We start from the raw sequence: 67,253 nt of genomic DNA on the forward strand, positions 1-67,253 counted from the left end.
AAAAAACATTTTTTTTATATTTATTATTTTTAATTAATATCATTATGGTCTTCAGTATAAGTTACAAGCAACTAGTTTTTTCTAATATAATTTAGAGTATTTTTCAAATCATTTTAAATTTTAAACTAATCTTTGTTGGTCTGGATCTTTAATGTTAAAATCATCTCAAAAAATACGCTTTTCGAGATTCAAACTTATATTTTTCTTCTTACAAGAACGAGACTGTTTATCATCTCAACCAACCAGTAGCTCATTAGTTACATAGACATAATTCTCACATACTAAGTAATATATTAAATTAAAAATTTTTGCTCTTGCTCCTATTAAAGAAAGGGTGTTTAAAAATATGTTGTACATTTTCACTTACATATTATCTTTATCATACTTAATAATAAGAGTAAAATTAAAAAATATATCCCATAAGTGACTTAAATTTATGAGCAAATTTTTTCCTATATTTTTTTTGCCAACAAATTTTTCCCCTGACTTTATATATATATGGTATAAACAAATTTATTAAACCAAAAATTTCAATTAAGTAGACCTTGAAAAAAAGACAAAAAGTAATTAGCTGCTCCCTCCCTCCGATATATAAACTTGATTTTTGCTAATCTAAAATATAAATTTTATTTTTTGAGTATGTCTAAGCATTTATTATTTTTCTTTTTATTTTACTCTTAGTTGACTATATTTGGTACTTTCTCTCTCTCATTAATATTAGCCTTATATATTCTCTTTCATCATTTTTTCATTTATTGCCTCTCTTACTTACTCTCTTAGTAAATAAGGGCAAATTTAAAAAAAAAAAACATTTCTGACTTGCCATTAATATTATTCCTATATATTCTATTTTATCATTTTCTCATTTATTGTCTTGCTCATTTACTCTCTTAATAAATAAGGGCAAATTTATAAAAAAAAATACATTTATGACTTATTCCTCTAATCTTATTCATAGGGTAAAGAGAGATGATATTTTTTTAATCCCATTTATAGGGTACTGAGAGAATTTTTTTTGTATGGATGTACAATTTTACTGTTCATTTATTATTATGTTGGCTTTATTTACATGATGGATAATGTATATTAAATAAGGATAAAGTTAGAAAGTTGTTGAATTTTAAATGAGAGTTAATAAAATTTAAGATTTTTTTATCTATATGAAACTTGTTAGAAGTGACTTATAAATAAGGCTAGGGGAATATTTATTATTTTTAACTAATTTTAACTACTAGTTTTTTAAACATGATTCAGTTATTTGAAGTGTATATATAACACGAGAGGTACCTTTTGGTCATATTTATAAATCACTTTCAACATGTTTTACATAAACTAAGAAAAATTTTAAATTTTATTAACTTTTATTTAAAATTTAATAACTTTTTATCTTTATTCCTGTTTAATATATATTATACCTCATATAAATAAAATTAATATAATAATAAATAAAGAATAAAATTATATATTTATATAAAAACCTTTTTCCAGTATGTTATAAAAAGAAAAAATTTCTCTACCTTATAGTTAATAATTAATGATTTACTCCTCTTCAGTTTTTAATGGTGAAAAAGTTCTTACCAATTTTCCACGCCGGTCCATCGAGCTCTGTGAAAAGTTAAATCTCCTCCAATGACGCCACGCCACGTTGTGATGAGATGTATCTTCCTAATTCCTTCTATCTCCTCCCTCCAGTACCGCGAGATTTCTTCTCTGCAAAGTCGCGATCTGTCACCCAAAGAGGAAAGGTCGTCGTTGTCGATGCAATCACGGCTGGTTCATCTTTCACCGTCCGATTCATCCATAACGTCATCCATGGGCCCACATTCCTTCAACGGCGTGGATTCCCTTGTACCACCGCATCCCATATACACGAGATCGCAGCCCCTCCCCACCTCACCACCTTCCGTCCCTGTATATTGCTTAGCTGCTACTTTACTTGCCTTGCGCAACTTTTGCTTCCATTCCACCTCGTGAATCTGAAGAAGACCAGGAAGGAGGAGAAGTTATTGCTATCACCAGAGTTTGGTTCGTTTGTTAGGATTTAAAATTTTCGATCTTCAATTTTGCCGTCTGGATAGGTAGAACCTTGGAAGCACAAGCTTCCTACTCGAATTTCATTAGTTTAATAACTTCTATTTAGTTTGAAGTGATTGAAGAATATTTTTTGGGTGATGGTTATTTAAAAATGGTTAGCCTTTTGTTTATTTGTAATTGTATCCTGGGGATTGGAGTCCTGCGATCTTTATGCTGAATTGGTATTTTGATTTAGACGCAGATCGGAGGCGTCTGATGCGCGTTTGGTTTGATTCGAGCTGATTTTATTGTGGTTGATGAGCTGAGTTTTGGATTAAGGCTTCGACCAAGAGACCATAAACTTTTGAGGTAAAGTCACCCCTTGATTTGCATTTTTTGCGACTTGTTATCGATGTCCGTTATCTGATTCGATCTTCTGGAGTTGTCATTTGTGTCTTGAATGACTTGTAAGATCTCTGCCCTTATATCCATTATAACGTTGTAATTTTTTATGCGGTTATCTCAATTATTTTTTACTTTCCTTATTCTTGATCCGTATCCAATTTTTAGGAAAATGTCAGTATTCCAGTTTCTTAAGTCATTTTTTTAATGATATATTTTCCCTTTTGTTGCTAATGATTTCGTATGTTCTGAGTAAAGAAATCGTTAGATTGCTGATCTGTAGCTAAAAAAATAGTCAGTTTCTTAAGTCATTAGATTGCTAATAATTGTTAGATTTCGTATGTTTTAAGTCATGTTCATGGAAAGCTTTCTGCATAAAATTATATTAATGGATGCGAAGAGTGAACTCAAAAGTCGAGTCAGCAACTTCTATTTTAATATGCTTCAATGATATAATGATTCTCCTTTATCATAGCTGCAGTGTTGCTCATAATATTATTTAAATGTGCAGCATTCTAGTTGTTTTTACATAAAACATGTGGAGATTCAAGCCATTCATGCAAAAAGAGCCAGCTGGGCTTGAAGGCCGTTCTATTGATGTTGGTAATCTTAAAGTAAATGTCCTGAAGGCGATTGCTGAGGGAGGGTTCTCTTGTGTCTACTTGGCTCGTGATGCTGTAAACATGTCAAAACAATATGCTTTGAAGCACATGATATGCAATGATGAAGAATCACTTGAATTAGTAAAGAAGGAGATCTCAGTCATGAAGTCATTGAAAGGGCATCCCAATGTTGTCACACTTTATGCTCATGCAATCTTTGATATGGGTAGGACAAAAGAGGCTTTCCTTGTTATGGAATTTTGTGATAAGTCTCTAGTTAGTGTGCTGGAGAGCCGAGGAGCTGGTTATTTTGATGAGAAGCAAGTTCTTCTAATCTTCAGGGATGTATGTAACGCAGTTTTTGCTATGCACTGCCAATCCCCACCTATTGCTCACCGGTAACCAGGCTAACTACTTAACTTATGTTTGTCAAAATGAGAAATCTGTCTATTTATATACATCTTTCATATCCTTGGGATAACTTTTGGAAACAATTTATTGATGCATTCTCATCTTTATATTTATGTGCTTTTTAAATTTATGATGAGAAATTCCCTTTCGTTGGTATGCCTAAATGTGCAGATTAGCAGGTCTGCTTCAGCATTATCTTTTGCTCTCTCAGTTTCTACTCTAAATATGATAGCTAGCTAGCAAGTATTTACACTTCTAGACTTCCTTAGTTATCTATGGACCTCTACTTCATATTTTATGTACTAACAATGAAATGATGCCTAGATCTTCATGTGCGGTTGCTTTGTCATTATGATATGCTTTTCTGCAGCGCTTATGAATTCCTTGTTATTTAAATGATCTCTCAACTGTACTATTTGAAACTACTGTTACTTTTTGTGTCAGACATCATTGAAAAGTTACAGATTTAAATTAAAGACTCTTTGGTGTGTGATTTGCTTTATGCTTGATGGAATGTCACTGATGAGTTTTCCCCCTTGTATTTTTACAGGGACTTGAAAGCTGAGAATCTTTTGTTTGGCCCAGATGGTTTATGGAAATTATGTGATTTCGGGAGTACTTCCACCAACCACAAGCGTTTTGAGAAACCAGAAGAAATGGGGATTGAGGAAGACAATATCAGGAAGCACACAACTCCTGCCTATAGGGCCCCTGAGGTAAGTTGGGGGATTTCCCTCCTCAAATTGCAGTTTTGTGATGCTTGATTAATTTCACTCCTGTAATGCATTTTAGATGTGGGATCTGTTCCTGAGAGAAGTCATCAATGAGAAAGTGGATATATGGGTAAGCAGAGCATTGGTTTTCCTCTCTTGGTTGATGAATTTTAATTTTTGTTAGTGTAACTGACAATATACTTTTAAACATCCTAGGCATTGGGGTGTCTCCTTTTCCGTATATGCTACTTCAAAAGTGCATTTGATGGTGAATCAAAGTTGCAAGTCTTAAATGGAAACTACCGCATTCCTGATTTGCCAAAATACAGTTCATCCCTTACGGACCTAATCAGAGATATGCTTCAGGCCAGACCAGACGACAGACCAGATATCACGCAGGCAAGAGCTTTGCTTGATTGGCCATTCATCTCCATGAATTTAGGTTGGTCTTAGATCATCCATGCCGATGGCAATCTTAGGTGCAGGAATGAGAAAATAATGCTGTTGCTGATGTCGGATATTTTACTGTGATGGCAGGTCTGGTTTCGTGTCAATGAGCAGTTACCTATTGATCTGCAGAAGTCATTACCTGAGAGACCACCTGAATTGCTATCTTCCAACAATCATGAAGGTAAGGTGTTATGATTAAATGTGACATAATTTGCGAATTAGAGGTCTTTTTCTGTGTAAAATCTGAAAGTTATAGTCTAGTAGATGCGCCATGGTGTGCATAATGTCAAACATGAAAGGAATGTGTATATAAATTTTGGCAGGTTCTGCAAAGCCTGCAACTCAATCATTGCCAATGCCTCGTCGGAGTCCACCTCCTCCACCTTCATCTGGAGAAACTAAAAGTTCATCGCAGTCATCCCATTCTTCTAGGGGAGGGGGAAGTGGAGGGCAGCTTGGCGCATTCTGGTCTACTATGCATGCAAAGGACTCATCTGCCTCGGAGGTTAAGAGCAGACCAATGTTTGATGAAGAACCATCTGGCGATCATGTCTCAGCAAAACATGATAGAATTCGTCCAGACAATAACCAACTACCCAAAAATGTTAGTGGTAAAAAAGTGGATGTTGGACAACCACAAAATGTGAAAAACAGCGAACATGGAAAATCATACAAACTAGATGCCGTATCTTCCAGGGACTTTGAAATAAAATTTTACCAGGACACACATCTTGCTGGTGAGAGGCGAGCTTCTTCAAGTAAGGAGAACGCAACCTCCTTTCAAGACAAAGCTTTTGACACATTTGTTGCTGAATTTGATACCAGTAAGCTTAGCCCTGGATTCAGTGATAAAAAATCTGAGAAAGAGGAAGCGTTAGAGGCTGAAGTGGAGAAACTCAGAGTGAAGCTGAAGGAAACTCAGCAGGAGAAAGCTGAAATAACTTCAAAGTACGAAAAGCTTTCTGCCATTTGCCGATCTCGAAGGCAAGAGATCCAGGATCTCAAGCAAACCCTTGCAGCAAGAACTCCATCGCCAAAGAAAGAGGGTCTGAGAGCCTCTCCTACAGTTCCATCATCTGCGGCTACGGTAATCTTAACTATCTGAATTCCTACATTATTTATTAACTTCTCACATCGGTTTTAGGTTGTTGTTGGCACGCTGCTATAATTATTGGGCTTACCACTGCAGAAGGAGAAGGTTAGCGGGACGATGTGGGAACTCCCACAAAACAAAACTGAAATGAAAAGTCCCAGTTCAGAACCGAAGGCATGGCAAGCTTTTCCAGAGGAACCCCAGCAACAAAAGTCTGCTTCTGCGGACAATAATAGAGCCAAATCTGTGAGGACAAGAAAAATGCATCAAAACGAGCAACCAATTCAACCACATTCAGATTTTGATACATGGGGTTTTGAAACAGATGGTTTCGCTTCTGTATCTGCTGCTGGAAGCTCACAGATGCCCAGACCCCCTAGCACAGAAGGGAGTAATCCTCAGGCTTTTGGTAATGCCAAGACATACGAGGGCAAGTCAACTTCCCAACCTGCCGGGTGGGCTGGTTTCTAATTATCTGGGAAGTTTTACAGAATAAACATAGATGGTGGTTGCACCGCAACGTTTTTATCCTTGGCCCCATATGTTTGAAGGAGTGAAATGGGTGGGAGCTCACTTTTATTTAGTTTATATACACATCCAGCTCTCATTTGATTTGTGCGGTTTGAGTGCTTGCGTTTCTTTTCGGGAGATCATGTTGCGGAAAAAGTTGTTTGGTACCTATGATCTTAATATTTTGGAATCTTTGATCATTAGCAGCGTTAACATTTAAAAGTTAATCGCGGGTCTCGAGTATGCGATATGGAAATGCGGCATCTTAAGGGTACCAATCTTAATGGTACTTGTTATATTTTAATTTGGATTAATCTGAGCTTGTTTTTGTGCCTGAAAGATAGCCTCACTTAGGATACTGGGTATTTATGTGGAAAAAAAAAAGTTCAAATTATTCTGTCACTTTGGTGATGAAAATAGAACATAAAACATTAAATTTTAAAGTGTTCAAATTTATTTGTAAATCAAACCATTTCGTTGATTATTTATAGGGCTCGATTTTAAATGGATTGTTTTGTTGTTTTTTATATATATTTATATATTTATATATATAGTTTTTATCTTCATTATTTGAATGAAAATGGGACATAAAAAAATAAATTTTATGTTCAACTAAATTTTTAAATTTTTATGGGTTATATAGGCATTTTCTTGTATATTACTCTTTCGGTTTTTAATATAAGACTTATTTAATCATTTTGATTAAATTAAGAAAGTTTGTTAAGTTAGACAATAATCATAAATATGACATATGTTTCTCAAAACACCCTCAGTTAATATTTTTTTTAAAAAACTGATATTTCAAAAAATGTTTTAAATTATTTTATTAAAAGCATCCAACGGTAGGATTAACGTATGTGTAGAATTAATAAGTAATAAGTACTCACTCACTTTATAAAATATATAGGTGTATTATTAATGAGTAATAAGTATTATTGTGATATTTAATTATTTAATAAGAATAATTTATGAAATAATTAGTAAATATGAGAAATAAGTCTTATATTTAGAATCTAATATCAATCTTTTAATTAGGTCCTATATTAAGAACAGAAGGAGTACATGGGATTTGACCAAGAAGCTGTATTATTCATGACATATAAGTATTATCTTTTATATATTTTATATTTTATGGTGATAAACAGATTAAGTGGTATGCTGTTAAAAACACAAACAGATTAAGTGGTTAATTGGTGCTCATATAGGAAGAGGTACATGAATAAAAAAAATTAAAAAGTAAGTCAAACAGCTTGGCCCAAATAGTACTCACCTGGTGCTTAATGTAAGACTTAATTAATTAGTTAACTCGTTCGAGTAAATTAATAATGTAAGTTAAATTAGTTAATATGATACGTTTTTTTTTTAAAACACTCTAAGCATTTGTCTTAATTTCCTCTCTTTTTTTTACTACTTGATTATTATTGAGAGAATATCAATAGGATTAATTTAAAAAAATTAATAAATATATAAAATAAATCTTTCATATATAATCAATATCAATTTTTCAATTAGATTTTATATTAGAGATAAAAGAGTATTTACTTAAAAGCTATCATACACGTAATGGGATTTGCAAACTCTTTGTAAATTCCCTTTATTTTCATCACAAGTATCATAAAATATTTTTTATAACTTAAAATAAGTGTCATTTTGAGATTTAAATAAGATATTAAATATTTTATTTCCAATTTTACTCTTATTAATTGGGAAAATTACAAATAAAGACCCCCCAATATATAAAATGGCAATCAGGGACCCTGAATTTGAGAAATTGCTGCAAAGGACCCGATCCCAATTTGCAATTATGAAATGTGTGTTAAATGGCTGAAATGCCCCTCACTCATTTAAAAAAAAAACCTGTTCGGGCTCTTGCCCTCCCAAAACGCGCGATAACTTCCCTATGCTCTGTATCCTCTCGGCCATTCTTTGCGGTCTACTCTGTCCATTTGTGCGCAGGAGTTTGCTTCCATTTTGTGGCGAGAGGAGTATTGTGTGAGAGAAGAGTGTATTTGCTGTGGGAAAGGAGAATAGAGTGGTGCTGGAGTAGTGATCTATCGGCATTGTCGAAGGCAATGGAGGTAGTAGACGCATCGTGACAGTCGTGTGTGGCTATCAAAGTTAACAACGACATTTGGCGACAAAATTTGGTGGTAAGTTTCAAGCTTTGGTTTGTTTGTGTTCGTTGCTGCCTGTGTGATACATTAAGAAGAGGGAAGGGAATGCGTTTAGGGCAGGAAAGTATATATATGTTTTTTTTGTTGAATAAGTTGTGACTGATTGGCAAAAAATGGTTATCTGTTGAAGAAAATGGGCGAATGGGTTTGGGTGGGAAGGGAATGAGAAGATCAGTTAGGAGGATGACAAGATTAGTTTGGAAAATGACGACACTGGAATGGGTAAAGTGCAAATTGAATTGGTTAACTGTTAATTGATCTGAAGAGATGTTAAAGTGATAGTCTCGTTTAAAATGACAAAATGGAAGTAGGGGGATTGAGAAGTTGATAATGTAAAATAAGAATGTGTAATTGACAAGTTGGTAATAGGAAATAACAAGTTGAATATAATGAATAACAAATTATTGAGCAGTTGAGAATAAGAAGGTTGTCATGGGTTCCTAACAAGTTAACAATAGGAAATGACAAGTTTAAAAATGACAATAAGAAGTTGGGAATAAGAAAGGCGACTATGACAATTGGAGAACTTTATAATGTAAAATAACCAATGAAGAAAAAACCGGACCGGACCGGCCGGTTCAACAGGAAAACCGGTGAACCGACCTCCAGTCTGGTTTGGTTTGAAGAATGAACTGGTTTTGAATCAAACCGAAATGAACTGGAAAAAATCAAGAAAAACCGGTAAGAACCGGCAAAACCGGTGGGTTGGGTGGGTTACCGGTTTTCTTTTTCTCCCCTTCTTCTTCTTTACTCTTACCATCTCACCACCGGAGAAGAATTGAACATGGTTGAGAGAAGTGGTAGAAGCAGAAAAAATCATGAAAAGAAAGATCCATTTGGAAGCCTCTTATGTGCAGTCTCAACCCTATGCTCGTGGAAGAGTTGAAGGCAAGGAGGAGGATAAATACCAGAGTAGAATAGATGTGCAGAACGAAAGAAAAGGTCACTGTTTATTTTCTCTATCTGAGAAAGAACAAAAGTGGAAGAGGGAGAAATGACTTTCAGGCTTTGAAGTTTTGAACAAGAAAGAGAAGAACCAAGATAAAGTACTCGGCTATTCATGAGGAAAGAGGAAGAAAAAAAAGAGAAAAAGAAAATAAAAATAAGCATAAAAATTATACACATAAATATTTTATAATTAAATTAAATTATTTTAATTATTACCGGTTTAACCCGGTCTAACCTCGATCTAACCCACTGACCCTTAACCCACTATCTTGATCGGTTTAGTGTCCGGTCCGGTTTTTTGTTCCTTGAAAATAACTAGTTGATAATTGTAAATGACAAGTTAATGATGAGAAATAACAAGCATGAGAAGTAGTTAAGAATAACAAGTTTACTTTGAGAAATTGACAACTTGCTTATATGAAATTACAAGTTCATGTTTCGAAATAAGAAGTCAATGGTGGTGATGTAAGAAGGCTGTTGGTTACAGAATAGGTTGGTAACAGAGGTGATAGTTAGTTAGTAAATGTGGTTGTGAAGGATTGTATGTTAAATGTTTTGCAGGAAAAGGAAGATGGCATCAGAAGGAGCCTCTGGATAGAAAAAGGCACACAAGGATTGGTTGTTATTCAGAAGTGAGTTTATGGCCACAATAGCTGACCTTGACATGACAGCCAAACAAAAAAGAGATGCTGCGTCAAATGCATGGAAAGCTTTGGCCGCTGAAGAGAAGATGAGGTACACCAAGGAGGTGAAGAAAAGAAGGCCACAAAAGGGAGAAGAGGAGAAAAAGAAACATGTCCCATCATTTCTAACCTAAATGTCCCTGAAGGGTTTAAGAAAATTACTGCACTTTGTGAACAATAATGAAGACTTAAGGGAGAGGGTTGAGAGGATGGGTTTCAGGAGGCTGTTGAAGGTTGGATTAAAGAGACTACCCCGTGATCTCATTGTGACCATACTGAGATCATATGACCCACCAACGCATTAATTTACAATCAGGGGCAAATCAGAGGAAATAGGAGCAGAAGATGTTGAGCAACTACTAGGAATCCGTCACGGTGGGGAGGAGGTGAAAACTAAAGTTGATGTCGGTGATGCTATGTATCAGGAGTTGAGAAATGAATATCGGAAAGTGTCATTCAGCAAAATACTAAAAGACATTGTTTCAGGGGAGAAGGATTATAGATTCGAGTTTTTATTTGTGCTGCACACCCTGGGTACTTTTCTATGTCTGAAATCAAGCTCAGAAGCGAGTGAGAAGTTGGTTAGAGTCATGCGCTGCACAATGGATGACTTTGGAAAGTATGATTGGGCTATCTACATTATAAAGGACCTCTGGAAAGAAATGGGAGACTATGTCAAAGGGTATAGGCAGGGTAATGAAGGGTAGGGGAGCAGCACTGTTGGTGGCTGCATATACTTACTTCTGGTATTACTATTTTGTTTGTCATTGTGTTTGCATTTGATTACCAATGTGCATAACATTAATGTTGCATATATGTGCCTGGCTTGCAGCTTATTTTTTGTGAGCATTTTAACCTCAACACGCCAGTTGGTCGAGAGTCTACTACTGCAATTGAATACTGGATTGATGAGAAGATAAAAGAATTGGCTAGCAAGGAGATTATGTATGGAGGAAAAGGCAGTGAAGTTTTTATTTCGTAATCTGAACTTGTTATCTGCCGTAGTATTGTTATCAGTTCCTATACTGAAGTTCTGATTTGCTATAGTGACATAGAGCTTTGTCATTGTTAAGTTGTAATTTGGCAAACTCAAGTTGTTATTCGTAATACTTATGCTATGATTGGTCATATTGAACTTATCAATGGGTAGACTAACTTGTGATTTTGTATACTGAACTTATCATTTGGTATAATGAACTTGTCATCTGCTATACGTGAGTTGTGATTTTGTTTACTGAACTTGTAATTCTGTATAATGAACTTGTGATCTGCCATACTTGAATTGTAATTTGGTTTACTGAATTTGTCATTCGGTATAATGAACTTATCATCTGCCATACATGAGTTGTGATTTGGTTTATTGAACTTGTCATTCGGTATAATGAACTTGTCATCCGGTATAATGAACTTGTCATCTGTCATACGTGAGTTGTGATTTGGTTTACTGAACTTGTCATTCGGTATAATGAACTTGTCATCTGCCATACCTGAGTTGTGATTTGGTTTACTGAACTTGTCATTCGGTATAATGAAGTTGTCATCTGTCATACCTGAGTTGTGATTTGGTTTACTGAACTTGTCATTCGGAATGAACTTGTCATCTGCCATACGTGAGTTGTGATTTGGTTTATTGAACTTGTCATTTGGTATAATGAACTTATCATCTGCTATACGTGAGTTGTGATTGGGTTTATTGAACTTGTCATTCGGTATAATAAACTTGTGATCTGCCATACCTAAGTTGTGATTTTGTTTACTGAACTTGTAATTCTATATAATGAACTTGTGATCTGTCATACCTGAATTGTAATTTGGTTTACTAAACTTGTCATTCGGTATAATAAACTTGTGATCTGCCATATCTAAGTTGTGATTTTGTGTACTGAACTTGTAATTCTGTATAATGAACTTGTGATCTGCCATATCTGAATTGTAATTTGATTTACTGAACTTGTCAATATGCCATAGTGAAGGTGTCATTTCCCATAGTGAACTTGTTGTTATATATACTTAATTGATTAATGTCTTTTACATGCAGGAGCTGAAGAAGTTACATGAGCGCCTAATGAAGAGGATAGAGGAAGGGCAAAAGGTGCTAATAAAAATGGTGGATGAGGAGCTGATGAAAGTACAGATCCCAAGACAGGGAGATGGTGGGAAGGGTAAATCAAGAGGAAATGCTCAGGTTGAGACAGTGCCTACAAATATAAGTGACTCTAAAGATGATGAGGAGGAGAGGCACAACAATGATGACACAACTGAGGAAAAGGAGAAGGATGAAGTAAGCAGTGAAGATGGAGATAGTCATGGGAAGGGTGACACAGAAAATGACAGCGACAATGAAGAGAAGGAGGAAGAGGGTCAAGGGGATGGTGATGACAGGAGCAAAGGGGACATGGAACACAAGGGTAATGGGGAGGGTGATGACAAATAACTACTTCTGATGGAGAGTGCAATACCCACAACTAGTTCCCCTATGGAAGTGGCAGGCAATATTGTAAATGATGATGTAGAGGGTAACATACCTGCAGCCAGTCCCCTTAGGGAAGTGTCACCCAGCGTTGAAGGTGATAAGGCAAAGGGTCACTCACCGATAGAGGCCATTGTTGAATATGTTGGGCCTGATCCAGAACCTGTATCTGTGGAAGCACAATAACTAAGGAGATCTACTAGGGTTCGGTTCAGCAAGATCAAGTCTCCTTGGTTCGAGTTGAAGGCACAATCAAGAGTGAAGAGGCCTATGGAGCCCAAGGATATTTTTTTCAACTTAGTCAGCCGAGCTGTCAAAGGTGATGAGGGCGAGATGTAAGTGAAAATCTTTGCTTATGTGATATTATTTGTTGACTACATGTTAACATAACACATCTGGTAAATCACTTGAATATGTTTCAGTCCTTTGATTAGAATGTTCGATGAAGACATCCCCTAACGATTGCTGCATTCGCTTGGCAGAAATAACAGGGTGAGTAACCGGGTGATGTCCTTGGTCTGTAAGGCTTTAGTGCAAGAGCAGTAGGCAGTTGAAGGCTGAGTTAGGAGGCATATATTTGATGCAGACTTCATGGTGAGGTTTCTGTATTACTAATATGCTTTTTTGATTTACAAGATTGCAAATGAAAATGACAGAATAAAGTGTGTTACAGTGAATAACAACTTGGTTTTTTGCATTTGACAAGCCATAATAATCTGTGATCCAGCTCGTTGGGATCCTAACCAGCATGCACGACAAATACTTCCGCATTATGTTGGCTACAACATAGGTGACTGCGACTTGATTCTAGGTCCTGCTCTAGTTGGGGAGCATTGGTTCTGTTTTGCATTCGAACCAAAGATCCGGAAGTTCAATGTCCTCGATTCTATGCGAGCAAGTTTACAACGTAAGAAGACCACCTCCAAGCAGAAGAAAGCAGCCACATATGACCCCCAAGAATTGGCCATCACAGGATGTGTAAGATGTTACTGACTTGTGCATGTTAGATAGGGAGATGGCAATTTTATATTATTATCATTTTGATGAATATGGCATATGTGCAGAGGGATCAGTTTGAAGACATACTTCAGATGGTTAGACCAGATTTGAGTGATAACTTGAAAATTGTCTGGCCTAATGTACCACAGCAGAATAATTTGTTAGTGTCTACACCCTACTCATGTGACATGTTATTTGGTTGTGTTGGTTTGAGGAGCTGAAATGGTTAGGGTGGTGTTATGGGCAGGAGGGACTGTGGTGTGCATGTGCTCGTATGGCTCAGAAAATGGGAGCTTCATGTTCCCCTTGAATATACCGAGGTATTGATGTTACCTTATTTATTGTGTAATCAAAAGTGACCACGTGTGACTTGTTTGGTGGTAAACTTGTTGTGCAGGCTGATGTGTCCTCTTTTTGGCGCGAGCTAATGTGGTGGCTAGTGAACCATGATGACAATGAATGCCGTCAGAATGTGTACGATCTTATCTCACAACTAGAGAAGGGCCGAATGACCAAGAAGAGGAGAAAGTCTTTGTAGAGAGCATTTAAATTAGGCCGTGTGACTTTTACTAACTTTGTTAATGGATTTATTTGTTGAAATTGTATGCCAATTATTGTAATGGTTATGATATGGTTGGATTGATGGTATAACAACACTTATATTTGGAATGACAAATTTCCCTTTAGTCAGGCCAATGACAAGTTTAGTACGAGCAACAAGTTCATTATGGCCAATGACAACTTGTGAAAAGGTTTTCATACAAATTTGAGATTTTGTATTAAAGGTAGCTAAATTCACACATTGATTCATGGAATGATAGGTTGACAAAGGAAAATGACAAGCTGACAATGCCAAATGACTAGTTCCCAAGATGTTTTCATACAAGGGAAAATTTCTGTTCCAATTAGTGGAATTCCACTTATGATAATCACGGAATGACAGGTTCACTAAGGAAATTGACAATTTGACTGGAGAAATTTACAAGTTCTGATAAGGTTTTCATGAAACCAAGATTCTCTGTTGAGATGAGTGGATTCCCACTTATGATAATCACGGAATGACAAGTTCACTAAGGAAATTGATAAGTTGACTAGAGAAATTTACAAGTTTCAATAAGGTTTTCATGAAACCGAGATTCTCTGTTGAAATGAGTGGATTCCCACTTACGATAATCATGAAATGACAAGTTCACAAACGAAAGTGACAAGTTCACTACTGAAAATTACAAGTTCGAATAATGTTTTCATGAAACCGAGATTGTCTATGGAGATGAGTGGATTCCCACTTATGATAATCACAGAATGACAAATTCACTAAGGAAATTGACAAGTTGACTAGCGAAATTTACAAGTTCCAATAAGGTTTTCATGAAACCAAGATTGTCTGTTGAGATGAGTGAATTCCCACTTATGATAATCACGGAATGACAAGTTCACTAAGGAAATTGACAAGTTGACTAGAGAAATTTACAAGTTTCAATAAAGTTTTCATGAAACCGAGATTTTTTGTTGAAATGAGTGGATTCCCACTTACGATAATCATGAAATGACAAGTTCATAAACGAAAGTGACAAGTTCACTACCGAAAATTACAAGTTCGAATAATGTTTTCATGAAACGACTGGATTTCCACTACTGGTAAACACAAAGTTACAACTTCAGAAAGGGAAATGATAAGTTTACTATGGAAAATGACAATTTCCTAGAAGGTTTTAATACATTTTCATACTTTTGAAGGTAGTGATTACATTGCACATTTCCAAGAGCAACCACTTCTGATCAACACGGAATTACAACTTGACATTGCGCCAAATGACAACTTAACTATGGCACATGACAAGTTCCTATAAGGTTTTGACACATTTCATTTTCTGACAGCAACCACTTCTGATAAACACAGAATTACATATTGCACATTTATGATAGCAACCACTACTAATAAACACATAATTACAACTTGACATTGCTAAATGACAACTTTACTATGGCACATGACAAGTTCCTATAAGGTTTTGACACATTTCGTTTTCTGACAGCAATCACTTCTGATAAACATGGAATTACACTTTGCACATTTCTGATAGCAACCACTTCTGATGAACATGAAATTACAAGTGCACAAAAGTAAATGACAACTTAACTATGCAAAATAACAAGAAGTAACAAGTTTTGATTTCTTTCACAGCAACAAGTTCTTTACACCATTCAATGACAAGTGCACATTAACTTGTATCTTCCACTTAATGTCCCTTTGTCCCAAACATAGAAGTAATAAAAAATATATGTGCACATCTACCAACACCCTGCTCCCAAAAAAATTAAGAAGGATGAACCCTATATATGCCAAAAAAATTAGTTGTCCTATTTGTAAGTAGAAGTCAACTTGGGTTAAGATTTTTGCATGTTCTCTTTGTATGTCCAAGATGAAGACATCTAGTGCAATGATATATTTTTTTGTTGTGGAATTGTGATTCCTTTATGTTTCTTCTTGGTCTTCCCGAAGGCCTAGCAGTGATTGGGGGTAAAAGCAAGGGTTGGGCAGTAAGATTCTCAAACCTATAGTCATTCAGGTGAGGCATATCAATTGTCACCACTGGAACCATGCTCCGGGCATAGATTTTTTCTTAGGATGAACGTTTGTAACACTCTTCAACATAATCATAAACGTTTTCCCCTATGGTCTTAATGGCTGCACAAGCATGTGAGCATGAAATCCCTGACATTTGCCCAGTTCCATAGCTACATTGGTGTAGGCCAAGGTCCACTTTTTGGTCTCCGCATGATGTGTGCACGCATATTCTTCCCCTTCCATAATTCTCACAGTGCATGTACCTACTGAAATGCACTTGCTCCAACACTTTTGCCTCTATTTTTGGCCCAACGCAATTACTCCACTTAATCATTGTTGTATATGATGCATGCATCTTTCTTGCTACTTTCTCCTGGTACTCATGGATCATTTGGGCCATGTTATGCTTCCTCTCTCTTACCATCCAAGTATTAAAAGATTTGGCTAAATTAGTTGTTATGTTGTCCCACCTTCTATATGGGAACTTGCTCAATGCCCACCTATCCACATCACCTTGATTGATAACCCACTCATATAACTCATGAGACATGGTTCTGAGATCATCCAGCGCATGATCAAACTCATCCGCAAGTCTTGCATAAGCTACTTTATCCAGTACCTTCAATGCATCTTCCTTTGAATTTTCACTTGTCCTTCTCTGACCTCTATTTAATTTCATATATTCAGAGCTAAAGTTCTCCTTCACATGCCTATAACAGTATGCATGCCTTTCACCCCCAAATATTGCTTGCACAGCACCAATTATGGAATTATGTCTATCTAACAGAATAATCAGTTGCATTGAACCAACTATTTGTTTAATCTTGTGAAAAAACCACGTCCAGTCATCAAAATTCTCTCCCTTCACCACTACTATTGCAAATGGTAACATCTCATTAGCCGCATCATATGCCGAAACTGATAGTAACGTCCCCTTATATGTACCACTTAAATGAGTACCATCAACATATAATATAGGTATTGCATTGTTCAAAAAACCCTCAACACATGCACTGTATGCAATGACCACACGCTCAAATCTATTACCAATAGAGGCCCATTCAGCAACCGTTTTGTCATCATTTTCCTTCAACCTTTCACATAACCATGGTATTAACATATAGGACTGTTCCGGTTTCCCATGTATTTCTTCCATTACCTTTTCCTTTGCTCTATATGCTTGATAATATGTAACCTCACACCATACTCCCTCTCCAACATCTTCCTTATCTCAGTGGGCCGTTTTTCAGCATGGTCCCTTATCTCTTCAACTATTACTGATGATATCAACGCAGCACTCCCACCATAAGTCACAATCAAATTGTCTTGCGCTGAATGAATGTGCTCCTTGCAAAATGCAGTCACACGTAATAGATGACTATTCTTTCCAACAGTATTTACACATATCTTCCAAGGACACCCTTCTACTTTATACCTCACATTCATCTTCTCCTTACTATTCCTGACATACCTCGCTGCCAACTTCTCTGCAATACTAAACCTGTACACAGCTTCCCTAAAAGCAACAACATGTGGAACATATTAGCCCACTCCTACAAACACTCCTGCCCGTTTCATACAATTCATCTCACCCGTCAGTTTTCCCTTACTCTCTAAACCACTACACTTGCTTCTCTGCCTTGATCCGCCTCCTTCAAAAGTCAGGCACTCAACTCCATTCTCAACATTCACTGGCTCATGTTCATCACCAATGGTCATTTCAAATGCATTCATGTCTTGTGAAAGTCCAAATATATTGTCACTCCTACCACCATAATACCAAGTTAGGACGGCTATATTCAAACGACATGTTTGAATAAAATAACATGTCTGCATATCTAAATAACAAGTCCGCATATGGTTATTACAACTTTAGTAACTAAAATAACAAGTCTACATCTACAAACTATTCGTTGCTAAAATAGCAAGTCCGTATGTGGTAATTACAACTTGAGTTACTCACATAAAAAGTTTCCATATAAAACTAGTGGTTAGTAAAATAACATCTACAGATCTAAATAACAAGTCCGTATATGATAATTACAACTTCAATACGTTGAATTACAAGTCTACATATGGAAACCACTACTTATGTCTAATAACAAGTCTGCATTTCTAAAACACAAGTTTACAAATGGAAATGACATGTCCACTATGTTCAATAACATGCTTGCATTTACTAATTACAATTTAGGACTGCAACACCATTAGCTTGGTTACAACATTTCTATACGAATTACCAACAATATATTAGTAAATAACAAGATTCAATTGGAAAACATAACTACTTACACATCTGGATCATTCCTTGCTCTAGGTTCCCTATCATTCTCTTTCCCTCCTACATACACATGACCACTGCTGTCATTATATCTAAACAAGTTGCAGATATCACCATCATCACAAAGATCAATCAATGTACTCTCATCAAATTTAACTTTATACTTAATCTCATATCCACTACCATCATTGCCTATCCACTGTGAAATTATTCCACACAACTCGTCTACTGTTATCCATTCTTTTATACTGATTACCCTTACACTCCCTCCAATATATTTAACTATCTCTTCACCATTTGCTTCAAAATGTCCACCAATGTGCACGTAACAGAACAACTCCTTCCCACAGCTTCTTCGGTTATTGAAATCCATTTTTCATACTAATCTGCAGCAAAAATTTATGTTTAGTCTGTATGTTAGCTTCACTAATAAATATTTACACATTTATTCCATCAACTTAATCATTTACATACCAAATTAAAAACCCGCGACCTCCTGTCTTCCCAACATCACTTTAGGGCTTGACGACTTCAACACCAAAAATCATGGCATCGTCATTCCCTCCTTCCGCGGCAACACCTCAACCTTCACGGTCAAACAAACAGCCATTATCCCACCTACACTCTGCCAAACCACTACACTCCTACCCCTTCCCCATCGCAACCAGTACCATGCACTACAAATGAGAGATGACCATTCACACTACAAAAACAAAAATATCCCACCTCTAACTAACCACAACCTCCTACATTGTGATATCTTTCATCTTCAACTACACCTCCCATTCCCTCCCTTCCTCCAGCCTACTCACCCACACAGTAGAGATGAAGATGAAGAATATCACAATGTGTAACTCTTACAGGAAACAATACAAGAAGGGTTTAGTCAGTAAGTTACTCGCATCATTGCCAATGTTGGAAGATCCCAATATCACACAAACTCGTTCGGGTCTTCCTTCTCTAGCAGCTCTCCTGCCACCCATTAAAATCCTGGTCTCTGCCTTCATTAATGGTAACAATGAGTGAGGGCATTTCAGCCATTTAACACACATTTCATAATTACAAATTGGGACCGGGTCCTCTACAATAATTTCTCAAATTTAGGGTCCCTGATTGCCATTTTATATATTGGGGGGTCTTTATTTGTAATTTTTTCTTATTAATTTATCCTTTAGTAGTCAAATAGTACTCATTTGATCCTTAATGTAATATATAATTAACTAATTTGAGAAAATTAAGAATATTAGTTAAATTAGTTAATATGATATGTTTTTTTAATAAAATACCCTATACATCTTCCTTAATTTTTTTCTTCTATCTTCTATTTGATTATTGTTGAAAAAATATCGATAGAATTAATTTAAAAAATTAATAAATATATAAAATAAGTCTTATATATAGGATTAATATAACTTTTCAATTAGATCTTAGAAGGATAGGAGGAATATCTACTTAGACGGTATCATACGCATGCACATTTTAGGAAAGTATTAAATTGATTTTACAAAATCTTCGATTATTCATTGACTTCCTTAATTTATGTGAAAGATATTTTTATAACCCTTTTTTAATGAACCTGACAAGTGACACCGATGGATGGACGGGGTAAATGCCTATAGGTAAGTTTTTTTTTTTTTTTACCTGAATGTCTAGGTAAGTTAAAGCTAACTAAGAAATGATTGGGTAAAAACTAAATCATAATTTTAAAAATAATTTTATTATATACGTGAAATAAATATTTTTGGTTTGGGTCAACCATGCGTTGTTTTTGAAAATGATGCGTTACTTTCTAAACGAGACTGGAAAGTGCATATTAATTTCATAAAAAGATTTCCTCTGGGAAATAATTAATTAAATAGGACAGAATTCTTAATACTCCTCTCTACTTAAACGTACAAGCTAATTAGAGAATTGATATTGATCTTATATGTAAGATATATTTTACATGTTTATTAATTTTTTTCAAATTAACTCTATAAATATTCCCTCAATAATAATTAAATAGAAAAGAGATAAAAGAAAATTAAAAAAATACTCACGTTGTTTTAGAAAAATATATTATATAACCATTTAACTAATATTCTTAATCTATTCAAATTAGTTAATTATGTCTTATATTAAGAACTATGAGAGTATTTTCTAATATATCTCTTCAATGAGATTTGTTCTCTGTTAGATAGGAAAACCAATGTGTTACACTACAAACATCCTGAAAAATGATCATAAGCCTAGTTCATAAAAACTTCAAATTAAAATTTTAAAATCATGTTTAGCTTGAAAATTGATTTACATAAAAATAAAATACAAACAATAAGGAACTGAATCCCTCCTAAGAGAAGTTTTGAATTCTTGTTGATTAAAAAATCATATTAAAAAATTTTCTTTCACTTGAGACCCATCCAAACTTAAATTCACATTACTCCATAGTCATCAATAATTTTTTTGCCATAAGTCATCAATAATATTATATAGAGATGATTTGTATTAAAAAACATTATTTTATTAGTCTTAAGAAAACCACCTCCAATTGAATTTGACAATATTTAAATTTAACTTAGTTAGATAGCTATACTTTTTTTTTTTTTACCAAAATTTAGATAGCTATACTTGGAAAAAAAACATTTCCTCGTTGACAATCAAATCTCACCCGTTACAGCAATGATTGCATGTCGTGTAAATTTATTAAATTAAAAAAACTAGTTAAGTTAGTTATTTATAATAAATAGGTGTTGTCTTTTTTAAAATATCCTTATTAGTCAAGTGTATTGATTAGAATTATTATTACTATAAGGACTACTTTAAAAAAAATAAATAAATATGATAAATAATGTGGACTGGCGTCTTATATTTATGACTAAAATAAAATTAAAATAAAGTCTTATATTAAAGATCGGAGCTAGTAAAATGTACAATTTATAATAAACTGCAATATTTATGAATAGTGATAAATGCAACGTCAGGCTCTCTTAAGATTAGAAGAATGTTTAGTATAAGGGGAATTCGCAAATAAAGACTCTTAAATGTATGAAATTGCATAGCAGATTCTTGAATTAATATAATTACTTGTAGAGACCAGATTTTAAATTATAATTATGAAATAATAGAGAAAATATTAAAATACCCTTCCCCTCTTCTTCTCTCCCTCCTCTTTTATCCTTCTCTACGTCTCCCTCTTTTCTCTTCCTCTTTCCTCCCCGTCTTTCCTCTTCCTTCTCCTTCTCCTTCTCCCTCTCCCCCAACCCCCTTCCTCATCTCCACCCCCATCTCCCTCACCTCACTTTGTCGTTTCCACACCATCCTATTTCACGTCTTTACTCCTGCCAAATCCCTAACAATATGAGAAATGCAGAGTACTCATTGCCACTCACCATTAGACGTTTATAGTAGAGAGAGAGAATAACCACGGCAGTCTTTCTTATATCTTTTCTTAAATTGACCTCTTCCATTTTTGTCACCTGCTTGTGGCATTGTGATTATTGAATGGGCCACTATGAGGTTACTATACTATCCCCATGGATCAGTAAGCGACAGTGAAGTGTGCCATCTTTTGCTAGTGGCTTCATAGTATTTTTCAAACCTGATTTTCTACCAGTCCTTTGAATTCAAATGGCTAATTATAAAAATTAGTTTTTTTTTCTGGCCATCATTTCTATTTTTTTGTTATTTGGCTTATTATTATTGTAATTTTGCTTATTAGTGTTGTAATTGTATATAGAAGAAGGAATCAAGGCTGGTCCTGTAGGGTTGACAGGCTTAAAAGGACAGGGTCAAAATTTAAAAAATACCCCAATTTACTAGGCTCAACCCTTAAGCTAACAGGTTCAGGGCCGGCCCGCGGGCTTTTGGCCTATTTAAGGAAATTTTTTTAATATTTCTCTTTTTTTTATAAAAAATGAAAATAAACCAATACAATTATTAATAAAAAACATAAATATGAATAAAATTAAGTTACAAATACAAAATATCATCATATATAAATATCCATTAACATCCAAGAACATTTAAAACATTCATTAACAAAATAACATCCAAATCTGTAGTGCAAATATGCAATAAACAAATAATATCATTAATCTTTTGAAGTTTCATCATCACTATAATCAATTACTCTTCTTCATACGTATGCTTTTTTTCATAACAAAAATATCAAGTTTTTCTTCTTTATAGGAATTTTACTTTTAAATTTTACAATCTAGCTATTATTTTACTTTAGTTTGAGAAACAATGTTATTGAAACTCATAAATTTCTAATTCAAATTATAAAATCACAAGTTATATAAATATAAAAATACTCTCTTATCAAATATATATATAGTTTAAAAATATCAATGCATATAATATAAATCAAATCATTATTAAAATCCTAATTAATCCATTTTTTAAAAATTTAATTAGACAAATTATTATCTAAAACTAAATAAATCAAACTATTATGTAAAATTTAATTTTAAGATGATAATAATAACTAAATATTTGAAATATTATTAACAATGTAAGAAATTAATAATATTAGAACTATACAAAAAAATTTTAAAAAACAAAAAAAAAATTATAAAAGGACATAAACGGGTCGGTCGTTTAAGCCTTGACCCTACAAGGCTAGCCCTTTAGAGCCCGTTTTTATTTGAGGAAAAAATTTTCAAATCCGACTCTCATAATTTTTGGGCTTAAACTGGTTCGACCTGTTTTCCCTACTCTAATTGTATACTTTTTACTATGATGATAGAAACATGACATGATGATTCGGAAATGTTAGTCTTTTGTTTATGAATAGAACAATATCAATATTTTGTATTTATCAATTCTAAATGATAATAATATAGATTTATTTAATATTCTAAAGTTAATAAAAAACCCAGTCATAGATTTGTAATTTCGCTTATCAAATTTGTCATTTGACTTATTACTCTTGTCATTTGACAATAAAATGTGAAAATAATGTCAACTTTTTATGAAACTTAATTTTATGTTGTTATTTCGCTTATCATTCTTATCATTTGGCAGTGAAATGTGAAAATAATGGTAACTTTTCATTAAACTTAATTTTATTAGAAACACAGTCATAAGCTTGTAATTTTGCTACTAAATTTATTATTTGGCTTACTACTTTTATTATTTGACTTACTATTTTTGTCGTTTGGTAATGAAATATGTAAATAATAGCAATTCAAACTGAAGCATTTAATAATATCAAATTCAAATGTCATTTCAACAATGTAAACCTGATTTTATGTTAATTTCGAAACTTATTTTGTAATTTCATACATTTAAGGGTCTTCATTTGCAATTTTTCCTATAACTAATTAAATTTTGTTCACAATAGGAATATTTTATTAGAAGATCTCAACCTTTAAATGTCCAGGCCATTTATTCATGTATTTCTCGATCTCAATCATTAAATGTTTAATAATCAAATGTATTATAAATAAATAATTATTTCTTTTTTATTTGGAAAAAAAAGAAAGAGAGAGAGAGAAGAGGGACAGAGGGAGAGAGAGAACCGAACCTGCACCTAGAGTAGGTGCCCGACTCCGACCCCAGCTTCGTTCCATCGTTCTTGGATTCTTCCCGCCGCGATTGCTCCGTCAACGACGTTTTATCACTGTTCGGTTCTACACTTCAGAGCTTACTTCATTCCTGTTCAATTTCATAGCAAGCCCTACTCGCATCGAAACCCTTGATTTCTGCATAGCTCTGAGCTGATTTGGACTTTGGTTAAGTTTTGGCTCAAATTTCCCTGTGAATTTCGAGGGTTTTCACAGTTTTCTGTACTTGGGTAGTTCAATTCTGGTGCAAGCTGGCTATGGACTACGAACCGTACGATAGTAGCGGTGAGTTTACTTAAAAGTTGCTTGCTTTTTTTGCGCTAATTATTAACATTGAGTTATTTATGTTTGTATATTAGGGTTAAGTTTTGTTTAAAATGTTTGCTGGAGTTTTCTTTGGCTGCACATTGGCTGGTGCTTTCGAACTTTATTGATATTCTCAGGGCTACTGAAAGGAAGAGAAGGAACTTCAATTACAACCCAATTTTAGATTTGAAGTGTTGTTGAGGAATCTAGGTCTTTTGTTGCTTTCAGTGATCTCTATCGAGGTTAAAAGTTATTAGCATGGAATGTGCATCTTATTGTACAGCAGAGGTTCTAAATTTGTCGTGTCTTGACCAGTCTTCTGATTTAAATTACCCCATGGAGATATGGTCGTTTTTCGTTGACATTGTTATTCAACCGTTTGGTTGTAAGAGAAATGAAAATTCTTCTTATAAAAAGTGATTTTTGCATCCCATTGTCAATTTGACTCGGTAATTTGTTTTTCTTCCATACTTTAAAATGATAACGGAACCATTGGAGGTGTTCAACTGCGTTGTTAGGTTCAATCAGCTCTCCTTAAAGAGGGATTAAAAATATGAAGACTTAGCTGCATGGGGTGGTACGTGTGTGTTGCATATCTATGGCAAAATATACTACTGTACTATAAAAGAAAAGGAGCTCCCACAATTATTAAAGTAGATCATGCATATTCTATAATATATAACAAAACAAAATGGTAATCCAAGTTTCTTTAAATGGTCTCAAAGTTTATTACAAATAAAGTGATAAATGATATTAAAGTTGCACCAGGTGAGGTTTTCTAGCAACTTGCAATCTCATACATTTGGACTTTTTCCCACAGTTGAGAATTATTTTTGGCTTTTAGATTTCTGGGGTTCTGTTATTCTCTGGGTCTCTGTCAGGGTGACAGTCATCAACACAGACTCTGTTCAAGTCAATGTACAATCAAGGTCTTGCATGTTTTTTTTGCCTTGACCAATCTTTTGAGTCAAGATCTTCTCAAGGAAATCAACCATTATCTCATTGACATTTTTGGATAATCTTTTGTTTCTGAGGGAAACTTAATTCTGGAAATTTCTTGTGAAAGTGTGAAAGTCTTACATGCCCCTGACTATTTCATTGAGTAGTTCATTACTTTTACAAACTGTAGAATGATTATGGAAACCCTTGGAGGAGTTTAAGCAGGTGGTCTGGTTTAAACCCCTCTTAGGAATTGCAAAGGAATATGGATCAGATGTCAGTAGCAAATATGAACTTGCGTCAGTACAAGTATGGGTGTCGTGTTCATAATTTTCAATACATACAGCCTTCTTGTATGCCAATGTATGCTATGTAATTAAGTAATGACTAACTATTGTTACATAATAGAAATAGACATAAAACATTCTATAATAAATATAAACCACTATTGTAATCCAAGTTTCTTAATATGACCCCAAAGTTTATGACTTGTTAAAAATAAACCAAAATAATGTGGTATTAAAGTTGTGCTTGCAACTCTGTATGTAGGAAAGAAGAAATTGTTGAGTTAGTGAACTATAATTTCAGATATTCCGGATCCAGATGTAAAATTTATTTTATTGTTTGGATGTGGGGTGTTGGTGTACTTGTGCTATGCACCACATGCATCCAAACCGACATTGAATTCTTAATAATCATGTTGCTACCTGGTGTATATTGAGGGTACCCAACATGTATGCTGTAGGGGTACAGCCTACAGCTTGAAGATTGTTGTGCCCGTGCTTTATAAATGAGGAGTAGGAAAAAGAACTAAAGAAACAAGTCAGGAGAAAAATAAAAGGAGAGGAGGATTCACTGAAGGTCCTCAAATACATTTTCCCCCTTCACTTTTTGAACTAATATCCTCCCAGATATTCTCTATAATTTAATTAGTCAGTGTGACTTGTTTTGCAGTTTCAGAAAGGTAGAATGTCCAAAGTACATTTTTCAGTTGGTAGAAAGGTTTGCATTGTGGCGACACTTTGATGGTTGGAAATATCTGATTTATCATTGCTATGGCATATATCTGATACATTTAGTGCGCTCAAGTTGGAACTTAATGTTTTTTCTTATGCATAATATTGACTGTTGTCTATTCTCTTCTGATGATCCACTCTAATTTGTATCCGTTTGTATGATTGGGATGCTTGCAGGAACTGATGATGATCTTCCTCCTACCCATCAAAATAGAATCCCTAGAGGGGGACGTCTTGCTGGAAATGGAAGATCTGCTGTAGGTTCAATTCCATATCCCAGGATGTATGGTGAAACTGATATGGAGACTCAAATTCACCAGCTCGAACAAGAGGCATACAGTGCAGTTCTGCGAGCCTTTAAAGCTCAAGCTGATGCCATTACCTGGGTACATTTGGTTATTTTGAAAAATTTCTCTTCATAAAAAATTTATTTGATCAGGTTCCAATGATACTACATGTCATGTATCTTCTTCAGGAGAAGGAAAGTTTGATTACTGAACTCAGAAAAGAACTGAGATTATCAAATGAGGAACACAGAGAACTTCTTGGTCGGGTCAATGCAGATGATGTCATACGAAGAATAAGGTTGAATAAATTAGGAAACAAGGGTTCTTGCCATGTGCATAATTTTCATTTTCTTTAACTTTTCCAAAGCATGCTCTTCTATTTTGTTAATTGACACTTTCGCATCAGGGAGTGGAGACAAGCAGGAGGCCATCAACCTGGTGGATTGAGCAGTGGTCAAGCAATTCGTGATTCAATTCCAAGTCCTACAGTATCTGCATCTCGAAAGAAGCAGAAGATAACGCCGTCTGTACCATCACAATCTTTCGGTGGGCCTTCTCCTCCATTTCACCCCCAACCAGTGGCTATGCCCCACCAGCCGTCATCTTCAGCAAAACGAGGAACAGTTCCTGGATCCAAGGGCAAAAAGAACAAACCAGTGAGTTAATTGTAAAAATCTTTATTGGAATTTAGTGTGCTCAGCTAAGATATTTTGATTAGTCCCTTGACAGCATGTGAATAAAGTCTTTTTTTAATTTTTAGTCTTAACAAAAGTTATTAGCACAAATATGGTGGAATATTCTGCGTTTTATATTATCTTAGCAACATTATTATTTTTATTCTTTTATTCAGGGTCAAATATTGCCGGGTGCATCTTCAATGAAGCAGTATCCTTCCTCAGGGCCAGGTGGAAGGAACCAAGTAGCTAATAGAGTCTCCTCCGGTGCCATTATGGGAGAGCCTGCTGAGGGAACAACATTTGATTCATTAATTGGTAGAAGAGTGCGAACAAGGTGGCCTGATGACAATAACTTCTATGAAGCTGTTATAACCGACCATAATGCAGCTGAGGTATTTACAGCCCTTACGAAACATGCACATGCATTTTTGCAGACAAATCTAGATTGGAGTTGGACCCATATTCTAGTTCTATATGCATCTTGCATGCCTACATGACAAAATGCTCTTAATGGTGTTGAAAGATGAAACACTTTTATGTCAATTTGAAATTCTAAAAACTTGACAAGATGTGGTTTGAAAACGTTGAATTGAAACACAACAAAATGAACTGAAACACATGATTAAGAAATAAAAATAAAAGCATAAAAGAAAAATGCTGTAAAATATGTCAAACATTTTCATTTAAAACTTTTTTTTTAATAAAAATAATCAATATGCATCTATGACATTTATAATATAAAGTATGTTATATTAGCCATAGTCCTCAATATATTATATACATTATCTCATTAATATCCGCCTGCAGATGTGTGTCCTAGTTTTTTTCTTTAAAAGATTTTTATCTCTCTGTCATAGATCTTGAATATGACACCTTTTTATATCTGTGCTTCGCACTCTGCTATTTAATATTTACCAGGAATTTGTTTCTCAAAATATATGTGATTGCTGACATTTTTGGTTTTGCTTTAAAATTTTCAGGGTCGACATGCTTTGGTCTATGACATGGGGACTGCAAATGAAACGTGGGAATGGGTTAATCTGTCGGAGGTATGTCTGGGCTTTGTCCTATCTATGCTATTGAACATCTTGCTTTCTTGTGCTTGCACATTATGACACCAATCTGTCATTACAAAGTTATGTCTGCAAATATGTTTGGAACTGGTCTTTTGAACATGGCAGGAAGAGAACTAGTAGACTATCTTTTGACTTCAGCATAGCAAACAAAAGAGTCTTGACAGTCTAGTCTTTAACCTATTAGGAGTTTTGTTTGTGATATCATGAATCCTGGAAGCATTTTACTTGTGTATACAAGCTAAATGTCCATGTTATTTCTAATTGGCATTTATAACAAATTAACTTATGACAAGTAAGGAAATTTGTTAATTAGAGAGACACGGCACTCAATGATACTGATATACTCCTCTGGTCCTATTTATAAGTCACTTCCAGTATGTTTCACACAGACCAAGAAAAACCTTAAACTTCATTAACTCTTATTTAAAATTCAACAACTTTCCAACTTTAACTCTATTTAATATATATTATATCTCATGTAAACAAAGTCAACATAATAATAATAATAAATGGAGGGTAAAATTGTACATCCATAAAAAAAATTTCTTTTAGTGTCTTATAAATAGGACCAGAGGAGTAGTATTTTCTTGTAGAATAATTGGGGACCAAGGAAATCCACGTATAGGTTTAATAGATACTATATTTTTATTTTATTTTTAATTTGAAATTCTAACAGATTAACGTATGACATGGGTGAATATTTCATAATTAAAGAAACATGGTACTTGATCATGCTAATACAGTCCTTTTTTTCTGAAATAGTTAGGACACTGTGCATCATCAATGCATATTAAAGGTTTTCTTGGTTATATTTTGAAGTATTAAAATAGAGCCAATTTTTAATTTCATTTGTTGACTAGACTTCTGGGGATTGTAGCCTTGGGTACTAGTATGTATTAACATTCTAAAAGTTCAAATGATGTCTTGAAAACTTTTTCCTTTTATAAAGTCTATCAACAAACTTCTCGTTAATTGGAATTTATACACCAGTGGTGTTTAATGTCATCGACATGCATCTAAGTATGTTCTGGCAAGTTTTCCAAGCTTCCATCTTTAAATTAATTCTCACTTTCCGTCTTTGCCCACTTACTTTTGTATTCTCTTCTAATGTCCAAAATTCACCATTTAGCTACTCCAATATAGTTAGTGTTTTCGTCCAGTAATCAGTAAATAACCTGCTGTTCGTCATACTTGATACAGTAACTACTGCTGTATGAGAACAAATACTTCAAAAATTAACCCATACTTGTTTCTCTTCCTTTTCACATTTCCCAAGTTGGGTGAAATTTTTTACCCCCACCCCTAGAGTACAGGGTTTGTTTGCTTATGCACCATACGTCTGAGTTTGAGGCGTTGCTCTTCTCTCGTGTCTTGATTGTTAAGTGACATCTGGCAGAGTTTTAGATTCTCTTTACTACTATGTTAATTGTTGATGCAGATGCAGTATTTTTAACTGCAGATCTCTCCTGAAGATATACAGTGGGTGGGTGAGGATCCTGGAATCAATCATCGTGGGGTTTACAGTGGGCCTGCTCATGGTATCAATCGGCCTGGCCGTGACAGTGTTCCAGGAGCAGGAAGAGGTAGAGGAACTGCAAAGGGACAATCCAAGAAAGACTTTTTGCCGTCACAGAATGGCATAGGAAAAAGGGCTCCGGATGATATACAAATACGTCATACAGACACACTAATCAAGGAGGTAACTGAAAACAAATACTTAGATTGGAAGATTCTTTGAGTGAGATTGGCTTATCATGCCGACATGTATTTAAGTTTCTGGTCAACTTGGATAGGTGGAGAGGGTATTCACTGCAAATCATCCTGACCCTGCTGAAATTGAGAAAGCCAAGAAAGCATTGAAGGTAAAGGACTGGATATCCATATCTCATCTCTTATTTCCTCATGGGTGTTTAATTTTTTTTGACTGATCAGCATGTAAATAAACGCAGGATCATGAACAATCCCTCATCGATGCAATTGCAAGACTCACAGATCTCTCCGATGGTGAAAGTGGTAAAACCTTAGAATAATGTAGACGTTACTTGGTCATTACGCCTAGTTTTCCAAAGAAAATGAAAATATCTGCCTAATCAAATAAAATTTGATTTTGTGTTTGTCCCGAATAATATTTCTTGACCATACAGTGTGAAGTTCATTCTCATGCACAGGAAGAGTTCATAAAACAATTTACATAATTTAGAGTCCACCGAGGATTAGTATGAACTAGTGGATATATTAGGGATATGGAGACTACCATGCTAGATTTTCGTCGGATAAAAAGTTGTCATCAAAACTTACAAAATTTACCTCTTTGGCTTTTATGGTGTGTTATTTGTTGTTATTTTTTAAGACTTCTGCGATCTTATTGTTCGAACAGACGAAGGTGGCCGACGTTTCCGACATGCTCAAACAATGGATCGAGATTGATAAAAGGGAAGAGGTATAATGGGGACAGACTCAAAATGGAAAAAAGAATGAACTTTGTCGTTGTTGTATTATGCCATGAAGATATATCGTTCTAACATATGATAACTCGTAGGTGTTTGGCATCTTGTGGATTAGTCGTTGTTTAGGATCGAAGTTATTATAGTTTGGTTATAGTTTTTTCAGGTTAAAATTTGACTTAGGACCAGCTGATCTGATGCTTGTATAATATTATCCCATTAGTGATGTTATGTATAATTTGGTGCTTTTATGTCCCTGTCAACTTTAATCTGTTAACTTTCCTCTCCCATCCTCTCTTTCTGTCGTTTATTGCCTTTGTTTGTTTTTGGGGGTTGTGAGATGCCAGTGTTTGAACTGGGCCTGGCACTACGTTGAAGGTTGAAGTCATCATAGCGGCCCAAATGATTAAATAGTTTGTTTAGGTTACTGAATGGTTGATTCTTGGTCATCAAATTGAATTCTTTACTGAATGGTTGATTCTTGGTCATCAAATTGAATTCTTTACAACTATGCAGTCGTATGTTGGAAGAGTATGAAAATCATTCCTTCTTCACACTCTCTCTCTCTCTCTCTCAATACATTGTTGATCACTTTTATGACTCTGATATTTGGATTACTGTGATAGAGAGCAGGTATATACTTCTAGACAGTTGTTTATCATGTTATTCATTTTTGCCTGTACGAGATTCTCATGTTTGGCATGATTTTTTTTCTTGCCCCTTTTACGAAAGGAAACAACAAATTATCCGATGTTTTTTTTTTTTAAATTATCGTGTAGAAGTTATTATTAATAAAATTTTTAGTATGTTGTCATTTCTATTGTGGTATTGCGGATGTGGATGCCTGGGAGAATTAACAGATCACAATATCGATGGTAATTTTTTCCCATGCATTATAGATTGTAATAAGTAATATTACCTCTGGTTTTTAATATAAAATTTACTTTTTAGTTTAAATTGAACTACAAATTAAATTTTATATTAAGTTTGGTGGTAGTACTATTTATGAGTTGTACATAGTGCAGCTTAGTTTAAATTTCTTGTAATATACTTTGTGGTTCTTATGTAAAAGTTAATTAATTTGAATAAATTAAATTAGTTAATTCTGATTAACATGATATGATTTTTTAAAATATTAAATCATACATTTGTTTATAAGTTGGATAAGTTATTTGTAGGAAAATAATGATAAATATGAAGGATAAAGTAGATTAAAATTTTATATTTAGGATTAAAATTAACTCTAATTAATTTTCACATTGAGGATGAGGGGATTGTTAACACATAACCAAACCCTTTCATGATCTGGTTAAAGGGAGCAACAGGAGAGGCCACACGAAAAGGATAGGAGAGAGGTTTCCATACAAGAGGTGGTCTGCACAATTACGATTCTGCTGAGAGGACGAAATTTCATTATCCAGAAAACGATCATTTAAGAAATAAGTATTTTTATCCTTTTGGACCATAAGTTTTGTCAATTTACATGTAAGTTGTTGGTGATCATTTCAATCAGTATATTAAATATAAAAGAAATTCCACATCATGGTTTTGCTTAAAAATTGTATGAAGAAGAAAATGATAAGAAATTTTTTTTTTTCTCGTTTAAGGTTGTATGAACACATATAAAGAAGGTTAACAAATGTGCCCATAAATAAATTAAGCAGATGGTCCTTAATCCTGCAAAGAGATTGAGTGCCCGTTTAGTTCGAAGAATTACAGGAATTTAATGAAATATATATATGATAATTATAAAATGTTACAAAGGAATTATAAAAAGAAATTTATATATTCTAAAAAACAAAAAAAATGAAATGATCTTTTTAATTCTATCAAGACCAAATATAAAGAGTATAAATGTTTAAATGTTAATTTATAAAACATATAAATATTCATATGTTGATTTATGTAAGCTTGAATCTGAATGAAAGCCAAATTGCTGCTGCTGGTAAAAAAAAAAAACATTGTTGCAGAGACCAAACATCCTTAGGTGGACCATAATAAAATCAAATTTTCACGAATAAAATGAGATCAAATTTTAGAAAGTACAAATAAATCTTAACCTTTAGTTTTATTGAATTGAGTGGATTTTTGTAGGGATATGTGCTAAGCTAATTATTTGTAATAAATATGAGTTAAATTTCTTAAAGTATCTTTTTAATTATAACTAATCTAAGATAAAAATCCTTTTAATATGTGCAATTAATATGGATACGTTGAGTGATAAATTATAAATTTAAAAGACAAAATAAACTGAAATATTATATTTAAGATTAAATACAATTTTCAATAAACTCTCATGTTTTAAAAAAAAAAAAAGTGGTGTACACAACAGTCCTCTTGGCAGATAGGTCCCACCTTAAGAGGTTGATGCATCAATTATTCCAGCTGTGTCTGTACTCTGTACGTGGGGCTTATCTTTTTGACCCACACGCACATATCAATTTTAAGTCAAATTATTTGACTCCCAAACAAGCATTTTCAAAAGAACCATTATGTCTATGCTTTACACTATTGGTCTGACTCCACAACAACAACCAATAACGATTAGGATTTTGAAAGTTTAATTAGTAATCTCTTTTTAAGTTTTTTTAATTTTTTTTAAATTATCACAACGCCTTACTTGTGAGAAGGTGTAGAGAAAATACATCAAAAATTATATTGTGGCTGGATTTTTTTTTTGACCAAGATATTGTGGCTGGATTGGCTCTCATTAAAATGTAAGTCTTCTAATAAAACCACATGGCTTAATCATGCTTGGTTCAGACAATTTTGTTTTATTTATTCATCCAACTGAATTACTATGCAATGATTATACTATGTCCTGTCCTTAGTATAAAACCTTGTTTGACTTTTATTTTAGTCCTAAATATAAACTCAATCCACTCTGTCTCTTATATTTATGTATTTTTTCCCAAGGTAGTCTTTCTAGCGATGGTAATTCTAGCCAATACACTTGATAAGTAAGATATTTTAGGAAATACAACACCTATTTATTACAACTAATTAACTTAACTTATTTTTTTAATCTCCTCAAATTAGTCAAGTAGCTCTTATAATTAAGACGGAGGTAGTATATGGATTGAATCTTTGTTTAAGAGTTTCTTGTTTAATAACTTGACAAAAAGAAAGTTTCAATCTTCAATTCCCTCTCAACTATCTAGAACCCAAAATCTTTTGGTCCTTTCAAATTGGAGGGTTTAGGAATAAATGGACAATCTAGTGGTGCAATTACAACTAATTATATTCTTTTTATACATCGGAAAAGAATAATTAATTATATTTTATTTGACTAAAAACTTGATATATCATGTTCCAATCATAAAATAAGACTTTATCAAGAAATCATTTACAAGTTATTTCATATCAATATGATTATCTCTTTTCAGCTTGTTTGGAAAAGCGTTTTGAGGGGAGAAAAGTAGCTTATAGGTATGACAAGTCAGTTTGTAAATTTAGGAGCTGTTTGTCATAGCTTTTGATCCATCTGATTTATGGGTTAAAAGCTTTTTTTTTAAGCACGATTACAAAAGCATCTGAAACTTACTTATAAATTATGTAAAAGTAGTTTTTTGGAATTAAAAGACAATTTGCCCATATGTTATTCTTATGCTTCTCTCTGTATATTTTTTGTGCCTCCCAATCATGTTTTAATTATTTATTTTTAATATTCTCTTAGTAAAATCATTTTTAACCGTTTTTATAATATTTTTAATTTTTAATATTATTTTTTTATTTACATAAATTATGCAAGTATATTATCCAATTAATTAGTAATATTATTTGGTTCAAAATTTTTCACATTAATATGATTTCTAATTTAAATATATTTTATTCATTAAATATAACTTTTTCCTATTTTAAATTATTATATTTTGTAAATTCATGCTTTTAATCATTTTTCATTATTTAATAAAAGTTACACCCATTTTGGTCATTCTACAAACTAAACTTACTTATTCAATTCTAATCCAAATAACTTTTTATTTTATAAACTAACTTTTATAAAAGTTAATCCAAATACAAATCATATTCCTAATCTAACTTTTATCCAATCTTTTTTTTATAAAAGTCAAATTGAAATAAATTTTTGTTTTTTACCACTAATCCAAACGCTTTGTCTTTAAACTTTAAAGTAATATAACAACACATTCTTTATTATTCTATTTCTTGTGTTTTTAATTGATCCATTCATTTTATTCTCCTCTAACATTTTTTGAACCCCGTTTTCATACAGCTTTTCAAAATATCTCATTCTTAGGGTGCATAGATTTTTCGACTTTGTTTTTTTTAAAAAATTTAAAGAGGGAGACACTAATAATTTTAAGTTACAAATAAATCAAACCTACGACCTCTCATCTAGCAAAGAATTTTTATACCACTTTTTTTTTTTTTTACCAGCAAAGAATTTTTATACCACTAAATCATAATACTACTGGCATGGTGTATGTTATTCGCGCAAATTTTTTTTCATGGCTTTCTATTCCAAAAAAAAGATCTTTTTTTTTTTGCCAAATGTACAGATGCATGCATGTAAACAATGCAATCTGTGGAAAGCACAAGGACATAACTCTTGACATGGACTCCACTTTGTCTTTGTATATATTATTTGTGCGTAGTGAAAGCAATTTGTCCTTGTTTGTGAAGTGGTGCTTCCCTACCGTTGAAGGTGGAATGCAAATTCAGTTGTCTCACAAAACAAGTATGGAGAAACATTTCCGTGTGTCTTCTTAGAGCATTTTCACATGATCAAACCTCACATTCTCCATATGACTTTGATTTAATAACTAGTTAGGTTCATTTCCCACATGTTACAGTGCAGTTTCTTCCATTCTCAGTGTCATCAAAGTCACATGGACTTTCAGATTTTCTTTCTGTTGTTGGCTTTTTTCCCAGCAAAGTACTATATCCCTCACATCACAAACCCACAAGGTACATCCACATGCTGTATAGTCAATCCTCTGATCAATTAATTCTTAAGGATGAACGCAGCTTCTTTTGATCTCCAGTTACAAAGACAGATCAATCAAGCACTGTTTCTAGTTGGCTTCTTCTTGACTTCCCAATTCCAGTTACTACTGACCAATGGTCTCTGTACGGAGCTTCTGTTCATGCGGGCTGAGTTGTGTCAGAACCAGAGAGCCCTGGAGGAAGCCAGGAAGGATCAGAGGCAGAAGCTATTTGATTAATTGCCAAAGTAGGAAGATTTCGGATTCAGAGGAAGAAAAGTGTGGGAAGGTGAAGCTGAGGATGTTAATTGCTGGTGGGGGGATCGGAGGCCTTGTTTTGGCTCTTGCAGCGAAGCAGAGAGGATATGATGTGAAGGTTTTTGAGAAAGATTTGAGTGCTGTGAGAGGTGAAGGAATGCATCGTGGGCCGATTCAACTTCTGAGTAGTGCTTTAGCTGTGCTGAAAGCCATAGATGAGAAGGTTGCAAAGCAGATAATAGAAGCTGGTTGTGTCACAGGAAATAGGATTAATGGCCTCGCTGATGGTTTAACTGGGGAATGGTATGCTTCTCTCTACTCTCAAATCTGTTTAATTTACCTTAGGACATTAACCTGAACATGAAAAGTTTCAGTTGATTGGAAGTTATGTTACTGAGATCAGTGGGGGCTTATCATATCGCATGAATATTTTCTTTCCTTATTATTTTATGTCGGTTATTCTTGTCACTAACATCTAGTTGAGCTTTCAATAATTTAAATTATCACTTGAACATTATAGCTATATAAATTATGTCTGTGTCATTGTCGATACTTCTTAGGTTTTGAAGTACTGGGTTCTTACCATTTTTTTGAATGTTCTATATTCGGCCTATGATCATCTTGGAAGACGTTTTAAGGAAATTGGGTAGATGAATTGCATCTGAAAGGTTTAGTCTTTGATAAGCTGTTCTTCCCATGTCAGGTTTACTAAGTTTGATCTTTTCACTCCTGCTTTAAAGAAGGGGCTTCCTCTTACCACAGTCATATATAGAATGACACTGCAAGATATATTAGTGAACGCAGTTGGGCCAAACATAGTTAGAAACAAATCCAAAGTTGTGGACTTTATTCAAGAACCTGACAAGGTTTGAGATTCTTCCAACAAAGAAGAAAAACTATTTTCTGATAGCCAAGCACTGCAATACATTGATGATTGTTTATTCATATCATCAGGTTAGAGTGGGTCTTGAAAATGGAGAGCATTTTGAAGGTGATATTCTAATAGGTGCAGATGGAATATGGTCAGAAGTAATTTACAGTACCCTTGATTCCCTTACTTTTAATTTGTCTGCAAATAAGTTTGCTTTCGACACTGGTTTTGGAATTTAATCTCTGTTTGTTCATCTTCTTAGGTGCGTTCAAAGCTCTTTGGAAAGCAAGAAGCAAACTACTCTGGTTTCACATGCTACAGTGGATTAACAAGTTATGTGCCGCAGTATATAGATACTATTGGGTACGTAATTCACTTCTGACAACATTTTTTAAGACAGTTAAATTTCTTAACACCAAAAAAGTGAGAAACTTCAGGGTTGGAACGTATAGCAGCTGCTAAAATTAAACAAAGAAAAAATCTGTGTTACAAGTTCCTGGTACTACTGTTGCTCAAAAAAAAAAGTTCCTGGTACTACTGGGTACGTAGTTGCAGTTCTTGGTACGACATCAGTGATTTTCTTTCAATAAATACTTGTCCATGTGTGTCTTAGTTCCATTAAAAAAATTTGATAGCAAACCCTATGTTTAAAATTAGTCGCTTTACAGTTTCTTGTGTTATCTCTAATAATTTATCTATAAGATGGTACCCTACCAAAACCATTGTATAAAATGTATGATCCTCCTCCAAAATTCAGAAAGAACTGTCATCGGGTTGAAAGACATTGAAAAAAAATTAACCACAAAAACAAGGTTATTATTTAGTCAAGATGGATATAATACTAAGGAAATAAACAAACGTATCCGAGATTTGAAGCTTAAAATGCAAGAGCAGCTTTTACCTTCAACAAATATTCATTTATGTCATTCGTCGTTTTGCTAATTTGGAATTTGTTTTGATTTGAAGGTATCGGGTATTCTTGGGCTTTAACCAGTATTTTGTTGCATCAGATGTTGGCTATGGGAAGATGCAGTGGTACGCTTTCCACGGAGAGCCTCCTTCATGTACTGATTTCCCAGGAGGTAATTTCAAACTCTCAATCATTTGCTGGTAAATTTGAACTTCTTGGTGGACAAAAGATTGGTAACATATTCTTGGCAGTGCTGTGTTGTAAACTTGAACTAAGTTTAACCAATTTCATTTAGAAATTGATTTGCTTAATTGGGCGTAGGTAAAAAGAAGAGGCTTCTGGATTTATTTGGGAAGTGGTGTAATGAAGTGATCGAACTCATATCAGAAACACCAGAACATATGATTCTTCAAAGGGATATTTATGACAGAGACATCATCAACACTTGGGGAATTGGGAGAGTCACACTACTAGGTGATGCAATCCATCCTATGCAACCAAATCTTGGTCAAGGGGGATGCATGGCAATCGAGGTTTGTTTCTTTGATTTTCTAGAATATCTTTGATAGGAAACTAATCATCATAAAGAGTAATATGCCAAGTCTACAAACACATGCAGTTTATGCTAGATGCACCTTAAATGAATCTCACCTCCAATATTTTTGTCAGTATTTATTTGTGTCGAAGCACGCCTGATTCTGTTCTGTCTTTGGCCTTGGAGGGATGCACTGCATGGCATCAGCAGTGAACTTGATTTACTTCTTCCCTGTAATATTAGCTCCATCTGTTTGGGATCTTTATGTGAATCCTTAATACTTACTTAAGACAATGCATTCCAATTCGCCTACAACAATTAATTATGATTCATTTAGCACAAGCAGTAACCCTGTTCTTATAGAGATGACCTCTTTAACTGCATATATCAACAGAGCTGGGAGAGCTGGGTTTGGAAAACATCCATGGTAAATTTTCTGTTGTTTGCAATCACATTTCCAGGATTGTTACCAGCTTATACTCGAGCTTGATAAAGTTGCTAAGCATGGTTTTGTTGGTGGAAAGCCTGGTGAAGTTGTCTCAGCCCTCAGAAGGTATCTTTTTTGGCTCCCTTGAAGGAAAATGGATATGAACTGCGTGCATGTGCGGGGGTGTGTATGTCTCTAGGAATCCTAATGAGTGTAAACTAGCATGAAATTTGGGACCTCGGTTTAATAATTACAAGTTATTGAAAGAAAGAACATAACTGCTATTGACAGCTTCAGTTTTAGCAGTGTGAGCCGAGAGACCCCATAGTTTTCTCATATAATATGAATGCCTAGAAAATTAACATTGCAGTTTACAGATCTGCATGCTAGGAACAATGTCAGGTCATGATTCATGATATTCAAAGCACCCAATTAAAAGCAGATAAATATTACTCCTCGGGTTCTGAATGTAAAACTCATTTTATTGTGTAATTTACATTATAAAATAGATGTTATATTTAGGACCAAAAGATTACTTGAATTCTCTGTCTTGAGATCTGACAATGATGACTTCCTGATGACCCCATGTTGAACAATAGCTTTTTATGTGGTGTTGGCATATAAATTATGGAGAAGCCAGATATTCATTTGTGAGCCAATAATAACTTGATAGATCATTAGCTAGATCTTTGAAAATATAAACTTCCCCACCATAAGAAAATTCCATCCATATCTGAAAACATCTTTGTCTGGTATTTTGACCACAAATGCCTGAATTAAATGCCTTCAACCATTCTGATGGTAGGATGAAAATAAGATGACAGCGTACCAAACACCTCATTGAATTCCAGAAACTGGGTTTGACCCATTTGATTCATATCAGTCACGCTATAAAGAAACCTTTGACCTGAAAGGAAATTTTCTTTGGACAATGCAAATTTATCAGTTTGATCTCTGGTTAGATACGAGAAAAAGAGGATGTCAAGGGTTACAATCGTACACACAGCAAGCAGGATGGCATCAAAAGTGCTAGCCAATTACAAACCTCATATTGAGTTCAAATCTGGGCCATTATCAGTATGTTCTGTCTCCAACTTCATAATTGCTTGTCTAATTCTTCTCAGTTTTAATCCTTTGGTTTCATTGTTGTGGATTAATTAGCAGAATGTAGTAGTAACACATCCAGGAATTTATGTGGCTCGAGCTGTTTTGCAGCTGAGTTTTCCACATTTCATTGATTGGATGATTGGAGGTCATGGGTAAGATAGAGCTTTTTGTGATCAGGAAAATTTTGCATCTTTTCAGGTTTGATTACTCATATTCGTCCTTCTTCTGCAGGTTATGGTAAGCAAGCATTATTCAGGAGTGCTGGAAAATAAAACATGTTGTGTGTGTGTGTGTGGATGGGGAGAGAGAGAGAGAGAGAGAGAGAAGAGATCCTCTGTATAAGAGCGAGAAAGAGAGGAAACAATGAGGCCCAAAAGCCCATGAAGTTAGATCCAATCAAATATGTATAAAATAAAGAAAAAGAAGAATAAAACCACATGGCCTAGCACAGTGAACACTTAGGTGGGGTTTTAAAAAAAACCAAAAGAAAAATAATATATAAATTAATAAAAATTAAGAACTTTAAAAATAATTTTTCTTCAAATAATTGGAATGATATTTTTAAAAATTATTATTCTTACTTTTTAAATTATAACATGATTTTTCGTATGTTTGCGGATAAACATACTGAAGAGGAAAGGTCAGATATTATTCGGCCTACTGATTTCTCATTCAAGTATTTGACAACAAAACTTTGATCACATTCATAAGTATTCATTTTAGCAATTAACAATAATAAAATAAAAAGTGTTCATGTTTCACAATAAATTTATAAATACGCATACATATTTTAACAGTTAATAATAACAAAATAATAATTGCCCATGTAAAAATTTACGTATCCTAATTTACATTAGAAGAGTTGATATAAAAAATATTACAGATGTTAGCAGGTAAATTTATAAACACACATAGGTATTTTAACAACTAATTAATAATAGTGAAATAGCAAATGTGATTGAAAATTTAACCTAATAAATATAAGCAACTTAATTTAAGTTTTATCCAAATATTATAAAATAGGTTGAGCGTCTCTTGTTGCATATCAAACCAAATTTAATACTTTTTGTATCATATTAAAAAATTTTAGAAGATATTATTATTATTATTATTATTATTATTATTATTATTATGACGTCATGAAATATTTGACTAATTGAAAGCTAGCGGTCTCCAAACACACTTATGAAGGCCAACCTCTAACTTTTTGTTCTCTCTGTTTTTTTTGGACCAAAACGTCTTAGTTAATTCTCTCTAAGTAAAACAAAAAACAAATCTATGATTCAGAATTCATGATGAGTATAAATGCGTATAAATATTATTTAATGTGTTTCTTCTATTTAGAGTACTCCCACCTCTTGTTTTTTTTCCCTTTTTAATGTAAGAGCTAATTAGATAATTACTTTGATTTTAAATATAAAATAGTAATTCACTTTATTTTTTTAAATTTATAATTTTTTTCATACTATCAAGGTTTAATTTTCATCAAGGAGTAATAATCTGAAATATTTTAAAAAAAATTAATACACATTTTTATAAATAATTAATTTAACTATTCCTTTAGAGATAGTGAGAGAAGATTTTTGTCCTATGTATAAACTACATTACTAAATTTAAAACATGAATGTGTTATTTTATCATTCATTTATTATTATATAGATTGTTATTTTTATAGAGAGGGCATTTATTATATGTGAGTAAAATTGGAAAATTGTTTAATTTCAAGGTTGGGTTAATAAAGTTTAAGATTTGTTTTATTCTAATAAAACAAGTTAGAAGTAACTTATAAATAAAGTTTTAAAAAAATTTAGTGTTCACAAATTAATTATCTAACTCATATATTTAATATTGAAGCAAATAATTTCTTTTCTTCGATCTCTTCTCCGTTATTGTTAACTCTTTGATGGCATATTCAAATGCCTCCTCAATCCTCCTATGGACTTGATTATTGTGTCTTTCGTTTGTTTGTGTGGACCCAGCCTGACTTAAAAGTGAAATAATTATTTATTAAAGAATTTAATTAATAATTTTATAGTGCAGATCTTTATTTAATGTATATCATGTGCACACTTCGTCCCAACCACTACATTTTTTTTAATTATACTTTAATGAGTTTTTTTTTTGTTTTAAATGATACGGAATATGAATAATGTCAATCTTATAACTATCAATTTTCAAATTGAATAATATTTTAATATAAGAATGTAAACATAAAATCACAACATCTAACTGTTCAAATTTTATTTGAATGGTTCAAATGAGACATATTATGCACATGTCATGCCTAAATATATTCAAATAATAAATTATACTTACCATGACTTATAAATTAAATTATCAAATAGCTCGTTATAATTTTATGAAGAAAAAAATAGACGAAATTCATTTTTTCCCCTACGTCCATAAACCATATTAAAAAACCTGAAGCCTATATTTCAAAAAATATTAAAGCCTATTTTGGGTATTTAAGTAAAGATGATTTATTTGTCTTAAGATGTGAAAAAAAAAATGTAAAAAGCACTAGAGACCAAAGCCACAACCAAAAATGCCATATTCCTTATCATCTTATCCACATTCCCAAACACAAGATGGAGGGCGTTGCAACCTCAATTTCTTCGTGAAAATTATATCGATTACATTTTATTTTTTGTTGTCTTTATTATATAATTTTTTAATAAAATAGGTTGCAGATTGTGTACAGTGAAAGATGAATTATACATACTTCCCCAAAACTTTTTTTTAAAACTACACAAAAAAATTGAATTTTATATAATATTAATACATTCTATTGGAGGTATAAACTGCTTTATATGAAATGTTTTATTTTATTTATTTGAATTAAATTGGAACGCACTGATGGTTTGAAACTATAAGCGGAATCAAATCCCATACTTCCTGTTTATAAGAAATTTTTTCTGTCACTAAGATTGTTATTTATTATTTATTTCATTTTATTTTTAACCGAAGTTTGTATGTGTTTTTAAAATATATACGAGTAACATAGATAATTTCGTCAATATGTACCTTTTTTTTTTTATTTTATGAGAAGTTTGCATTAGTTCACACGCACATCTATAATCTATAATGAATTGAAACTATCAACAATGAAATTTATTTCCTAGTAAAAAAAACAATGAAATTTATTTTAATTGAACTTCTTATATTTAATTTAACACACGTAAAGTCAGTTGCATCTCTCCAAAAAAACAAAAATTCTGTTATTCGTTTGAGAATTAAGGGGTTGTTTGTGTCATGGACAAATTATTGCTTGCTTTGTTAAAACTCCAAAAGTGATATCGCTACCAACCATGAATATTTTACTTCTTCATGGGAAAGGCACTTTTTTAAAGTTTTTTCCCCCCCTTTCTTGTTAAAACTACTTTTCCATTAAAAAAAAAAAACTACATCGGTCTTAATTATAAGAACTAATTGATTAATTTGATAAGATTAAGAAAACAAGTTAAATTAGTTATTTGTAATAAATAGGTGTTGTCTTTCTTAAAATATCTTTGCTAATCAAATTTATTAGTTAGAACTACTATTATTAGATGGACTACTTTGAAAAAAAAATACATAAATATAAAAGATAAAATAAATTGAGGTCTTATATGTAGGATCAAAATAAAAGTCAAACAAAGTTTTATATTAAGGACCGGAGGAAGTAAGAGATTTGGACCCCATAATTTTCTTTTTAAAAAATCTGAAATTGCTTAAAGCATAATCAATTATAGAATAAAAGTTAGTCCAGTTGATAAGAAATAGACTTATAACTTATAAAGTTATGAGTTTTAATCTCGTTCCCAATGTCAAAATTTTGTTGTTGGTCAATTTGTATATACATCGTAAAACGTTATTTGAACTTAACTCACTTAAACTTTTTTAGCTATTTAAAAAAAAAAAAAAAAAAGAGTCGATTATCGGATCCCCATCCGGCCGTCCCAGTGAGGAGACTTTTTTCGCATTTCTCTCTCATTAGACAATTTTTAAGAGGAAAAAGAAAAAATCTCACGCGACATATTTAAATTACGAACAAAATTTCTAAAAAAATTGTTCTCAAGTCCCTGCGCTTAAAATACTAGTCACTTGTGAATGAAAATGAAAACCTCTGGTAATAACTTTTCTGTCAAAATTAACAACCATTTTTCAGAATTAATTGACAACACTGATAAACTAATTATCAATTAAACAACTATTAACAATTAACAATTACTTAATCAAAATTAATAACTCTAAGATAATAAATTCAAAATTACATCATAGAAAATTGAAGATTATTTTTCTTAAGACAGCTACCTAGCTAAATTAATGTTATTTATATATAATACTATCCCGGTCCTATTTATAATATCTCATTTATAAACTGCAAATGAGATCTTATAAATAGAATCAGAAATAGTAATTTTTATTATAAATTGAGTTGAGATCTTAATCGTCATTATTTTTTTTTTCCCGGTAACCAAGAGCTCCAAAGTTCAACTCCCACTAAAACCACTCTATCATTATTTACTAGTCATTGGCGGTGATGGAAAATTTTTTTTTCTAAATTAAGGACATCTTGATAAATGTACAATTAACTTAATTATTTAATTATTTCAAATAATCTTTTATTATTTTGAATTGTTGTGTGAGGCTGAGAGAAGATTTTTTCCTTTCTCTTTTTTCGATTACAAAGATTTTTCCTTTCTCTAGTTGATGAAAAAGACAGATAAATGCTGTCAAATCAATGACATTTTACAATCAATATATATTATAATATACAATTATATAAAGAATATCAGAAACAACTATCCTTTTGCGTATATGTTAAAATTTGCCAAATTAAAATCAAATAAAATTTTCTGTGGAAATTTTAGGTTCTAATTAATCTTCCAGGAGAAGGTGTGGGCATTGATTAATCCAAAGTATGAATAATATAAAATACTACTATTAAAATAATTGGAGTGTATAAGATTTTTAATGTGGTGGGGTCTGCGCGAGATGAGGAGAATTATTCTTCTTCTCATCTTCATATTCTTCCGCAGAAAACATTATCATTACTTCTATCAGCATTGTGTATTTGAGACGATCAGTAAATATATCTTCCAACATAAAATGAAAATAGATAAAAAAAATTCAAGTTTTTATTTTTATTTTTTGGTTCGAAACGTGTTTAGTTTTTCGTTGTAGTACTACCTCTGGTCCTTAATATAGAACCTCGTTTGATTTTTATTTTAGTCTTAAATATAAAACCTCAATCAACCTTGTCTATAATATTTATACATTTTTTTTCAAAATAGTCCTTCTAACAATAGTAGTTTTAGCCAATAAACTTGATTAGCAAGGATATTTTAGGAAAGACAACACTTATTTGTGATAAATAACTAACTTAACTTCTTTTGTTTATTTTTTCAAATTAGTCAACTAGCTATTATAATTAAAACCGGAGGTAGTTTTTTTTTTTGGCCAACGAGTTTTTTGTTGTAATATGTCGGAAGCATTTTGAACCAACCATAATTTTGTGTTCTTTATTGGGCATAGGCATGCAAGAAATTCACGTCGCTTTCACAATATTTGTACGCTCATAAACTTTTAGTGAGAATCAACCACAAAAATAATTTTGATGGAATAGACCCTTTGATCGCGTGACAGAGATGGCCACGTCAGCATGTCCCTCCCTGTCTTTTCTTCTTTTTTTTTAAGACTAAATTTTAGAATAATTTATAAGTAATTTTTTAATTATGATTTACAGAATATAAGGTAAATATGTAAAAAGAATTTTGTCTCAATTTATATATAATGTGTTTATAAGTAATTTCTAATATCATGCCAAATAGGGTTATAATCGACTTGTTAATTTTTGTGTGATTCTTTTTGGACAAAAAAGTCTTGCAAAGATTATGTTATTGAATAATATTTTTTGTAGAATCATAAATAATGATTACCTTAATTATACTACTTCTGGTCTTTAATATAATACCTTATTTAACTTTTATTTTGATCCTAAATATAAGATCCCAATCCACTTTGTTTTTCATATTTTATGCATTTTTTCCAAAGTAATCCTTCTAATAATAATATTTTTAGCTAATACACTTGATTAGCAAGAATATTTTAGAAAAGACAGCACATATTTATTACAAATAACTAACTTAACTTCTTTCCTTAATCTCCTTAAATTAGTCAACTAGCTCTTATTATTAGGATCGGAGATAATACTCCTCTGGTCCTTAATATAGGATCCAATTATTGAGTTGCTTTTGGTCCTAAATATAAGACTTATTTCTTATATTTATCAATTTTCTCTAAATTACCCCTATGGATACTCCGTCAACCATAATCAAGTAGAAGAAGGAGATGAGGTATTAAGAAAGATAATTACGATATTTTAGGAAAAAAACGTTTCACATTTTTTATAATTAACTAACTTATCTAATCTTCTTAATCTAATCAAATTAGTTAAATGAATCTTATATTAAGAAACGGAGAAGTATTTTATACTACTAATGTTTGTATTTTTCGTAGTAGTCAAAGGTGAATTGAATTTGAGGAGCAACTTGTCCAAAGAAATCTATCGTAAGAAGGAAACAAACAAAATAAACCCAAAGTTCAAACAGGGGATCGATATGGGCGCTAGCTAGCTTCCATGTGTGAATACAAAGCCCAAAATCCTCCAAAAAGTAATGCTTACAACCCTAGTCAAGAGAATCATCATCTATAATCATAAAACTTAATATTTTTTTATTCTAAATATAAAACCTTTATCTATAATATAAAGATCTTATATTTAAAATTGAAAGAATATGTACTACCTCTAATCCTTCAATTTTTAATATCCAGTTGATTAATTTAAAAAGATTAAAAAAAATTTAAATTAATTAATTATAACATATGTTACATGATATTTTTAAAATGTTTATATATCATTAAATTATATATTAATACAAATTAGTTTTAAAAAATAATAAATATAAATAGTTTAAAATAATTTAGTAATTTTTTTCAAATTAGTTAATTGAGTTTTATATTAAGAATCAAATAAAATATCACGTAACATATGCTTTATGTAGTTTAAACTTTTTTTTTTGGTGGCAGAAACGAAAGAGATGTTTTCTTTTTCTTTTCTTTTAAAAAGCACTAGGATTGAGACCTACAGGTTCTGCAAAAATAAATAAATAAATAGTGAGTGAGAATGACAATGATATACAGTTTTTTTTTTCCCCCAATAAAAAACCAACTATGAAACTGCACCATTACATTCTCTAATTAATTTCTATATTACTTACTTCCTAGTTCGTTTCTTGGGCCTTTTATCCTTCCCCCCACCACCACCACTTTCCCTTCCTCGTTTAGCAGAAACTGAAGCATTATTATTACTTTCTGCTACTTTCTTCGGTGGCCTCCCTACACTTCTCTTTGACTGATTGCTATTGTTATTATATTTTGTATTATTCTCACTTCCTTTTCTCTCCCCTGATCCTCCACCTTGCCTCGCTGTTCTCTCCCTCCCTTTCTGATCGCCACCCTTTTTCTGATCTCTTCCGCCCCCTCCTCGGCCGCCGTCCCTCATTGCCTCGCCGGCGCTGTTTTTCTTTATCCTTTTTAAGAAATCTGCGGCCGCGCTCCTCTTTTTGTCCGACGCAGATCCTGCCTGTTCTTCTTCTGCGGCTGCTGCTTTGTTTTTTTGATCTGATTTGGGAGGGGTTGATTTACTGGACTGAAGCTTCTTGTTCTGGACGACTCCGGCGGCCCCGCTGCCACCGAGGTTTTTGTTGCTTCTTCTCAGGCTTCTTACTCGGGTCACCGGCTTATCCTTTGACTTAGGCGGCAGAGAAGGAGGAGCAGGAGGAGGAGAAGAAGGAGGAGGTTCTTCATCTGAGTCATCAGAAACCGACGGTGGCCTCTTCTGGGGTGGTGGTGGTGGTGGCTTCTTCTCGCTGCTTGATCGTTCATTACCCTTATTATGGCCAAAGGTAGAGGCAGAGGAAGGTTTACTGGATATCGAACTTCGCTTCCGGCAAACAAGTATGGGAGCAGAAGCTTTGTGCTTGGAAAGCAGATTAGTAGACTCAGGCTTGGCTGACGATGACGGTGGCGCCGGCGGCGGAGGCGGGAGTGAAGGAGCGGTGTTATTGTGGGTGGTGAAGCTCTTCATCTCGTCGGAGACGAGGTTGCAGAGTTGGGTGGCGGCGCGTGACTGGACGGAATGGGTGGGGAAGAAGGCGATGAAGTTGGTGAAGAGGAGAAAGAGGTCGCGGAGGAAGGCGGTGGAGCCGCCGGAGGAGTAATAGCCGTTTCGAAGTCGCGTTTGGATGATTTCTAGGTCCACGTGCTCACGTACCATGCTTTTGTATTTTTCCCATTCCTCCTGCAAGCCCAAAAAAACAAAAACAATTAGTACATTACATTTATTACATTTATTGATTTATTGACGTATAAGTGCATTGATAATACAGTACTACCTCCGGTTCTAATTATAAGACCCGGTTGATTTATTTGAGGAGATTAAAGAAGTAAGTTAAGTTAGTTATTTGTAATAAATAAGTATTGTCATTCCTAAAATATCCTTGCTAATTAAGTGTATTGGCTAGAATTATCATTATTAGAAGGACTATCTTGGAAAAAAATACATAAATATGAGAGACAAAATAAATTGGGGTTTTATAATTAGAACCAAACAAAAAGTCAAACGGGGTCTTATATTAAAGACCGGAGGTAGTAATTTTTATAAATATACATATAATTTCTATATTCTAAAAATCATCATATACTTTCCGGTAGCAAAAAAAAAAATCATCATATACTATACAAGTTTAAAGTAGATACTCCTCTGGTCCTAAATATAAGACTCTTATACACTAGTATAAGGGTCTTACATTTAAGACCGGAAGAGTATATTATATTTCGCCAAAAATTATATATAAAAAATAAAAAAATTAGGTAAGTCTCATATATAATGTATATTATCAAATTCTAAACAAAATAAATTATGTAACAAAATTCTAAACAAGCATATCAAAATGAGATATAAAAACATGAGCAATATGCATACCTAGAATGACTAAATGCGGGCATACATAAGCCCAAAAAGCCCTCTTTAATAAAGTTCACATTATTCTTAATTTAATAATTTAAAATTCTCACTCTAATATCTGAAGAGAATGAAAAAAAAAAAAAGGATCACAATAATAATATAAAATTTTTTTAGAAATGATAACATGGAGGCCAATGAGATATTTTAAAGCTGGTTGATCATCTTTTGAGTTTTAAATTAAGCAATTAAAATTTCGGATATCTCAGATAATAATATTAAAAACTTTAATGCCAGTTAAAGGTAACAAAAAAATTCATATATACAACACAATTATTGTGGGGTGGGAAATCCTGCAAAAGTGTATTATTAAAATGGTCGAGCATAAATGAAGCCGGACAAAGTTGGATGATTAGGATCAAACCACGTCATCCTAGCACCAAAGTGACGGCTCCGGAAAATGGCATAAAAATCTAATTAATTTATTAAATATCTAAAGTCTCATACCATAAGTAACGTATTTATTTATTCCTCATTTAATTGGTAAAAAACACAGAATAACATGATAAATTCCTCAAAAACATTAAAATTACGTAAAGAAAAAAATTTTGGTCAAATTCTTATCAAGTTCTACAATTATACATGATTGTGTATTCTTTTTTCATATAGATTTATAATTAAATAATAATATTTTAAAAATAGAACATGTAATCATGTGTAATTAGAGAATTTATCATGACAGATATATAATGTTAGTATTGTCCTTAAGTAAACATTTCAGAATAAATTTAGCAAGAACAAAAAAGTCAATATCTTAACTAAAATTGTAAGCCTCAAAGGTTTACATACACCACCAAACATTTTACTTTCATTTATGATAAATGTGGACTATATAAGATCTTCTGTTAATAAATAATTTTTTGCAATGCAGAATGCCGAATGCTAAACGTTGTGTGCCATGGATAAACTTAAATATTCTAATTTTAGTTACGTACTCAATTAAAACATGGAATTCTTCTATCAAAGCAGCCTAAGTCAACCAATCAAATAGCATATTGAGGTATTCTAACTTCTAAGCATAAAAGCGCCATTTTCTTTTCTCGTATTTTTTGTCAAAAGAATTATTCCTATTGTTCAATTACTTCCTCTAGTGCTGTATGTACAAGCTAATTAGGGTTGTATTTAAATCTACCCGTAAACTTCAATTTACATTATCTTTAAAAATATATAATTTTTTCCTCTAAATTATTCTTTATACATATTAAGAAGGTTTTCATTAAGAGATAATTCAAATACAAATAATTGTGTAGATTATTTTTTAAAAAAAATAACATTTTTTTAACAAATAACTAATTTAATTAATTTTTTAATATCTGTAAATTAATTATTTTATCTTTTAATTTAAGACCGAAAGGAATTTTACATGGACGGATCCACATAGCCCAGAATGAGAACTAACAAATGGGCCCTAAGGAAATAATTTCATGGCATGATAAGCACGTTGCATAGGGAAGAGGTCCTCAATGGCACGAGCTCACTAAAAATATTACATTTTTTTGTAGCAAAAAAAAAAATTACATTTTTATGCTATATTTCTTAGTTTTTTTTACCTAAATCAGGAAAAAAAACATTCTGACAAAAAAAAATTTAAAAAAATGTGTGGCACTCACTTAAAAAAAAAAGGGAAAATTTTAAATGAGAAAAAAAAACATGTCCAGATATAATCTGACACGTCAAGACAATTCTGGAAACCAATAACCAAAATAATTTTTATACAAAATTATACCTACATATACACATTAAGAAATATATATTATTAGCATTTTTGGGGGGTGGTGAATGATGAATATCTGAACTTCTATATAAAGGACGGACAAAGAAAAGGTTCTTCATCATATCCAACTGCCTCTTATCCAATTCTCACAACTCATCACATTGCCTCACTACTTTTCCCTCAAAATAAATCACTCTGCTCCTTACTCTTATTATATCTTTTTTTTAATTATTTTCATTTAATTTTTTTATAAAGTTTGAAAATCGAATTACCAGCAATCGGACGAGAACCTCTATATATTACTCAACAAAATTAATTTAATTTTTTTTTTAAAATTTGGGTAAATTTGTTTAGTCATTTATGGAGTTTTGGATTGGTGGTGCTCACAAACTTGGTGTCCATTTCAAAAGTGGTCCCTATTTGGTTCACAGTCATGATTTATGAACGTAAGCACCAACTTGTTCTCCACGGTGCCCTTTATATTATAAAGTTTTAAGTATACACACGTTTACGATTTTGCTCATACCATTCTCCTATATACTAATACCCTAATAAAAGAAACTTTAGGAAATCCCACAAAAGCCCCTATTTTAAAATTTTACTAATTAAAAACGTCCTTCTGATTGATAAAAATCTTCAGTTAGGGTCTTAGGGACTTTCCAAGAAATTTGTGCATTGATTTTCTGATAAAAATATAACAAATTGAAGTTATTTGTATAACAGTTTTGAGGCCTTGCATGCATGTTATCTTGGGCGTTGCAATAAAACGTAATTTAAGAAAAAACCAAACAATTGAGAAATTTTGAATTTTTTTGGGAAGTGTGAAATACCGGTTTTGTCCACGCGCAAAAGAAAAGGAGGAAGGGAATTTTGGATGGGGAAAATACCTGGCTTTCAAGACGGCGCTCGAACAACGAGCTGTTCTCATGTCCTTTGATCAGCTCCAAGAGGCCAACCAACGGTTGTGATTTCGCGGCAACCTCGTCGTTCTCCGGCGCCTCCTCCTCGCCGTTACCTCCGCCGCCGGGGATCTTCTTCCTCTTTCGCGTCTTCCTCTTCCTCGTCAGGCTCGCTGAGCTCTGCACCTCGCTGCTCTCCCTCGTCCCTCCCCCTTCCGAGTTGGCCACCGAGTCTCTCAACTCCGACGAGTCCTGGACTTTTTTATCCTCACTCGGATCCGGTTTTTTCGTACCGGTTTGAGCCGGAGACGGTTCAGGCTTCACGTCTTCCTCCCCGGTTTTCTCCCCCGCTGATCTTGAACCGGTCGAATTCGACTCGTTAACTGATTGGTTGTCCCGGTCCGAGTCGTCCCCCACTGGAAGCTTATTAGTACTGCTGTTATTGTTGTTATTATTATCGTTACTATTATCATTTCCATCGTCATCGACCCGCCTTACCGGTTCAGAATTCGCCGGTTCAGGCTCTTCTCCTCCTCCTCCGTTTTTTTCGTCGTTTTCCGGTTTCCCGGAGTCTTCCAGATCTGGTTTCTCATCTCGTTCGGCGTCATTCTCCTTCAAGCTTTTTTCTCTCTCCTCCTCCAATCGCTTCACCTTGTGCTGCAACGATCTTTTCTCGAAATAAAATAAATAACAATAAGAAAAAAAATAAATAGATCTAAAACGAAAATAGTAAATAAAAAGGAATATTAAAAATCCGGAAATGAAGGGAGGGAGAGACGTACAGAATAGAGACGTCGTGACGTTGGACCTCTCGCCGGAGCTCAGCTACCCGGAGCTTACGCAATTCGTCGAGCCAGGGAACGTGATCGACGACGTCGTCGGCGGGGGCGCCGTTCTCCGGAGGCTCCCGAACGGCGTCGTTGCATTGGGCGGTGAATCGGCGTTCAAGATCGAGGAATTTCTGCTCGCAGTTGCGGGCGGTGGTGAGGAGGTGAGGGAGGTTGGTGCGGTTCTGGATCTCCATGGCGACGGTGTACCAGTCGTTAGAGCCATGGCGTTTGACGGCGGAGGCTAGGAGAAGGTCCTCCCACGTGCCCCAAGTTTGACGGTGGTGATGGTGGTGGCGGTGGTGGTTCTTGTTGTCGGGGTTACGGTGGTGGGGGTGGTGGTGATTCTGGTTTCGCTGCTTTTCCATGAGAAGGTTTAAGAATAACTGCTACTTTGCAGCCCTTGCCTCATTTTTCTCGACCCTCAATCCCTCTTCAAAATCCTCTGACCAAAAAAAAAAAATTGCGCTTCAAAAATCCCATTCCTTTCTCTTATGCTTTCAAAATGCAAACTTTTTTTTTTTTGGGCACGTACCCGCACACCCCAGATACATTTAACCAAAAACCATGGGAACGTGTATGTATAAAAAAAATTAGGTGAGTGCTATGTATGTGCACAAAGCTCAAAATAATAATTTATTTGCCATTTTTGAATAATACGGTTATTTTTATTATTTATATTTACATGAGAGATTGTGGATAAATATTATATAAGTACATATGATTATAGACTGTGTTATGTATCATTTTGCTCGTAAAAGAAAAGTGTTATCCCCTTTGAATTAGTTATATGGAAATAGTTTTGCACTCTACTAAGTAAATATGTGAGGAAAATTTAGTTTTGTAAAATGTAAAAATGTTTTCTTTAAATTTTAAAGCTTTCAAACTGGAAAGTACTTAAAATTAAAAAATACTGTTTAAATTTTATTATTTGAAACTCATTTGGGGTCATTTTGAAAAATGAACCAACGTTAAATAACGATGATATGGAAAAGATATAATAAATTTTTTTTTTTGCCAACGAATAAATATTTTATATTATGCCTTGTAGGAAAATATTAGAGGGAGTACTTAAGAGTGCTAACTTGATGATGACAGTTTTTTTTTTCATTTTAGATATTATTTTTTAAAATCGAAATTAATAATACAGATAATAAAAAAATAATGATTACACAAAAATATAAAGTAATTTTGGATTTAGTGCCTTGAAAATGATGCATCCCTTTTGTATATCTTATTGTATACCCAACCAAATGAAACCTAAAAGTAGAGGAGAAAGCAGGCTAAACTCTTATCAATCATTTATAATTTAGCCTATTTTGAGTTTAAGCTAACTTATTTAGTAAATAGATCATTATTTATTGTCAAACTTATTTAGGTAAATAGGTCGTAATTATTTTATACGCTCTAGCTTATTTATTTATTTGTAATTTGCGCGATCATATATAATTATATATATCATATCATCTAAAATAATTTTGTAAACTATTTATAAAATCTTTTTTTAAAAAAAAATTTCCCTTGCCTCATTTTCCTCGGCCGTCAATGCCCACTTCAAAATCCCCTGACCAACAAAACACATTTGCACTTCAAAAATCCTATTCCTTTCTCTTCAGCTTTCAAAACGTAAACCCTTTTTTTTTTGGCACATACTAAAACTCCCCATGGGTGTCATGTATTTGCATAAAGCTAGAAAATAGCACACGATTTTATTTATGAATTTTGAATAAAAACGAATAGCTTTGTGATTTATAATTAAAAAGAATAAAATACGAATACAGTGATGTAATAATGATTACCATTACACGCCTTATTATACACTTTTAACGGGTTGAACCAAATAGATTACAAGGTAAATACTCTTTCTATTTTTTTTTATAATCAAAACTAAAAAGATACTTAAGACTTATCAACTTTGTAAAAAAAATAAGAAAAAATAAATTTTTTCATTATTTAAATTTTAAATCCATGTGGTTTAATTTTGAAAAATGAATTTGCATAAAATAATAAATTACTATCTCCAATCTTAATTATAAGACCTCTTTTATAATCTATAAATAAAATTTTATAATTAACATCAGAGGTACTATCACTCTGGGTTGGGAGAAGGGAATTTAAAAAAGTATCCGAATGAATCCACGTACAAAAAGGTTTTTTTTTTTTTTCAATTATCAAAAGGGTAGAAAGATGTTTGCTCCGTTCTACATTTGGGTTGGGAGACACAGTAATGTAATCTCGAGTATCACTCTGCATTGGTTAAAAAACAAAAAAAAATAATATCTCCCGTTCTTAATATAAAAATTAGTTAACTAATTTGAGTAAATTAAAAAAACTAATTAAGTCATTTATTTATAATAACTAGGTGTTGTTTTTTCTAAAATATCTTTGCTAATCAAGTGTATTGGTTAGAACTATTATTATTACAAAAACTATTTTAAGAAAAAATATATAAATACGAAAGATATAGTAGATTAAGGTCTTATATTTAGAATCAAAATAAAATTTAAACGAGGTCTTATATTAAGAATCGGAAGTAATAATAAAAATGAGAACGGTTGAAAATTATAATTTTTTTTAATATAATGTTTTTACATTATTCATGTTATTATTTAAGTTATTTACTTTCAGTGTTTTTATTATTGTAGTGTTCGAATGACAACACAAAATTAGTTTTTTTATATAATTAACATTTTTTAATTAGATATAAATAATACAAACGTTATCTAAATCTTGCATGTAACTGTATGGTTGTGCATTAAAAAGTAGGTGACTCAAGCATGGTTGAGGAACATTGACTTCATATTCAATTTATTTATAATCATCTATATATATGACCAAGAAATAAAAATTCATTATACAGTTTTGTATTGCCCACATTGAAATATGTATGTTTTTTTGCCCTTTTCTACCTTTTTATTCTCCTTTTATTACGTCATTAAAAAGTTTCTGATATTCTGCATATTGCAGAAGGGACTTCTTTTATTAATTTGAGTTATAAATAATATAGCTTAATATATTTTTGTTTGTGTTCTGGTACTTAAGCTTTCCTTTCCAATGGCTGTGACTTTTTGCAAGTTTGTTGTCGACCAAAAAAACTTGCTTGACCCGGCCCATTGAGGCCCAATATGGCGCAACCTCATACATCACCCTAGCTTGCGGCAAGGGATATAATTCAGCTAATACTAACTCGTGGGTGTGGAACCAACAACGGGACTAGGTCTAGTAAAAGAGATTAGTTCTTCACAACATGACGAATTAATGTTCAAATCTTTACTGTGACAGGTGCTCACATTCAAGGCTTATTTGGTTTGAAGGGAAGGTAGGGGAGGGAGGGAGGTTTTATCTTCACCTTGTTTGGTTTGATTAAAAGAAAGACAGGAGAGGATATTTAATGATTCCTTATTTGGTTCAAGAAGGGGAGGGGAGGGATCGAAATAATCAATTTACTATTTTATCCTTACATATTAGTTTATATTTTTTATTGATGTATTATATAAATTAACTTACATCTTAACTTAAATTATATAATTTAATAAAAATCCAGTCTTATCATGCTAATATGTGCATTAAAAACCGGTAGAGTAATTTTTATCCTAATTAGTATAATAATATATTTGAAATAATCAAATTAACAAATTTTATATGCTCTAAGAAAAATAAAATTTTATTCTCTTTAAGCTATCATTTTCTTCAGTTTTAAAATATATTTAGTAAATAATATATTTATAAAAAACAATTAATTTTATAATATTATAATTTTTATTTAATTAATTTTTGTTATAATATATTTTTTTAAATATAATAACTTTTATTTTTATTTTTTGCTTAGGATAATATATTTTTTATTTGAAATAATATTATAATAATATATTTTATGGGTAGTAGTGGAATATTAAAAAAAATCATCAGGATATGATAGTCCAAAAATTTAGCTTCTCTCCAAAAAATTCCAATTTGAGGGGAGTTAAAATGGAGGGAGGGAGGGAGGGAGGGAGGGAGGGAGAGGAGGGGGAGGGGATATTTTGGCTTTCCTCTCTTCTAAAAATTTTTAACCAAATGAGGGGAGGGGCTTTACAGTGCCTTACAAATAATTAGTTTTAACTTATTTTTTTATATTCTTAAATTAGTTATTTAACTTTTATATTAATGACAAGTAGTGCTTGCTGCATTGTTTATTACACCTTTTTTAACATTTGAAAAACAAAAAAAAATAAATTATGGAGTTACAAGAAGGGGATATTTTATGCAATAATTTAGATGCACTGTCTTTTAATAAAAAAAAAAAAGTAGAATGCATTTATTCAATATACCAAGGCATCGTGGTCGGCATGAGAGGGAAAAAATAGAATAGAAATAGGTATGGAAAAAAAATTGCCTTGTATTTATAAAAATAAGAAGAGAGTTTTTTTAAAAAAAATAATATCTGGTATAATAGAAATAGAGAAAAATTATGAATTAGATAATGTTAAAATTACTAAAGCGCCTCGTCAAGGGTTCAAAGGACAAAGTCTCATTTGCCGTACTATTCATAAGGCACTGTAAAGGAATAAATTGGCATTCACATAAATAGTTGAGGGAAAGAAGTTCATGCAAACCAAATGACTTCTTTTTTCCTTTTTTTTCTCTTTTAATTTTTTGGTTGTTTTATTTCTTTTTTTATCGGTAGAATGAGTTATCTTTTTAAAATTTTCTTAAATTTAATGTTGCATATAGATAATCGAGAGTTTGAATTCTTAAATCAGCTTTTTTGTCATAATTCACATATTCATTTTATCCTCTACACAAAAAAAAAAAGTTCGGATTCACATGCTCACATTTAAGAAAGTCATGGAAGAAGAAATGCTTGGTGCCATTTGAGTTTCAAGACAACTATACTTTTTATCTTATATAAACTATAAGCCACTTTAATCTCCCCTCCTCCAATTAAACGAAAACATTGTTAATCTCCCTAGATAATACTAGCTGCATAAATGAATATTGTTGGCAAAATAAGATTCTGCATAAATGTTGCAAATTACCAAAATATCATAATTATATTTCACTGATATTTAGTACCGATACATGACTTTAATTTTATTAAATGCCTAGCATTACCATTAAGCTGGCCAAGTACGATATATGCATAATTATTAGGATACACTCTTCTGATCTTATTTATGAATCACTTTTAATATGTTTCACATATGCTAAAAAACCTTTAAATTTTATTAATTATCATTTAAAATTTAATAACTTTTCAACTCTATTCCTATTTAATATATATTACTCCTCCGGTCCTAATTATAAGACCCAATTGACTTATTTGAGGAGATTAAGAAAGTAAGTTAAGTTGGTTATTTATAATAAATAAGTGTTATCATTCCTAAAATCCTTGCTAATTAAGTATATTGGCTAAAACTATCATTATTAGAAGGATTATCTTGGAAAAAATGCATAAATATAAGAGACAAAATGGATTGGGGTCTTATAATTAGGACCAAATAAAAAGTCAAATGGGGTCTTATAATAAGGACCGGAGGAGTATATTTTATGTAAACAAAGTCAACAAAATAATAAATAAAGGTCAAATTGTATATCCATACAAAAAAAAAAATTTCTCACTGCCTTATAAATAGGACAAAAAATATTTTTTCTCTACTCTATAAATAGAACCAGGAGTATATACACTGCGTCTTCAGGTTTAATATATCCTTATGTATTTGGCATAAATATGAAAAGTCCTCCATACTATTAAATTACTGGTACATATCTATTGGATTCATAAATGCAAGAGAAAAGTCAAGAGAGAATCATAAAGATTATAAACACGTTTTCCCCTTGGCGGAAAAAAAAAAAACGCGCTTTCCGATTGTGAATATAAAATTTAATCAATCAATTTATATAGATTATGAAATTAAATTCGTTGGGGGCAAAAAAAACGTTAAACTGGTTATTTGTTACTCTTCTCATCCTATTTATACGGCACTTTTAATATGTTTCACATAGACAAAAAAAAAATCTTAAACTGCATTAATTCTTCATTAAATATAGTAACTTTCTAACTTTTTCATATTTAATATATACACATTTAAAAAAAACTATTTATACTGTAATAAATAAAAACAATAGAGTATATTCATCATAAAAATTTAATAAATGATTTATAAATAGAATAAATATTATCTCTTTACTCTATAAATAGAATCAAAGAAAAATTATTATGGGAAAATGTAATTTTTTTTTGGCCTAAAAAAGATCTTGTTTTAACGAGGTAAACGTAAAAGACAAAAAGAGTGAGAAAAACTATGAAACAGTTTAGGGAGAAAAGTAAGATGAGTCAGATATTTTAAAAAGTACACTTTTAATTTTTTAACTCTAAAGTTTTTTTAAAAAATAATAACATTAAGATCTTAAATGTTGATAAAATATTATCAAATACTAACATATTTAGTTTAATTTTTAAAACATCCATGATTGTTACAAAAAATTATCATTAAAACTTAATGATTTTAGGATTAAAAGACCAAATATATACTTTTTAAAGTTAAGGGATCAAAATAAAACCTTATACAAAGTTAAAAGACTAAATGTATACTTTAGTCAAAAAATTTAAAGTTCTATATTTAAAACGAAAATAAATCTTTTAAATCTTAACTAAGTTTTATATTTAGAATAAATACGATGAAATATGATTTATCTTCATTTCATATATTGTGACATACGACCAAGAAGGAAGAATGTCACGTCCATTTTCTTTTACGTCTATTCATATTTTTTTTAATAGAAATTAAGCATTGGTATAAGAAAAATGAAGGAGAGGGAGACTAAAATTTGAAAAAATGGCAAATGAAGACCTTTAATATGTAAACTTGTGATTTAGGACTCCTGGTTTGGAAAATGGCAAATAAAGACTAGATCTCAAATTACAAATATGAAATCTTGTTAAATTGTCTGAAATGCCTCTCAACTAAATGACAAATTTACTTTAGTGAATGACAACTTCAGTAGACCAAATCACAACTTAGCTGAGGGTATGTTAAATGACAAGTTGACTATAGGATATGACAAGTTCACTTTAGCGAATGATAACTTCAATAGACCAAATCACAATTTGGCTGGGGGGCATTTCAGACATTTCACCAAGATTTTATATTTGCAATATGGGACGGGTCTTTATTTGTCATTTTTCAAATTAAGAGGTTCAAATCATAATTTTAGATATTAGGAGGTCTTTATTTGCTATTTTTTCCAAAAATTTTGATCAGCTTTGTATAAAAAATTGAATAAGTTGGGTTAAAAATTTTTGTTACTCTTTTTTGTTTTCATTTTTATTAAAATTTTATAGCTCTACCTCTTTAATTTTTTAAATCAAACTCAATTTTATATGATTTCCCTATTAGTTTTTGTTCATACAAAAGACTAGTTTTTTGGTCCAGCATATATCTCTCTTCCCACCGGATCAAATGAAGAATAACAATATTGCTCAAGCACATATTTTTTTCCAAAACAATTTTTTGTTTCTCTGCTATTAAATTATAAATGGAAGACATCCAATGACGAGCAACTAGTGTTTGAGATGTATATTTTTTTCCCCTTAATTGTTCGTCATTTGCTTTCCCACCTAATGAAACAGAACTTTAGTTTAATGTTCATTATTTGTTTATAAGTAGGGGAGGAAGACAAAAAAATCAATAAAAGCATAAAGTATTGAAGGAAACTGTTTGATAAATGATAATACTCACAAAAAATTAATTATTATTAAAGCATAATGATACAATGCCACTCATGCAGTTACTCTCACTTAATGAGATAAAATTTAGAGTAAAAGTGTACTCAATACCTGAACTATTTTTAGAAGTGTATCTAACATACTAAATTATTTTAGGAGTGCATCCAGCATTTTTACCTCTTGTCTATTAAGTGCTCGTTTGGATTAGTAGTGAACAACTGTGATTTTAGGTCACCATGAATTTTACAAGTGACACTGGCTATAAGTGATATTGATTAATTGTGATTTCTATTTGGATATGTATTTTTTATAAGTGACTTTAAGAATCATGATTATATTTGGTTTTTATTTATTAAAATTAAATATGGATATATAATTATCAAAAAGGCATAAATTTAATAAACATTATTAAATATAATCATTTGGGAAAAAATTTCAAAAAAGTGTGGGAGAGTAAATTGGGAAAAATTCAGTTGATAAAAATTGATTGGATTTGTTTAAAGGCATAAGTTACTCCTTGGTCTTTACTCTAAAAGTGCGGTGAGAAAAGTGAAATAATGATTTTTTGAGATTTTATAAAAATTACCAAACAAAATAAACATACTTTGTCTAGCAATTATTTTTCTTACTTAATACCTCATCATCGTAATCCTCTCAAAATTGAACCAATTTTTTTAATAATTTAAGATGCTGATACACTTTCAAAAATAGGTCAGATTACTATGTCCATCTTTACCCTAGAATTTATTATTGTTCCTGTTATTATTATTTTTAATATATTAGAATTATGAGGCATATAGTGCACGTCAATTTTACTCTCTTTATATCTGTTCACCCTTTTTTTTTTTTGGTTCCGTGCGCTTATTTTACTTGGGTCATGTTTGGTTCTAATTAAAAAAGGAGAATACCAGGATTAGGGCATTTTTTAAGACAATCATTTGGAGATTTTCATTTATTAAAAATAAAATATAAACTAAAGTGGCTATATATACATTTATTGTAAAGTAATCATTATAAAAAATTTTAAAAGAAAATTATTCAAATGTCTAATTATCACGTGACACAAAAATAAATTACCAAGAGTTCTCCAATATTTCGGTTAGGACGATTTTGAAGTGAGTTTTTTTTTTAATTTTGAAATTATTAAGTAAAACTTTCTAAATTTTAAAACTAAAATATATATATCAGATTTTAAAGTAAAGTCGTTAAAAACCATTATATATCTGCTGGTCAAAAAAAAAAAAAAACCATTATACATCGGTAGGGAAGGAGACCACATGGTTTAACCAAATACAATCACATGGCGCAACTGGAAGCAACCATGTGGCTCACCAAAATTTTTTTATTACGAATATTATTTCATAATGCAAATATAAATGCTTTCTTTTCCATTAACTTGCCTTAACAAAACAGATCAATTAAAACCCAGCATGAGTCAAATGCCAATTTAATTCATCAAACTATCTTATATTAAGAGATATGTGCCAAGCTAACTTATTATTTTGTTATTTTTAAAATTCCCAACCCACAATAAATATATATTTTTTAGTTTCACCTACTATTCAACATCTCAATTTAGGAACCGTATGACATTCCAGGTTAAACAGAGATTTGATGTTTTTTATCAAAGAAAACAATAAGATAAAATGCCATCTTGTATTCTAAGATTATTATATGGAAATAGAAGCCACCAGTAAGTAAGCAAGGTGAAATGAAGGAAAGGCTAGAACCTAAATTTTTAGGAATTTTAATAATTTTTTATGATATATAAATAAAAGTAAATAATCACAAGTCATGATGGCAAGGAAAGGTAATAAGACGTGCAAAATTCCTCCTCCGCTGAAAAAAATGAATTTTATGCCAGAAAATACAAGGTAATCAACTTCCAAAATTTCACACACTCAAAGCTTAAAATACTTCATAATTTTGCTGGCCAAATAGAATGTAACGATACATGCTATGAAAATAATTGTGATAATACCTTTCTTCCTTTTTCTCCATGATGGTTCAGCTGTCCAGGAGAAAGGGGCAAGGTGGTTCACTCGACAAGCACCCATGACTTGGGATTCTGCGATATAGTATCAAAAAAAATATATCACAACTTCAATTCTTTTTTCGCCGGCGCTATTGTAGAACGTGTTTAGTCTTCCTTTGTCTCTGTTCATCCTTCTTTCCCTTGCAACCAGGGTACAAGAGCGAACGTTTTCAACTACCTTTAGCTTCTAACCCAATAGAAACTCAGTATACTTGTGTGATAAATCACTGGATTAATTGAGTAATAGTGCATATAATAGTCTCTCCGATGTGAACATGTTACATGGAAAGGAGTAGGTAGGGTAGTATTGTGACAACAAAGCCTTTACAATGGTTTTTCCTACATTTGCTATAAACAAAAATGATATCATATGGCTATAAAAAAAATGATATCATATAATTAAATGTAAGACTTAGTTTATTATTTGCTTGTGTGTGGCCTCTATGACCATGTAAAAGGATATAGTTATATTGAGAATATATTAGATTTAATATGGATGTGAATTTTAAGACCCTCAATGAATAAGGGACATTGATTTACTATATTTTTTTTGGTCAAAAAGGAACACAATTTACATTAACATCACATTTGATTTGAGGGAAGATTTGTTTAACTAATTTTTTTTGTTAAAATATGCATTTGATCATTTTACTTTATAAAATATTTTAGTGTAATCCTTTAATTTTAAAAAGTATACTTTTAGTCTTTTAACTCTAAAATTATTATTTTAATTGATGATCTTTTTTATCAATCACGGTTGTTTTAAAAATTAAAGTTAATATGTTGGCATTTAATAATATTTTATTAATATTTAAGAGTTCAATATTATTATTTTTTGTTAACAATTTCAAGGTTAGAGGACTAAAAATTTACTTTTTAAAGTCAAGGGACTAAAATGAAACTTTGTATAAAATTAAAAGACTAAAAATAAATTTTAACTATTTTTTTATTTCCTCCAAAATACGATCCGAGAGATAATTAAAATTTCTTCCCTCCTTAAAATGAAACCAAGCCAAATGAAGAGATATGAATATATCTTCTTATCCCTCCCCTCCCATCGTTTCCATTAAACTAAATATTGCAAATTATGAAAGGTCCTAAGTATATTCATTAATATTTAATACAAATACATGACATTCATTAAATGACTGGCATTAACTTAATTGGTGAATCATACATGTATTTCAATTCAGTATTAATATATCCTTATACTAACTTATTTGGTATACATATACATATGAAAATTGAAGTGTTTCATTAAATGAGTGGTAATACTATAGTCATGCATTAGTGAGAGAATAGAGAAAGCCAAGGTACAAATTGCCATTTTCCTATACGTTTGTTCATATTCATTAGCGGATAATAAGAATTGATCATGGCTCAGTGACATGTTTGAAAATATGTCTAAATCTACAAGGATCATGTTTAATTAGATTAAAGGTGAGAAGACCAAATTCTGGATGAAATTGATTTCATTGAATTATGATTTATAAATTAATTACTAACCATAAATTATCAGAAGCTTCTTTTTGAATAGCTTGTCGCTGAACTAATATTTTAACTCACAATAGATTTTAGCATTAACAGTAGTCTTTGAATCATGTTTGACTAGTATGCTGTTTCATATATGATGTTGACCTTGAGTCATACATTTTTGCCAGCTAGGATGATAATTGGAGATGAGTTGTAATGACAAAAGACAAAAATATAAATATAATAATTCACATGTCAGGGCCTAGGTCTTAAACGAATCAAAAGTTTAGGGACTAAGTTGCTTCAAGACATACATTGTTACATGAGTTATAATTTAAAGGATTAAAAGATTAATTTTTTTATTTTTTAACATCTAATTATAAAACATGATTTTTGTTAATCTACTGTTAAATTATAAATGTATGTGGTATAGTGCATATCAATTTGCGAGTTAAGATCGATTTATATATGTTTCTTTGGTTGCTTAGTGCTTATACCGAGGGAAAATCACATTGATGATAAGGATTTGATAATATGGTGGTTTAGTCTAAACAGCTTTTATTTTCACCTTTCTGTTTCACTTTTCACCTGTTTTTAGTTCTTTTGCTATGCCACATATTTTACTTTTAGGTCATGTATCGGTCTGTTGGTAGAAAAGAAAAAGTTGAGAAGAAGTTAGTTTATGTTTATTATAACTTGTATTTGTTATTGAATAATTTGTTATTTATTTTTTTTGGGTATTTTAAAAAATTATAAATTAAATGTTATTTTTATTTGGCAAAAGTACATTATTGGTCATCTAACTCCCATAAAGTTTTATTTTGGTTTCTTAATTTTATAAAATGACTTTCTAGTTTTAAAACTTTAACACCGTTGCCATGAATTTCATTGACAAAAGTTGTCAATATTGAAATTTTACATTTTGACAAAATATTTGCAAATGTTAATATATTGAATTTAATTTATTAAAATAATAATGATTGTCACACAAAAAAGTCGTCAATTGAAACTAATAATCTTTGTGTTGTAAAAAAAAAAAAGAATAAGGCTCGAAGACTGAAAAAATTCTTTATGGAATTACGGGATCAAATTAAAATTTTATATAAAGTTAGAGAATGTAATGTACTTTTTTTTTCCAGATTTTTTTTTATCTCACTTCATTTTCAATGCTGGCAAGTTTTAATTTTGTTTTGTAATTGAAAATTAATACCCAGCCACCTTTTTTTTTTTTTTTTAACCTTCATACCTAAACACGTTTCATTTCCACTTTCTTTGCTAAGTTTCCTTCTTTCTTTCTTTTTTAAAATGACGATAACAATGTTAGTTTCGCTCATTTTGTGTGTGATTTCATGGAAATAAAAAACATAATTTTTGAGGAATTTAAAAGAAAATACGGGAAACTATGAGGCAAGTTGCCTTCAAATATTTTTAGCTGTTTAATTGATGTCATTTTACGTTAATAGCTGGGACTTGTGACTTATAAGGTTTTTTTTTCTTTTAAATGAAATATTATGACGTTTGAAATATTTAAAACTCTGTTTGGTCCACAATACAAGACGTCCTAACTAATTTCTCATTAAAGGTATCAAGATAAAAAATGGTAGCTTACTCATTAAATTTGTCTAAAATTACTTTCTTTTCCAACTCTGCCAATATTAAATAAGTTTGTAAAAAACAAAAAAAAGAAGTTGCATTTAAACAATAATTATAAGGATAAAATTGATAAATAAGTATTAATTACTCTTCAAAGGATTTATATTTTGAATCAAATCATTCTTTTAATAAAAAATATAAAAAGTACATAAGTAATGTGAAATTATGGTACCTTATATCTTAAGAAGTATTTTAATTAACTTTTTAAAAATAATTTTATAAAATTTAAAAAACACCCTTTTATTTATATATTATGGTATATTATTGAAACATGATGTGACTTTACAGCAACCAAAGTGAAAGCCATATAGACCATAGAATTCGTTGAGTAAAGCAGTCAATCAAGCCACATAGAACGTAACGAAACGTGTTGAAAGGTCACATTTGACTACAAGTTGACGTTATTATCTATAAATACTATTTTTTTTAAAGTTTAAGTCATAATTATCTACTCCACTTATATTAAAAAAGTTGGTTAAAGTTAGTTTTTGTCATAAAATATGTTTTAAATTAGTCTTTCAAGTTTAATCCTGATAGTGAATATTTCTTTTTTATTTTTTAATATAATTGATAGTATCTTTGTATTATTTTGAGCTCGAGATTAATTTCAATCAGGTCGAAAGCGTTATGATTAAAGTCATTCGTACAAACATGCTTCTCGGAATTTAAACTTGTATTTTCCTCTATATGGAGCGAGAGTGTGAGACTGTTTACCATCTCAGGTTTTAACTTAAAAACAAAAACTTGCGGATAAAGTATTTATTAAAAACAATCATTTAATGATATAGAGATGGATATTTTGGATTCTAACATTTAGAAAAGACTTATATTTGAGTTAGGAGATAATAATGTTTTTTTTTAGTATGTTGTTCATTATTTTTTTTAATTACGATAAAAATTACGTGGATTGGTTTTTGATAACTCTTTAATGTTAGGACATACCTTATAATTGAATAAACGCTGCTTACAAAAATATTTACATACTATAAAGATATTTATAATTTATAGTAAGGTTCAAACTCAAGTCTTTATAATATTTATCGAAGTGTAAAGTAAAAGATTCTTGCATCGGCCTTAATTAAAGTTTAGTTATTTTTAATTTTTAGATTGTTGAGAATAATAAAAATTGATAACGTGTATAAAAATATTTCGTTATTAATTTATTTAATGTTTAATTGTATTACAAATGATAAATTTAGAAAAGAAAAAGTTCCTTTTTAAATGTAAAAAGGAAAAAGCTAGGAAAATGTCAACGAACTGAAATAATACTCCTCCGGTCCTTAATATAGGACCCAATTATTGAGTTGGTTTTGGTCCTAAATATAAGACCCATTTATCATATTTATCAATTTTCTCTAAATTTCCCCTATAGATACTCCCTCAACTATAATCAAGTAGAAGAGGGGATGGGGTATTAAGAAAGATGATTATGGTGTTTTAGGAAAAACGCATCACATTTCTCATAATTAACTAACTTACCTAACTTCCTAATCTAATCAAATTAGTTAAATGGGTCTTATATTAAGACCGGAGGAGTATATCTCAAGTATAACTCTATGAGACTCAAAAAAGTTAAAAATTGAAACAAAAATGTTATGAGACTAACGAATAATGGAAAAAAATTTTGGTTACAAAAAAATTTAGGTGAGTTAGATCTCAGAGGCTCACCAGAGTTAGATTATGTCTTCAGACTCAAAATACTTACAGAGATATTTACAGATCGCTCACTGATAAAATCCGCACATTATTCATATGTATCTTTTGATGAAGTAATAATTTGATAAAACTAAGATCGGAGATACGCCTATTATTCATATATTTTTTGATGAAGCCCAATCCAGCCCAAAACACAAATATACAAACTGAGTTTTTTGGTTAGACATGCAAACCTGAACCAGCTGGAGCAAGCTTATTGATGTCACAAAACATTGTGCCCAACTCATTCAGTGCAAAAGGCAGGCCCGTTATCCTTTTTGTTACAAGCCTGGCCCATTATCTTTTGCTTGCAGCCTTTTCCACACAAGGCCTATTCCAAAAAAAAAAAACACTGTCCAAGGCATGTATTTGATGTGACTCGAGTCAGATGTATTGTTTCTAACAAATTTAGGGGTATATTCATAGTGAAAACATTAACTAATCTGGATACTCTTTCTAAACTTATTTATAATAAATAAATCATTAAATCAGACAACTAAAAAATATAGTTAAAATCAA

General features: G+C 31.9%; 5 protein-coding genes across 15 annotated transcripts; 3 read left to right on the forward strand and 2 right to left on the reverse strand.

Annotated features, from left to right (window-relative positions):
* Positions 1 to 1,949: 1,949 nt before the first annotated feature.
* Positions 1,950 to 6,439, forward strand: LOC114731375 (AP2-associated protein kinase 1). 6 transcript variants are annotated; one of them, XM_028918525.1, is made up of 9 exons: positions 1,950 to 2,025; positions 2,270 to 2,382; positions 2,927 to 3,415; positions 3,979 to 4,144; positions 4,221 to 4,271; positions 4,358 to 4,540; positions 4,679 to 4,772; positions 4,915 to 5,678; positions 5,781 to 6,439. In XM_028918525.1, the coding sequence occupies exons 3-9, from the start codon at positions 2,952 to 2,954 to the stop codon at positions 6,153 to 6,155; spliced, it is 2,097 nt and encodes a 698-aa protein (XP_028774358.1). In that variant the 5' UTR covers positions 1,950 to 2,025; positions 2,270 to 2,382; positions 2,927 to 2,951; the 3' UTR covers positions 6,156 to 6,439. The 6 variants fall into 6 exon arrangements, with proteins under 6 accessions (XP_028774358.1, XP_028774360.1, XP_028774356.1 ...); XM_028918527.1 differs by having other exon boundaries at positions 1,963 to 2,078; positions 5,784 to 6,439; XM_028918523.1 differs by having other exon boundaries at positions 1,964 to 2,078.
* Positions 6,440 to 16,092: 9,653 nt separating this feature from the next.
* LOC114731342 (uncharacterized) lies at positions 16,093 to 18,691 on the reverse strand. The gene is made up of 5 exons (XM_028918484.1): positions 18,460 to 18,691; positions 18,330 to 18,378; positions 17,665 to 17,802; positions 17,233 to 17,553; positions 16,093 to 17,131 (listed from the first exon to the last, which is right to left on the reverse strand). Exons 1-5 carry the CDS (start codon positions 18,689 to 18,691, stop codon positions 16,093 to 16,095), a joined length of 1,779 nt encoding a protein of 592 aa, XP_028774317.1.
* Positions 18,692 to 23,791: 5,100 nt separating this feature from the next.
* Positions 23,792 to 30,897, forward strand: LOC114731372 (protein EMSY-LIKE 3). 2 transcript variants are annotated; one of them, XR_003738912.1, is made up of 11 exons: positions 23,792 to 24,149; positions 26,303 to 26,511; positions 26,601 to 26,710; positions 26,819 to 27,068; positions 27,263 to 27,481; positions 28,070 to 28,138; positions 29,625 to 29,864; positions 29,959 to 30,027; positions 30,115 to 30,178; positions 30,543 to 30,649; positions 30,699 to 30,897. XR_003738912.1 is itself a non-coding variant. In XM_028918521.1 (10 exons), the coding sequence occupies exons 1-10, from the start codon at positions 24,122 to 24,124 to the stop codon at positions 30,590 to 30,592; spliced, it is 1,308 nt and encodes a 435-aa protein (XP_028774354.1). In that variant the 5' UTR covers positions 23,792 to 24,121; the 3' UTR covers positions 30,593 to 30,897. The 2 variants fall into 2 exon arrangements, 1 of the variants encoding a protein (XP_028774354.1); XM_028918521.1 differs by having other exon boundaries at positions 30,543 to 30,897.
* A 4,436-nt stretch (positions 30,898 to 35,333) lies between these two features.
* LOC114731371 (zeaxanthin epoxidase, chloroplastic-like) lies at positions 35,334 to 40,099 on the forward strand. 5 transcript variants are annotated; one of them, XM_028918516.1, is made up of 10 exons: positions 35,334 to 36,116; positions 36,517 to 36,679; positions 36,768 to 36,842; positions 36,947 to 37,047; positions 37,651 to 37,766; positions 37,916 to 38,127; positions 38,591 to 38,682; positions 39,519 to 39,633; positions 39,718 to 39,815; positions 39,895 to 40,099. In XM_028918516.1, the coding sequence occupies exons 1-10, from the start codon at positions 35,692 to 35,694 to the stop codon at positions 39,902 to 39,904; spliced, it is 1,407 nt and encodes a 468-aa protein (XP_028774349.1). In that variant the 5' UTR covers positions 35,334 to 35,691; the 3' UTR covers positions 39,905 to 40,099. The 5 variants fall into 5 exon arrangements, with proteins under 5 accessions (XP_028774349.1, XP_028774350.1, XP_028774351.1 ...); XM_028918517.1 differs by having other exon boundaries at positions 39,721 to 39,815; XM_028918518.1 differs by having other exon boundaries at positions 36,947 to 37,029.
* Positions 40,100 to 46,863: 6,764 nt separating this feature from the next.
* Positions 46,864 to 52,627, reverse strand: LOC114731369 (uncharacterized protein DDB_G0284459-like). Its single transcript, XM_028918513.1, has 3 exons — positions 52,126 to 52,627; positions 51,332 to 52,010; positions 46,864 to 48,007 (listed from the first exon to the last, which is right to left on the reverse strand). Exons 1-3 carry the CDS (start codon positions 52,536 to 52,538, stop codon positions 46,922 to 46,924), a joined length of 2,178 nt encoding a protein of 725 aa, XP_028774346.1. The 5' UTR covers positions 52,539 to 52,627; the 3' UTR covers positions 46,864 to 46,921.
* Positions 52,628 to 67,253: the final 14,626 nt, after the last annotated feature.

Source organism: Neltuma alba, unplaced genomic scaffold, assembly GCF_004799145.2.
Source record: "Neltuma alba isolate B1F8T4 unplaced genomic scaffold, ASM479914v2 tig00012824_pilon, whole genome shotgun sequence".
NCBI lineage: Eukaryota > Viridiplantae > Streptophyta > Magnoliopsida > Fabales > Fabaceae > Neltuma > Neltuma alba.

Coding starts and splice junctions, on each gene's coding strand:
- LOC114731371 (XM_028918516.1), top strand. CDS start 35,692: ATGGTCTCTGTACGGAGCTTCTGTTCATGCGGGCTGAGTTGTGTCAGA. Junction 36,680..36,767: donor TTATTCAAGAACCTGACAAG/GTTTGAGATTCT, acceptor TCATATCATCAG/GTTAGAGTGGGTCTTGAAAA. Junction 39,634..39,717: donor TCAAATCTGGGCCATTATCA/GTATGTTCTGTC, acceptor TGGATTAATTAG/CAGAATGTAGTAGTAACACA.
- LOC114731342 (XM_028918484.1), bottom strand. CDS start 18,691: ATGGATTTCAATAACCGAAGAAGCTGTGGGAAGGAGTTGTTCTGTTAC. Junction 17,803..18,329: donor GCAAGGAATGATCCAGATGT/GTAAGTAGTTAT, acceptor TTATGGTGGTAG/GAGTGACAATATATTTGGAC. Junction 17,132..17,232: donor GAGAGGGAGTATGGTGTGAG/GTTACATATTAT, acceptor GTTATGTGAAAG/GTTGAAGGAAAATGATGACA.
- LOC114731375 (XM_028918525.1), top strand. CDS start 2,952: ATGTGGAGATTCAAGCCATTCATGCAAAAAGAGCCAGCTGGGCTTGAA. Junction 4,773..4,914: donor ATCTTCCAACAATCATGAAG/GTAAGGTGTTAT, acceptor AAATTTTGGCAG/GTTCTGCAAAGCCTGCAACT. Junction 5,679..5,780: donor TTCCATCATCTGCGGCTACG/GTAATCTTAACT, acceptor TTACCACTGCAG/AAGGAGAAGGTTAGCGGGAC.
- LOC114731369 (XM_028918513.1), bottom strand. CDS start 52,538: ATGGAAAAGCAGCGAAACCAGAATCACCACCACCCCCACCACCGTAAC. Junction 52,011..52,125: donor CGTCACGACGTCTCTATTCT/GTACGTCTCTCC, acceptor TTTCGAGAAAAG/ATCGTTGCAGCACAAGGTGA. Junction 48,008..51,331: donor AGCGCCGTCTTGAAAGCCAG/GTATTTTCCCCA, acceptor TTGGGCTTGCAG/GAGGAATGGGAAAAATACAA.
- LOC114731372 (XM_028918521.1), top strand. CDS start 24,122: ATGGACTACGAACCGTACGATAGTAGCG. Junction 24,150..26,302: donor CGAACCGTACGATAGTAGCG/GTGAGTTTACTT, acceptor GGATGCTTGCAG/GAACTGATGATGATCTTCCT. Junction 28,139..29,624: donor AATGGGTTAATCTGTCGGAG/GTATGTCTGGGC, acceptor TTTTAACTGCAG/ATCTCTCCTGAAGATATACA.